Source organism: Phasianus colchicus, chromosome 10 (assembly GCF_987193195.1).
Source record: "Phasianus colchicus chromosome 10, bPhaCol1.hap1.1, whole genome shotgun sequence".
Lineage (NCBI taxonomy): Eukaryota > Metazoa > Chordata > Aves > Galliformes > Phasianidae > Phasianus > Phasianus colchicus.
The window spans coordinates 23,486,069-23,541,951 of record NC_143445.1 but is presented as its reverse complement, the minus strand read 5'-3'; the positions used below and the strand labels follow the sequence as shown (position 1 = coordinate 23,541,951).

The window sequence follows — 55,883 nt, the reverse complement described above, 5'->3', positions numbered from 1 at the left end:
CTTGTCTTTTTGCCCTAAGAGGGGCTGACCAGCAGACAAACGTCCAGGCCCCGCCATGGGAGCAGTCCCACCTTGTCCTTTTGAGGCTGCTCTCTGTAGGTGCCTCCACCCACAGTGGGGCTCAACAAGGGTGGCTGCCACCCCACAGGCGAGCAGTAGCTGTGGGTCAGAACTGAAGGAAAAGGACTTGGAAGAGAATCTCAGCCATGACCAAAAATAACCCCGCTGCTTAAGAGGGAGGGAAGGCACGTGATAGGTGGGACCTCTTCTGAGGAATTTCATGCTTGAAAGGTGAGGCAAGTCTCCTGAAAAGGTTATTATCTCGAGCAGACAAATCCTTCAGCAGGTTGGGCCTTTTTCTGTATACCTCAAACAAAGAGCCAGCACAATCAAAGAGCTGTAAGATCTTTTTTTTTTTTTCCGCCTCTGTGCTATTCCCTTTCATTTCTGCTGCCCACAGAAACTACGGCACCTCTCTCTCTTCTGCTGAATATACATCAAATAGAAGGTGAGGCACTGGCAGCCTTCACAGGAGAAGCCAGGCGGTGACAGGGAGTCTGTCTTGCATGCAGTACTAATTCCTTAATTTCTTTTTCTTCCAGTTCAGGAAAAAATAAACATGAATAGCCCAGAGCAGAATGAAAAAGGAGCCTGTGAGGTGTATGATGAACACAGGAGGCACAGTTCAGTTTAATCCAGATCTATCTGTATTCCTTTAGGAGGAAGCCTTTCCTTGAGCACCCCCTAAAAGAACAGACTGGTCCTAACCTCAGACCAGCGCAGATTAATGTTTCTCCTTTTCAGAATGCCTCCCTCTCTTTGCTTAGGCTCACCTAAAGCAAGAATAATTTTTCTACTCAGACCACAGCCATGTGTTGTTCCCTTCTGCAGATGCATCAGATACAATAATGGCAACAAGCATTGCCTTGTCCCGGAGGAAAGGATTGCTATCAACTTGGTTTAATGTGCAATTTATTCAGCTTGAATTAACCTTGGAAATGCTATTGCTGAGGCTACTGCCGTTCTTGTGGCACACACAGGCTTTGTGGAGCCTTTGCTCGAGGGGCTGTTTCTAACAGTTGGCTAGTTCTCTTCAAGGAGTGTTTTGCTGATTATCTCGCTTGCAAGCAGGATTTGCTGACTACCTGAAGTAGATACTACACTTCTTTTTAGGAAAAATCAGCTGCACAGACAGAATAGCTGTCAGGTACAAGGTGACTGAATTATACTCGCTCTGTTCACGGGTCAGACAGCAGATCTGTGGCCACACAATGCCTGGGACTATCACAGCAACACCCTCGGGGCTCAGGGAAGCCAGCAACAAAACTATCTTTGTGCCTCAGCTTGTTGTGCTGGGAACGAGCCTTGAAAGTTCACCTTTTTGAAACCAAGCCTTTATATGTGTGGGTACCGTCCAAGTATTTCTCTGGATCTTACACTGGAAGGTGAACTGAGAGTACGTTTTGGCTCAGGTGCTGTAATGTGCTTTTATTGCTGTGCTTTGAAATACATCTTTTTATTTCTCCCTGGAGCGCTCGGCCTTTCTGGCAGATTGAACTCTGTCTCCCATAGTGTTCAGGGCATGACAATGCTTTGTATTTGTCTGGCTCTCGCATTGCTTTGCTGAATGCCTTTGAGGACCACCCTGCCTGGGCTCTGACTAGTGATGCCCGTGTGAGTGACACATACAAGTGATTTCAGGCTGGGTTTTCAGCCCACCCAGACCTCCCTCCTTGCTCAGTGACTGGCCGGAGTTTTCGTGCTCAGCCCTCCCAGAGTGCTCCCGGCTCCCAACCCTCTCTGGCCCCAAGCTGTGTCCCGGCCCGGCACAACGTGCCCACCCTGCGTGCCCACCAGCCTCCAACAGCCTGGCAACAGGGGAACGCAGCCATTATGTAATGGCTTCTCCCAGCCAAGAAAAAAATCTCGTTTATCGATCTCCTGTCTGAAAACCTCAGTAACGCCATGTAATTGATGAGCAGCTGTTCAGAAAAGCTGTTTGGAGGAAGAACATTTATAATTAAAGAACAGGCACTTCAAATTCAGCTCTCCCTCCATTTTCTCACTGCGTTTCTTGCTGTCTCGGGGCTCAGCCACCCTGGCTGGGCTGTTAAGCTCCCAGCGTCACATCAAGGCATGCCTTTCCCAGAGAGCAGCCTTGCATTCTCCAATTTCACTCCCTGTGCCACTATTCATGGAGCTGTGCGAGAGAAGGAGATTAAGGAAATAGCAAGACTAACAGATGGGGAGCAGGCAGTGGATGACGTGTAGGCAGGGCTGATGTTACAGCAAGTCTTATCTTGTTAGCGAAAATATGTTGCAATAAGCAGAGTTCTGGTAGAGAGACTGGTTTTGAGCATGCAGCAGAAGCCTTTATGTTGATATGGAGCCTCTCTGCAGCTAAAAATGTCTTACTGCTTGATGCCCAGCACCTCTGAGCCCTGTTTCCACATCTCTGATCTTGAAGGTGAAAAGGTTTTCTGTGTTGTTCTGCTAAGGGCATGACTGTCCCTATCCATGTGAGGGAAACCTCAATGCAGGTTGCTCAGCCTGGCCATGCTGCCCAGACCCACACACACATACAAGCCCAAGTACAGCCTCCCTCTCCTCCCCCTCCGAGGCACTCTGAGAAAGGACTACACTGGAAACAGATAATTTAGCGTGAGGATTATATTGTGCATTTATATGTAAATTGCCAGTGAATTGACAATTGCTTTGTTTGAATTGTAATGATCTGATTATGGTTTTGTTTTTTGATTTTTTTTTTCTTAGAGTGCATTTTAACTAGTATTTACATCCTTTTGCATTCATCTCAAACACCAGTGCTCACGTGTCCTTAGGCTTTCAGCTGTAAATCCTTGAGCTGTCACATTCCCATTAGGAAACCCATTTCTTTCACCTCGCCAGCTAATGCAGATTGGCACTTTTTTTCTTCATTATTGGAAGACTGCTTATTTTAATGTGAAGAGAAGAAAAATCTTACATCCAGATGCTTGGGTCCTGTCTACTTTCAAGAGCTCTGTGCTGCTTATTCTGTCCCATACCTCTCTACTCAGTGCCTTATTTTTCACATAAGAGGGAAGGGAAAAACATTTACATGGCTCTGCCCACAGCCAAGGCCTGGTGTCACCCCTAGGTGCTGTTGTTCTGAGTGCCAGCCCTCAGCATGGGTGACAGAGTAAGAGGGTGGCCATCACCCAAGTCCATTCCCAGTCTGGGCCCAGGAAGTGCCTTTTCATCTTTTAGGGAGTTGGTAAAGTGAGGAAAACCAGGGATTAATCATCTCTCAACCCATCAAGTCTCAGCTCTGCTTGCAAGGTGGGGACCAGCACATGACATCATCCAGAGTCCATCTGAGGTGCAGTCAGCTCTCAGGAATGCCGCAACTCATCCAAACAAAACCTGTGTGTTTCTCCTTGGTCTGGCCCCACTTCTTGAGTGTGTTTCATCAGTTGATACAGGAGATAAACAAAGATTGGAAAAACACATGCATGGAAATATAAACAGTGCACTCGCACCAGAGAGGGGGAGGATTGCAACATCAGCAACTCATGGGGCTTAGATGCAGCCACCTGGGGCCTGGAGCCAAACTGTTAGGAAAATAAATAAGTAAATAAACATAAGGCCAACTGTGATAAGCCTCTGACCTTAACTGTGGGAATACACCTATGAGAAAGCTGGAATCAAACCTTTCCCTTCTAGCCCTCCTGCTAATTCCTTTGACTTCAGAGGTGCAAATGCTGGGGACTCCCAGCCAGTCCCTCCCCGTCCTGTCTGGGTAAACCTAGGGATGGATCTGTCCTTGTGCTGTGGGAAGAGACCACCAGGTCCTAGGCTCTCCTGCCAGCCTTCAGCAACATCTGAAGCAGTCGTTGTTCACCTCCTGACCTTCATACAGCGGTTGGTGATGATCGCGTATTGCTGGTGATGAGTTTTCCCTTGCTAGGACCGATAGCCTTCACTGATGGGGAATGGCTGTTGGGAAGCTGGGGAGGCTGTATGCAGTTTGCTCCATGCCACAAAGGTGCATTCAGAATTGATTTGGTGCAGTCCTTTTATAATCTGTCACATTAGAAAAATTGCCCCTGTTGCTGGGGTCCCATCACACCCCGGGAGCTTCTCCTTGAGCTCTCCACCACCTGGGGGGGCATCCTGAGTGCAACCCCGGGGCTTTCCCAGCCTCATCCTTGCTGTCTGACCCAGCTGTGTGTTTCCAAGCAGCACTCTGCCAGGTGGGAAATCTCCCCGGGCTGTGTTGTTATTCGGTTTAAATGTCTCAGATCTTCAAGTTCTCTTTTTCAAGTCTCAGACAAAAACATGACAGCTAGCTCACAAATCAGCCGTCTGAGGGGAAAAAAAAAGTCACATTTAATTACTCCTAAAGGGGAACTTAAAAATGAGGAACACTTATTAGTGCAATATATATTTTCTCCTGCAGCTTTGAACTGATCTCTAATAGCGCCAGCAAAGTCCCAGCGTAACCTTGGAGTGTGTTTCATTATCATTCAGATGGAAACTGCTGTCTTATGACCGCAGTTTTAAAATACGGTACATTTGTATAATTTCTAAGTAGGCAATCAAGTGGACATAACACACGAAATGATATCCAGTTCTGGCACCAAACCCTGCCATTCGCTTGCCCATGCTGTTCAGCACACATTATGCCTGCGTGCAGCCGAGGGCTGGATTTCTGCAAGGTGATCCTACAGTTCTTCCCTGTCTTCTGACACAGACATACAGGCATTTATCAATTCAGGACTTTCCATTTTAAAATCACTCCAGACTGCCTCCCTCCCTCTTCAGCTTTACCAAGGACTGACCTATCTTCTGAGCTGCTCTGTGCAGGATATTCTTATTTCTAGCTCTCTCCTGCATTTCTCGCGGCATTGCTGCCCATGACACAGCCCTGCCAACAGCCTCTGGGGACAGTGGGCACACCATGTGCCAGGGATGGCTGGAAAACATGGAGTGGCAGACGGCCCAAGACTCTCCTTCCCCGACCAGAGGGGATTTCGGTGAGGCTCAGGAGCATCTGCCAAAGCCATATTTAGCTCAGATTGCAACACGCACACTGCTCACTGTGGGTTTATAAATAAAAGCAACCCAGTCTAAGTCTCTCCTGACACTGAATGAAGGATGCAAGGGAAGACTCTACTGTACTGTCTTGCTAAATTCTGTCAAGATCTGTCTCCAGTCTTCCCTTGACTTGTGGGTGAAGATTCCTAAAACAGCAAGCTGGAGTTCCTTTACCTGGCTGCCCAAAGCAGGAGTGGTTCCATGCTTTTTTTTTCTTTTGCTTGACTACATTGAAATTAAAGCTGAGTGTTTGCTCCTCCAGTGCTGGACCGCATTCAGGAGATGCAGCCGAGATCCAGCAGCCCACACCAACCCATCTGACCACAGGCATGCGTCTGGGGCAGAGACCTTCAGACCTCTTAGTCCATATCATGGAAAACAACACTTGAAACTTGCTTCCTTGAATGCCTACTGAGCAGAAATTAATATTAATCAAGGGAGGCTCTTTCCACTTAATAAAAAGCTGGTGCTGTGACACTGAAGCATCTGATGCAGCAGTGATCTATAGGAGCGAGGGTATGGCTTGCTCATGTGCCAGGCAGAAACAGGGCTCGTAGTCCTGAAACATGCAGGTATTTTCCCCTCCAAAAGTTGATTTATGTCAGCAGCCGCTCACAGGCTCACCACTGGAGGAGTGGAGATTTTTCTCCTTAAATTTAAAGGCAATTCTGGGTTCTGAATTCTGTCGATTGTAGACATCAATTTCCAGTGGAGCTGCAGCAATTGAAGCCATCTGAAAGCAGGATTTCTTTGTCAGTTATCTTTTACAGAGCTCCCAGGAGCAGCTGATGGACCCAAGGGGTTACAGGCTGTAGGCTGCCCTGGCTGAGAGTGATCCACATTCCCTGCAGGAACTGTGTCCTTCCCAACCATCACAGGCACCCCCTGGTGTGTCATCCCCCCCAAGATATCTGAATGAGAACACTTGGGAAAAAATGAAAGAAAACTTCTCACTCAAATACATATACCTCTTCTTAATGCCTAATGGAGAAAGGCACCTAATGTTTTTCAGAGCTCAGTGGCTTGATGAAAACAGAGCACAGAGGTGCTGGTGTGACAATATCTGTTAATGAAAACACAAAATATAGGGTTTGGGCTGCTGGGCACTGTGCCCACTGCTCGGCCGGAGCATGTTGACTGCACTGCGCTGTGATCGGCACAAGTGATGCTCAATTCCTCCCCTTGTCAAACGCTTTAAATTAAAAACAGAATAAAAAGCTTTTAGGGGATGCACTCCTTGACAGTTTAATGTGAGTGGCTATGGGATCATTTTCTATAGAGAGGTTTATAAGGGGAAAGAAATTACAGCTCACTTCGGAGCAGGTATTTTACTGTTATTGCAGAGTTTCCTGTTGTTTGACTTTCCAAACAAGTATCACACAAAGCCAGTAGGACATTGGGTCCCAGTAGAGTGCTGGTGATGTCCCCAGACACCAGGTGTGCCTCCTCTGGGCCTCCTGACCTGCTGATCTCCTCTGCTGGTGGGGAGATGGGGCACAGCCCTTGTCCAGTTCTCCCAGTGTGCATAAACCCACTGACTGGTGTAGGAGTGGATGCAAAGAGGAAAAGTCCCGAGAGAATGTGATTTGAGTCAGCAAAAGCTGTGGATGAAGCTTAGTGTGTAAAGTAGAAATTATTAATTTATGTTTTCCAAAATGAGCATTTTAGTCTATTTTTCTTCATTATGTTAATTCATTTTCAAATTTCCATTTTTAATTCCTTCAAAAGGTTCATCGTAAAGTAGGATGAAATGGACACATCAGTCAACCCTAGATTAACTTTTAAAGCTTTGGTAGGTTTAAAAAAATATCATAGCAACCCCACATATTTTTCTTCAGTTTTCCAATTTTTGTATTATGCAAAAATGTCATGGCTCAATTCTCTGAATAATAACAGTGCATCTTCTTGGCCATTGATTCCCAAGCCGACAGCACAAACCACCAGCAGTCTGCAAGGCTGTGGTGGAGTAATTTGTGGTTGCTCTGTGGAACCTATTCCTTTCATTGTGCTTTCACTCAGAAGGTGGATAATAGACTCTTACCAGTCTGGTCACTGTGCTCCTTCTTTTTTTCTTCATTTCAGCCAGTTTTATGGCTAAATAGGAAGAACCATCTGGATCAAAGTTTCAGGAATATTTGGGTCATGCTGAATTTAATATTAAGATCCATGGATTTATAACAAAAGCAACATTACTCTTAATGTATTTTTATTAACACTATCTAAGTTTTATTAATAGTATGGAACTTGGCTCAGTGCTGGTAGATGCGAGTGGAAACCCTTCTGTTGGCTCCAGCCAGCCTTGTATCAAATCCTATTTGCATTTGAAAATGCAAATCAGCTAAACATAGTACATCAGCTAAATACAATCTAGTATAGGAAAACATTGGATTTGGAAGGGAAAGGTTGCTAGGTACACCCTTGCTTTTCTGCCTTTTTGTGCATAATTTTTTTAAAAGCTCATCATAAATAATCTTCTTTACAGATTTGGCCATTTCTTTTCTGCTTGAAAAGCATCTCAGAACACTTAGTATTAGGGAGAAATACTAAGGGATATTTGTTTCAGCAGTTTTGAGTTGGATACCAGGAATAAGAAGAGTTTGCGTTTGCTAATCACTGGTTATCCTCCAGCAAGGACATGCTCTTAGTGCAAAATCAAAAGATGTCAAATAAATGCATGAGAGAGAACTTGCTGTATAAGGGAGAATGGAATCAGTGCCTTCTCCGGTGTGTTAATGCAATTATTGTTTTTAGCAACATTTTAACTCTTCTGGATGGGATCATAGATATTTTCTGGTGGCTTGGGAATGGTAAAGGCAGAATGTGTGGCTCTTCCCCATCGGGTGAACAGTTCAACATCAGCATTCTTCTATCAGCCCAGGCACGGGGCTGCCATAGCTCTGGGCTCATGCAGACTGCTGCTGCTCGGGGGCTGTGCTGTGCAATGACCATTCAAGGCAGAGATGCCTTTGTTTCCACTGTGTATCCTTAGACTAATGCTATCCATATTTGTTCTGCATTAATCATTTTTATAGTCAGCTCTGTGGGATTCCTTCTATAAATAACAGTCTCAAGTCTCTCTCTTACCATGTTTGCCATAGCTAATTCTTTACGTTGGGTGTCTCCAGCAGAGCTCATGCAAAGCATGAGTCCAGATAACATCATAGCATAGGCTTGGTTGGAGTAAACCAGGATTTTCTTGGTTCTGTTTCAAATCAAGCCTTTCCAGGAAGCCTTTCTGTCCCATCTCTACAAATACTGTACAGTGATGATAAAAGGCAAGTTCTGGTTTCGGGTTTAAAGCTGTCAAGTTAGCAACTGGCATTAAATACATAATTCCTGTTATGCCTGCGTTGTCGATAGACAAAAGTCTTCTGAAGGAGAAGACTCACAGAGCTGTGAACCCATGCCTGCAGAGGGTGCCTCGGAGATGCAAAGTTAGCAGGAGAAGCTGAAAACATGAGATGTCTTTTTCAGTTTGACCTCAGCCTCTAATAGAGTTTGGCAAGTCTGCCTGGCAGATAAATTGGTTCATATTAGAAAATGGGCTTGATTTATTATGAAATTGATTGCTGCCCTGTCCTGTGCTGAAGGCATTAGCGATAACAGCATAGGGTGCCTCAGCACTTAACTAATGGGCTTCCCCAGCCTATGCACTGCTGCTGGGCAGTTATGGGCAACCAAAGCCAGCTCCTGAACCATGCACCTTTGTTGGTGCAGACACAGAGTCCTCCCCAGGCAGAGTGCTTCCAGGAGCTGGGCTTTTTGAATGGGCTGATGGGAGCATACAGCCATGCCCTGCTCTGTCGCCTGCATGCAGAGGGACTGGAGATGCCTCTTGAGCATCTCAGGCATGATTCATAATTATGTTGGCATTTTCCAGCATGTAAAGACTGCAGGAGAGGGGCTGGTGCAACCTTTAAAACGAGCACCTTGAAATATCAAAACATTTTTCTTCTGACTGTTTTCAGAAAATGGAGAGTGTTATAGGACATAGGGGAAAACATTCATCAGGCATCTTTCTTTTCCTTTTCTTTGGTGATACTGAAAAGTCTTTTACCCCTCACACCCTACCCCCCTAATAATAATAATAATAATAATAATAATAATAATAATAATAATAATAATAATCCATTGCCAAACATAAGGAGAAAGTTTCACTACTTTTTGCAAACAAAACGATATTTGCTCACAAAGACCACAATCTGCAATGTAGTTCTCTCAAATCCCTTGACAAAGCAGGGAATAGCTCTCCATCTGGGCTCATTAAAATGAAAATGAAACCAAACATGGTTTTTTCACCGTGGTCACTTGGGCCCTGTAGATTGTTGGGGTGTGTTTCTTTAAGGAAACTTTAATCTACTGTTTATGATACGTATACAGTTGTAATAAACACACACAAAACAGAGTATGCTCAGTGTCTAACGCCAACCTCTATGTTAAAGCTTTTCTCCTTGGACGCTCATTCTGGGGCCTACCCTAAAAAGCAAAGAATTTTCCCTATTTACTCTCTGTAGTGGTTGTGAGGAGCCATCCTACAGCTGTGCTTAGAAATCACTGAATTGCAGACATTGAAGCATTTAGTGGTTGGTTTAAGTAATATTTTTTGGTATTTCTGAAGAAAAAGGGTTTTCAGTGATTGAAGTGTGCCTTCAGATATTTTCCAAATGAAAAATTTCACTATGAAAGAACTGTATGGCTTGAAAGGAAAACTCATTACAACAGAGCTTGCAATTGGACAGAACAGAAAATAAACTGTTCAAAATAACTGAAAACAAATTGATTTGGGTGATGAAAGAAGGTTTAATTCTTAGAAACGTTTTGCAACTACTGCCTGCCAGGCAATCACATTTTTGCTCTCTTTTGGACACAACTACTTTTTGCAGTTGGCTCCTGCACCATCCCAAATCCTCTTATGCCAGCACCATCCGTGTCCTCCTGCCATCCCCACCCCTAGCCCTAGTCTGGTGTTTGCTACTGCTGCTGAACCCTAGATGTGCTCACCAAGGTGTATTCTTCTCCAGTGAGGATGTTCTTGAGCTGACGAAAGTCCTGTAGCACCCACATTCTGTTGTATGTAATAAGCAGCCCCAAGGAGGATTCATCACAGATGGGCAAAATAGGTTTCAGGTTGGACATTTGGAAAAATTTATTCTCAGAAAGAGTGATAAAGCATTGGCACAGGCTGCCAGGGAGTGATGGAGTCACCGTCCCTGGAGGTGTTCAAGAACTGTGGAGATGTGGAACAGAGGGACATGGTCAGTGAGTGTGGTGGGGGTGCACTGGCATTTGGACTAGATGGTCTTAGAGGTCTCTTGTAACCTTAATGATTCTATGAAAATACTGTTTTCCTATTATACCACCTCCAGTGGCACCAAGGAAATAATGACAGAGATGGCTAGGAGATCCATATATTTTCCTGCTTAATTTTTATAGGTTGGTCTGAGAAACAGTTCTGAATATTGTGCATAATTGTGCAACATATCCCTTTTTCTGCCTTGTGCTTTTATCATTAACACATCCGATTAGCAAAAGCTCAGAGTCTGAGATGTTCCTTTGATTTAAGGGGTTATAAATTTTGGATGCAATGTCATAGAGTGAATTTTACAACACAGCTGAGCTGTGGGCTAATTAAAAGACTACCCTAGTACTCTTCTCACCCAATACATCTCAGATTTGTGACAGCCTTCAAGAAAACTTATGAATTATGCCGCGTGCACCATATGCAATCTATTGATCTCTCTGAGTGTACATATGCTCAGTGTGTGTGTGTGCATGTGTGTGCTAAAGCCCATCTTTGTGGTGGTTTCTTCACTATTATGTGTGTAGATGAAGGTTTCTTATATCAGTGATTTTGTAGCAGGGCAGATCACAGTTGTATGGCTTCATTTCCAGAGTTACTACTGCTCTTTGACTTCAAACATTTTAGATGCCAGAATTGGACATCGTGCCTCAGAGGAAGAGAGTTCACCTACTTACCTTGCCCCAGGGAACTGAGGTGGGATTTATCTCTCTTTGTTGTTGCTTAGGTGCTGGTCCAGGTACCTGACAACATCTTTTCCTAAGGAAATGTCTGTAAAGGAGAAACTTTGAGCCATTAGCAGAGAGAAAACAAAGTGAGGAAAAGGACAACATATGTTTGAGAAACAAGATCTGGGGTGAACAGGAGAATGTGGGAAGTGATACCAGGCTTTGGCTAGTGAAACCCAAGGATGAAAACTTGTGTTTACAAGGACCTGTTTTCCGTCTTTATCCGTCATTCTTATTCTGTCAGCAGTGAATTTGGCAATAGATCAACAGGGAAACAGAGGGACAGTTTTCTCCCTACCTGTGATTCACATCAAGATAGATGAGTGAAGTTTAGATGAAAGGGAGTTTCTGGCTGAGAGTGTTCATGTAAAAAGTATTATTCAGTATGGTGCTTTTGTGAGCTCCCAGGCTAATAAAGGAGAATTGTGTAAGCCTCAGCAGAAATGTATCACTGGGTCTTTGTTTTGATGAAAAAAAGCTGGAAACTTACACTTAGCTTTCCAACTTATTGTAATTATCTGGTGGTATTGAATATAGTGTTAGGGTTATCTGATGGGTAAGGTATGAGCAAGGATCGGGTTTAGTCCATAAATTAAAGCTGCAGAGTGTCAGCTCTAATTTACATGCATACAGTTTAAAAATTGTCCTGATGCAACTGCAGAGCTCCCTGGGACTGACACAGATAGGCAGCATATGGAGCCTGTGCAGCCGAGCGGAGACACGCGGCACTTGGCACTGCTGCTCTGCATTATGCAAATATCTGGGTTATGCAAGAAGGAAACAAGGGCAGAATAAATGTAGGGGATCTGGTCTCTCTTTAGGCACACGCAGAGGCCTTGGTGGCATTAATGAAATGTTCAGATGTGTGGGAAGGAAGGCAGGCTGCTCAGCTCTGATTTCAGACCTACAAGTGTGCAATACCTTTTGCTGCAGGAGCGGTGCTTACTGCTGTGAGCGTGTGAGGCTTTGCACAGCAGGGGCAGCCTGCAGCCTGCACAGTGAGACACACTGTTCCATGTTCTCCCATACCACAATGCAAACCCAAATACGAAAACCAACATTTTCCATAAGCGGGAAATTAGTGTACCCTGTAAAGCTTTATTATCTCTGGAGACAAGCTGTTCCTTCTGCTGCTGAGGTATTGGACAGGGAGGAGGCAGGAGGAAAAGTGGGAGATGATAGCTCTCATAGTTATGTCGTGTATCCCACAAGGATACTGCTGGACTGCCTAAACAAAGCGCAGAGAGTACTCACCCTCATCCTCTTCTCATTGGTAGAGCTGCTCTGCTGCTCCCCTACTAAATGCTTTTCCCAATGGTTTTCCATAGGATTCCAAAAGGAATTTGCTGAGAGACTCAGTAAAGGCGTTCATTTTACTGGAGCAGCAACAGAGCAGACCTGAAATCCCACCCCGCTCCACTGCTGTGGTTTGACTTTCACCGTGACTGTTGTGAAGGTGCCTGCCCATTTGCAGGCATTTGCAGTGGGCTTATTTTAGTATATCTTGGCATTCAAGAGGTGTCTACCTGATAAAACTTCTAAATAGCTAATTACAACTAGTTCTAGCTTCTACAGAGCCTAACGTAAACATATGGCTGCATAGCATAACACGCTTTCTCCAGGCTAGTAACATGGTCACTGCTGCAAAGAAACAATGGAAGACAAAGTCTCTGGTTAATGCTTTAATCTCCAGGGATCCCATACTCAAAGATGAATTCATGCCAAAAGAAATTTAAAAAAACCCACATCATTATCCTTTCCAAAAATGGCAACGCCAGATTTTCTTATCACCTCTGCTATCTTGGGAAAGCAGTGCTTTCAGAAATGAATTCTTTTTGTTGAGTCCTTGAAATTCAGCGCCAGTCATTTTGGATTTGAAATCTCTTTATAAAGGTTTAGAGATGGAAATTTCAATCCGCAGACCCCAGAGGAGGTGCAGAAGGAGTATTTTATTGTATTCATTCAGAAAGCAGCCATACTCTCCTGTCCATCAAAATCAGGGAATGCTGTTGTCTAGTATTTAAATTCAGTACACTAAGCAAAAGCTGTAAACAGTATTTGCAAGACTTCCAACATCTTTCCATAGCGAATTCTTTATGGCACAAATCTTTTCTCTCAGAATTTACATTTCATACCTATTTTCCTGAATCTTCAAAGTCAGAGGACCAAATCCTTTAGCAATACTACAGTGGAAGCTACTGACTCAGGAATAGCCAGCGTGGGAGATCTGGCTTAACTTCTTGGCTTGATGTAACATTTCACAGATCTTTTTTAGGTATTTCCCATTGTCATGGCAACTCTGATCAAAAACCCTCCCATGAATAGCCCTGTCGATTGCAATCTGAGCTCCTGGCTGACTACAGCCCGCAGTTTTGCTCCAGTGTGATTTCACAAGCTCCTCTTGCCTGACCTTTCATCTCCTCTCTTTCCCCAGCTCCCTTATTGCTCAAGCTAGAAATATTTCTTTTGTTTTGCAAGAAAGCTTTAAAAATCTTTATAAGTGATAACTAACAGCCAGATCTTGCAGCTGACTTCAAGAGAGAGCTGCCCTCTGAGAGATTACAGGCTGTAATAAGCTCTTCTCCTGCACAACAGAGCGCAATAAATTCTTACAACCACTGACTCTCGCAGTCCCTTGATCCTTGTGCCTCCCTAAAACCACCCTGAAAGCAGAGGAATGGGCTGAGCTCTTCAGAAGAGTGGGCTCAGGAAAAGGGGACCCAGTAGCAACAAAAAATCCCAAGTCCTGATATCCCTGCAGTGCCAGTGCTGCTGGTACCCATGGCAGCTAAGAGGGACCCTAAGTGTCACATTTTGGTTTTCTTTGTGCCCAGTGGCTGTGGTGGGGCAGAAGAGACACGTGCAGGGGGCAGTTCCCTTCCTCTGTCGGCCTCATCCTGGCCAAACCCAGGTGTCTCTTGCTTCTGAAGGGAGGGCAGGGGTGAGTGTTCTGACCACACTTTCCTTCCGAGCATTTGCATGCTCAGCTCTGGGGTAGCAGGGTGGAGAATCCATATTCATCAACGCTGCTAGATCTGGCTTTTTCTATCTGATTTTTTAAGCTATTGGAACAGGCACACGGGAAATTGCAGCACTATGGAAATCAATAAGAGCTTTGCCCTTGGCCTTCTACAGGGCCAGGATTTCACCAGCCGTCTCAAAGGTATCGTGCTTACCAGCAGCTGAAATAGCTTAGTGAAAATAATATACATTTTGCATAGACATCTCCAGTCAGTATTGTTATCGCCAGGGAAAATAAGGCAGGGCGAGGTGAAAACTCGTGCTCAAGGTCAGCCCAACACAACCCAGGGAACAGAAGAGAGGTCTATGGAGTTTCCCCTCCCACACAGGAACCAGTGCTACCATTAATTATTTTAAGCACTTGTGAAAAGAGGTAGGAAGGAAGGGGGAACAGAAATTGCAGATTCCTCCCTTATATACACATCTATATTATAAAAGTGCTATATATGTACACGTTGTGGTGTCTTATCTTGTGTCTTCAACCCTGCTCTAAATAAAAAACTCACAGACTTGTTGGTTTTCATCAGGCAAAATTATTATTCGGCTTTAGAAAGAACATCTTGCCAAGTGTTGCAGTTCAAAAATAAGGAAAACAGCTCTGCCAAAATGCAGCAAATGTGATTACACAAAGCCAAGAAGACCATAATTAGATCATTACCATGGAAACAACCTAATTACATGTGTAATGCAGCAAGGTCTGAGTTGCGTATCCGAATGTGTTTTGCTATTGTCTAGCAGGGCCGTAGCACTGTCGTTGCCTTGTGTTTTTAAGCCACCTTGATCACTTTGGTTGGGTTTTCTTGGAATGAGTCCCCCCTCCCCATTTCAGAAAGAATTAAGCTGTGCATGAAATGACTCCGCAGGGTTGCCTGAGGCTTGGCCCCATATGCAGGAAAGGGATCCTGCCTTGAGAAATGCTTTTATTGCACTGTGACATAGAGTTCCCCAAATGACTGCCTGCAGTCCCTCTGCCATGTCCAGGAATTGCATTTTGTCCAAGTGCAAGCCTGGAGAAGAAAGCTGAGTTTGCCAGGGACTTAATGAAGGTTGCCACCCTCTTCTGCCTCATGTTGACTTCTCTTTAGCAGAAGTCATTCACTATCAGGACAGTGCTAATTGGGGATGGCCAGGGTCCCCATGTGGGGATGTGCAGTAGAGCTGGGTTACACTGCTGGAAACAGAAGCACTTCCAAAGGACAGAGACACAATTCTCACTTTCAAGCAGGGAAAATAAGGCACGGTGAAATGTTAATCAGCTTGGAGGATGCAGGCAGAGCTGTAAATAAATAATTTCAGGGAATGAAAATGCCAGGATGGTACATACATACACGGCTGCACACCTTGCAGCATGGAATTGGGCACTCAGGGAGAGACAGGGGAGTCATTGATGAACTTCTGCTGTTATCTCCACAGGCCCACAGCCCACTGCTGCTGAGTCATGAGATTGTAGTAAATATGACCCATAGGGTATGTACATGAAATCATGGTAAACACTGCTGTCCTCTTTGATTTCTGTGCCCGTTCTGTGGTGATGGGCTATACCTCACCCAGCAGGAAGGGCAGGGGACGGCTCATTAGCTAAGGGGTACAGTAATAAGGCAAAAGCTGACGGGACTGTCTGGCAAGCACGCTGCTCCTGCTAATTAATGAGGAGAGATGGTCGCTGGGCCAACTGCAGATGTTGCTGCAAATTATGTCGTTGCGATCCCTGCCAGAGAGCTCTCTCTGCAGCTAGCACATCTCCAGGTGTTCTTGCCACAACAATAGTCCCCGCTGTTCGTTTTGTCTCCTTCCAGGGAAAATAAAACGCTTCCTTTTGGTGGGCAGAAATGCTGATACAGAAGAGTTTTTCAAGCCCAGACTCCACTCCTTTAATTTCTCCTCCTCTTGTATCGGTCCCATTTTCTTTCTCTGATTTTTCCTCAAACTCTCATTTTCCATTCAAATTGCTTTCCAAACCACAGAATAAGGCTAAAGAGAAGCACCTCAAGCGACGCTGATTTCCTGCTTGGTTTCTGAGCCATGAACATGCAGAAGACATCTCAAGAGAGCTGCCAAGCCCTCTTCCCATCCCAAATCCCTCTGTCCTGCAATGGGGCACTGTCCCAAACACCGCAGGCAGTGGCACAGACCCATGTGGCACTGATGGTTCTCTCCAGTTCCACGCAGGTTATTTTTCTCTCACGCATCTACTGTGCAAATTCATGCAAGCTCACTGGATAGATCCAGATTTTCAACTTTTGTGCAATGTCAGCAGAAGAAAAGGAAGAAAAATCCCAACCCCCTGCTCTCCAGTTTTGCTCTGTATGCAAAACCTGTCTGCGCAGCGCTGCCGAGCGCCGCTGCCCTACTTCTATCCTTCACATAGCTCAACTAAAAATACACCCGGATTGCAAGGGAGGCCCTGCTGTGACCTGTCTGAGCATGCAGGCATTGCTGCAGCCTGCCCAAGCGTGGCCGTGCCCATGCTCTGCTGGGCTCCTGGGGCAATGTGTACCTGCCCATGGTGCTAACAGGGTGAGAAAATGCCCACGATCTTTTGAAAATCAATAGCTCTTCCCCCCATTGGGTCAGTTGAAATGTCCTGGTGTGGGTTTGCAAGAACAGCATTGGAGAAAGATCTGAGAAAATTTAAGAACTGTGTGCTTCTATGGTGACTATTAATGCTATTTCCAACAATGTTAATGCTGGATACAGGGGGCAGATTTAGGCAGTAGCACCTGGGGTTTTCCTACAGCTATGGAAATAGGTGACCGCCTCCAAACGGCATGAAATCTGGAGCCCCTGCAAGCCCTGTGCCACCAGGGTTGTATCCGGACCCCAGTGCTGCTCCTCCAGGACTGAGCTGTGCCAGGTGCTGTGTAAAACATGAACAAAAGTCAATCTCCGCCTTCAAGAGCTTCCAAATTAAGGATTTTCAATTTGATTGCAAAGAGGACTCCATAGTTCCAAAATTGTTCCCAGTGGCTCCTATGGGTTGGGTGTGAGATGACATGAAAAATGGAGAAGTCCATTTAAGACCGTGGCTGAAACTCTTAGTGCTAGACATTGCATGCATTTTTATGTGCTTAAATAGAAAAGAAACTACCACGCATATTTTGTTTAATTTGTGTGGTCCTGAGAAAGCATGATAAATAAAGTCTAGCAGAACCCAATTTTAAAAGCAGGAGAAGCTAATAGAGATGATTTGTGTTGAAGATAGGGTCTATAAATTCTTCCACTCTGGAAAAAGTGACGAAACGTTACCAGCTGGCTTCTCACGTTACCCTGCACTGCATTCTTCACAACCACACGTCCTGCTACAAGACTTCAGCCTGACGCTCACTTCAGCTTGCTTCTTCTTAACTTGCTTTTGCATAAGAAGGGAATTATCTGATGAGATGTATGGATTACTTGCAAATGAGGATGTACATATGCAGGACTAATTTATGTGGTGAAATGCCATTCCTGCTGCAAGTCAGTTCTTTGCACCTGCAGGTGCACTGACAGCGCAGGCTCTTTGCATGGAGCCATTCCCTGCTCAGGACCAGCATTTGCTGTGGCTGGGAGCTGACCCCAAATGGTCCCATACATCTCAGGTGTGGGTGGGCTGCTGGTTCCATAACTGTGCGGCTGCTCTCTGCCTGGTGCCACCTCCTCCTTCCTCCAGCAGGCTGTCTGCAAGGCACAGACAGATATTATTCCCAAAGCCTCTGACAGTTCCTTGTTTAAGAGTGGAATGGGGCTCTGAAGAAAAGCCTGATGTATGGCTGTGCTTCCGGGGGCACCCCATGTTGCAGAAACCCCATTCCCTGCCCATTCCCTGGCAGCCTCAATGATGAATAAAGTGCTAGCAAGAGCCATAAAGGTATATGCATTTAATTAAGGCTTCAGAGAGCTATTGCATTTTTTCCTATTAAATATTAATTTCCTTTTTAAAACAGCTATTTTGACAGCACAACTGGTCCTCTAATGCCATCCAATTAATTAAAAATTTCGTACAAATACATATTAACAGCCTGCTGTGATTGCTGAGAACATTTCAGTGGTATTTCAGCGTACTGAACCAAATCCGAACCATGCCAGACCATACAGCCCCTGGAAGGGCTCACCCAGCGGTGAGGTCTGGCTCCCTGACCTCAGTATCCTGACAGTGCTCCAGACAAGATTTCACCCCAGGAATTGGGACACGGCAGGGAAATGGCTGTGTCTGTCCCCTAATACAGGATGGGAAGGAGCAGGAACGAGCTTTGTGAGGCCACTGGTGACAAACGCAATCTTATCCATCGCAGTTGGCAATTGCTGACATCCTTATTAGCGGCACTGTGTTTATCTGCTGAGCTGTCCTTTCTCACCTGTCTTGTTGATTCTTGTGATGTGTTGTTTTATTGGAGACGTTAACAGGAGCTCTGTGACACCCAGAGTCAGTGCGAGGACAGAGCTGGTGGCTGGGGACGTGGCCAGAACTTATGCCAGGTCTCCATCACTAGGTCCGTGTTGCATGTAGGGTGTTCCCATCTTCTGATGGCCCCAAGGATGTGTTGAGCACTGGGGGAAAGGCAGGGGGAAGGAAGGAGAAGTGGGGTTTTAGCCACAGGAGATGGATGCATCAGTAGGATATGCTTTCCTTCACGAATTACCTCAGTCGTTTCCATTTCCAGGACGAGTTCCCAGCACTTACGCATTACCCTTCGCCTTGTCTAATGTGGTTCACATTGATTTTTCCCCTTGCTCTCTGCTGACTGTACAGTCTGGAAAACCAGAGACCTTAAAGTCAAGGTCAAGTTTTTATTCCTTCAGTAAACAAGCTGGGGAGAAGGAGTGAGGGAGCGAGCACTTAGAGCAAATATACATTCAGAAAGCTGTGAAACAAATAAATTCCTTTAAAAAAATTCTCAGAGGAAGAAAGTATACAAAAGATGTATCCTTTCAGTTTGCAAATTCTGCATTAAATAAAATCCCTACTCTTGTGGGATAAATGTTAAGAGGAGACCACTTTGTGTGTGACTGAAACAAAGGCATGCTGCAATGTTTAATGTCAAACACAACATTAAATGCTGCGTAGCCAGGGAACAGAGAAGCATTGAAAATTTTATTCGTTTTTCTGGCCAAGGAGCTTAAATTTTGTCCAGGCACTGAATGCTTTTATTTCTCACCGTCATTTAGAACCACAGAATCATTAAGGTTAGGATAGACCTCTAAGATCACCAAGTCCAACCATCAACCCATCCCCACCGTGCTCAAAGACCACGTCCCTCAGTGCCACATCTCCGCAGTTCTTGAACACCTCCAGGGACAGTGACACCACACCTCCTTGGGCAGTCTGTTCCAGTGCCTGACCACTTTTTCTGAGAAGATTTTTTTCCTGATATTCAACCTATCAAAATATCCAACCAATATCTAAGCATTGATCCCACTACATCATATTCTCACTGTTGTTTTTACCAACTGATGACTCCATATATTATGTTTGGCCATTTGTAATTAGAAACAAAATTAAGGAGAAAAAGCCTGGCTGCTTATCTATAATTCATGGATTCTCTTGAGTCTGTGCACTTGGCTGGAAATGTGGTAAGAAATTAGTTTGGCTAAAAATTTTGGATGCTTCTAGCTTCACGCTGAACTGGAAGACAAGGAGCTCAAGTGTTTTGGGGCTTCTGCTTTGGGATTCTTCCAGGCAGGGAAATGGGTCAGCATGCAAACAATGCTGGAGCTAGGTGGAGATGCAGAAGCTGGTTCTTTGGACCAAACCTGGTATCTGCAGGTACTGACAGGGGCAGCTCCATGGGTGCTGGTATCCACAGCCTTCTGAGCATTGGCCTTTTCTCTCCTTGGCAAAGCTCCTTTCAAAACCCAAAGTCTGATGATTTGTGCTTTTTCTGTTATTTTTCATCAATTTGTTAATATGTGTGCAGTAATAACTGCGACCTGATGTCTTCACTCTTCGAGAGCAGTTTGGAAGCAGAACGCTCCAGTTGGAGGCAGCACCACAGTTTGGGAACAAAACAAATTACCTTAGGCAGTTTGGTTCACCTGTTTTTAATGCTAATATAATTAAATGAGAGAAATTCTACAGGGAGACGTAATGCCTTTTATTATAACAAACTGATATTTGTTGAGAAAAAGCAGGTGCATTTTCAGGCACACAAGCTCTTTTTCAGTTTTATTTGCCAAAAAGCCTATCAGTGCATCATTTGGTGCAACCAATGGTATTGCTTCTCTGTATAAATCTTGCCTCAGTCATATCCTTCGACCGTAACAGCTACAATAACACTGCTAATATAATTAAAAGCAGTTGAGGATGACTGAATGCCATTTCAGGGCAGAAGTGGCCAAGAATAGCAGGGTGGGGCTGTGCTGCAGACACACAGATAGTTGTGGTTTTTCCCTTATCTTCACTCTGTAATTCTGAATTGACCTATACTGGTATTAATGGAAGTCATGGGGTTGCCATTGGCGCAGACTTTGGGTTTTGCATACATATTCAAAACACTCTTCTCACCTTGTGAAATGTATCTCTAATGCAGAGGATAAAAGTAGGTCATCCATTTTCTCCAGCACCCTGCTATCTCAGTAACATTAACGGAAGGGAACAGTGTGTGCAGATTTTAGCCAGCATCACCGTCACTGTATTCCATCAAATTATGACCTTTTAGTTCCACCGTTGGAGTGATTCCCAGGGAAAAAAATAAAAATAAAATAAAAACAAAAAGCAATAATCTAAATGATGCACAGATAAGAGAGAGAAAAAAAAAATAAAAGAGAAAGAAAAAAATAAAACCTCCCAAGGTGGAAAATGTATTGACAATAAGCCAGCTCAGCTTTCCCTGATGGAGAATGCAATGTTGTTTATTTTCATATGATATTTTTAAAGCTAATTTTCCCAAGGCATCTCACAACCAACTTCACATGCAGATACAAATAGAAACAATTTGTACACTGCAGTAATTCTTACGAGTAGCAAATCAAGACTTGTAAGAAGGGAGTCAAGACAGGAAAGATAAGAAGTAGAGAATGATTAAACGAGGTAATTCGGGAAATTTAGATATTAGAATTTGTTCTCTGGGTGAGAGCAAAACATGCCATCAAAGAGAAGAAGATTAAGGAGTTTTTACATATAGGATTAGGCAGAGTGTGCAAAAAAAAAAAGAAATATCTACCAGTGATTGGAAGCGGTTGCTGCAGGTGTTGCATGCAGAGCTTTAGTTTCTTCTTTCTTTTTTTAATTGGGTTTCCAGGCCTTCACTGTTCAGTCCCCAGACAGAATTGCAAGCTCCCTTGGTCTGAGAGATAGTATGCTGCTGACATGCTCTGAAATGCTCCAAAACTCTCTAAATAAGCACTGCCAATATTTATTTCTAAACATCAGAGAAGCAGGGGAATAGAGTAGCACGTTGACTGGTTGCATTCAGAAACATTTGTGCAGCTCTAACACTTGTCTGCTGCACCCTTCTGGGATGGAGCCACAGAGGTACAGCCACTGCCAGAAGTGCAGGCAGAGCACTTGGAGGGGGAATTCCAAAACTTGATGTAATTTGGAAGGAAAGCCACTTAAAAGATAAGACAGAAATGTTGTGTTTCAGACTGCGTGCTGCCCCATAGCTGTAACTCCCCCAGGAACCTCATGTGTCTGCTGCTTCTAGGTAACAATCTGGTAAAAGCACCGTGTTTAAAACTTTGCAGTGTCTTTGAGTTAGCCACGTTGTAGTCATTACCTACTAAAAGACACTGCGTGCCCTAAAAGTGATGTTATATGACTGGTCGTGTGCACGTGGGTGGGGGTTTAAGGTTACTGTGTGCATGCTGAGATGCTGCAAACCAGGGGCAATTCCGCTCCCTTTTAAAACATTTAATGTTAAGGCAGATTTGCCTGGTGCCAAAATCCTTAAAACAAAATCTAAAGAGTTTAGAAATAGCCATCATTATTAACGCAGGCGCCACAAGCACATCAGCACTGGCAGATCTGATGACAGATGTGTGTTGTCTGTTCATAAAGCCCCAACTGTGTTAAAAAACAAACAAACAAAAACTGGTGGCTTTTTTTTCCAGGTTTTTGTCCTCTCCCAGCACTGCAGAGAAATTGGGTACTGCTTGTTTGCTAACATAGCATAGCAGTGAGGGGTCACTCCTGGATGCTGCCCATTGCTTACTGCTGTGACTGCAGCAGAAAACTTACACTCCCTCTTTTCCCAGGGTACATAATCCAGTAGAATATTATTATAATATATATATTTTTTCTTTTTTAATCTATGATGGATATATTTGTGTTTCACATGAAAGAGGCCGGGATTTAATAATGCAGACAGGGCCTCATTATGGGAATGAAATCTCTGCCTATATTTGGCTGCACAAATTTAATTTTTGTCAACCTTAAACTGGCAGGAAAGCTGAGTGCACTGAGCAGCAGTGACTGGCAGGGCTGGCTGCACCAGAGACCGTAGTACGATTGCCCTGGGCTGAGACTAATAATAGAGCTGGAAATGGCTTTTGAATTGGGTTGTCCTGGAGAAGGACTTTGTAGAGCAGCCGTGCGTGCCCTGAGTCTCTGCAGAGGTGGCACTGCTCCAGCTGCCCAGGGTGGTTAGGGGAGGGGGCTGGGATGAAAAGGGCATGGGCTGAAATAGCTGCTGAAGGCATGAGTGAATGAAACAGAAGACACTGCTAACCACAACTCTGGGCAGAACGCTGAGATAAGCATTGATTTCGGGCTCACTGGTCTAACTGCAGAGCCTAGGAATAGGCGGCTGAAGGTTCCTGTGTCACACAGGGCATGAGAACAACTCCTAGGAAACAAATGGTTCTTAGAAATTTCTCACAATCCAGAATCTCACAGCAAACTCCCGAAGGGATGCAGAGATCAAGGAAAAAAAATGCTGGGTGTTCCTCTGTGGTGGGGGGGCTGTAGGAACCACCACAAGGCAGTGGCTGGTGTCCAGCTGGACCTTGGGCAGAAGGACTTTTAATCAAATTAGATGAGGAAGCCAAGATCCAAAAAACATTCTGATTGAAGATCAGGAGTGTCAAAGCTACTGATGAAGAATCGGCTGAAATCTTGCCCCTGCTCTGTTCAACATGACATTTTTCCATGGGTGCTCAGGTAGCAGGGATGTGAGCAGTGCAGACGGCTCGCAGCCCTTTGTCACACACCTGTGAAATGTCCTTGGGTTTGTTAAACACCAAAACCCATCTGATCAGACATTTCCTATGTGTGAGGATAGCCCCAAGGATCCAGATGGCTTCTCTGGGAGCTGTGCCCTTAGTAGAGCTCCCAGCATGAGTTCCTTTGGCTCTCATGGTCCTCAGGGCATTGAGCACAGGGAGGTGTCTGATGGCTACAGGGGGTCCTTGCTCTGGGACGAGCGCTGCTGGTGGGATGCTAAGCCAAAATACGGGCAACTCAATGGAGAGCACTGGGGGCAGGCAGCAAGCTGTCCATGAGCAGAGCCAGCCCCGTGGTGCTATTTTAAGAGCTGAAACTCACAGGTGGGAAGGGAAGCAAAAGGCAGATTAAGTTGCCATTGGAAAGCAGTGTGGCTGCATGGCTGAGCTTTATCATGCTTTTCAGGTAGTGAGCAATAGGACACGACAAATTCTGCTTTGTTCTGCTGCTCCCTTGCCGCATGATCAGGAGATAAACGCCAGCGAGGGCTCATTTTGCTGGCAGAGCGCAGAGCTGTTCATTAACTTGTGCTGTTAAATAACAGCCTGATAAGGGCAGAACCTGGCGGGGACGAGCCCAGGTGCAGTCAGGCATGGGGGGAGGCTGTGGGGCACATCTGTATCCTGTGCCAAGGCCACCAGGTCATCCATGCCTGCACGTCCCCATGTGCCACTGCTGTGCAAGATGGGGAGAGGTCTGTCCCAGCAGCCCCCATCTGCACGGAGATGAGGATGTTGAGTAATAGAAGGGATGCATCTCCGTGTGGAAGTGACACTTTTCTTTAGCAGCAGGAGATGCTACGTGGATGCTAACAGCGAAGGAGAGAGATGGATATGGATTGTTCAATTTGGTTGTCAAGTCCAAACAAGCAACCAACCGAAATAATGGAGAGAATGAGTAAAACTAAGCATTTTCCTTAACAGGAAAATAAATGCTCTTTGTTCTGTTATATAATGTTGGTTTAAAAAAAAAAAACTTTTCTAAAATATAGGTCAATTTTTAAACAACAAAGCTTGTTTCAAAACAAAAAGTCAAAATATTTTGTTTTGATGCTGTTGAAACAAAATGTCTCCACTCCTCCAAACCATTTCTTTTGACATGTTCAAATGAAACATTTGTACACTTTCTAATTTTTTTCACAAATACTGTTGGTTCCTGCATTTTTCAGTGAACTCATCCATTTGAAAAATGTCACTCAGCTCTAAAAATTACCATACATATAGAGCTACCTCTGTTACCACATTATGTCTCGTGTAAGCGTGCCAAATTCAAATTCTTCACAAGGGAGCTGGTGAGGCTTCAAGGCTGACCGATAAAGCCTGGGAAGGTGTGTTGCCAATTAAAAGGGTCGAAGTGTTGATAAACTTCCCTTTGACCCACACCAAATGGGTCAATGCCAGCAAGGCTGCCAGGTGCTGCTGTGCTCGCTGTGACCCCAGTGCTCCAGCACAGCACTGTTGTGTTCTTTGGAGCTGCTGTCAGCACGCACCCCAGTTTCATGAGTTCACACTGACTTAAAAATAAATCCCTTCTTTGTCGTTAATTTGGGGCTGTAAAGTCCACAAAGCCCCACATACACCCAGTTAGTCAGCAGGTTTGTGGATATTTTGAGATGCTGGAGGTCAGAAGGCAGTTTGTTGGCATTATCTTGATTATGTTATGGAAATCATTATTCAAAAATAGTCTCAAAAATACAAGGTTATCAATGCTTGGAACCACTGGAAAACTACCAAACTAAACTCACATGAGGGCAGTTACTGTATAATGGGCAGATGCTTTTAACTATCCTTTATGTCTTGGAGCCTACTTACATCCAGGAACAGTACTATAGGTGAGAGGTTAGAATAAAAATAACTGCCTGAAAACAGGATGCTGAATTTTAGTTTTCATATTCAGGTCTGTTGACTGCACATGTGAACTTAGGGTCCTTTAAAGAAACAAATCACACGTGGCAGCAATCGGCAGGGGACGCTGGTGCCGCAGGGCAGCTGATGAGCTTGGCATCTGCAGTGATTTTTTGGGGACCCCTTTCCTGAGGGCTTTGTCTCAGTTGTCCCTAGCAGCTGGGGATCCCTGAGCACACTGTGCTGTGTGTTTGATGGCAGTGGATAAGCAAAGGATCCCCCAACACTCCTGATCCTCCAGCATACACACATACATTTATACACTTCTTCCCCACTCGCTGTGCTCCACTGCAGTGATTTATGTGTTGTCTGTCATCTGGAGCACCAGGGACACAAGAGAATGAAGAGCAATAAACAAATAACAATCAGCAGACATAAAATAGGAATGAGTCCACAATTGTGCCCCTGAAAGGGCTTTGAGGGCTCTCAGGTCTCTGGGGAAAGCGGGGACTCTGCAAAGCAGTTACATCCTGCAGAGGACTGGTCTGGTGCTACAAGCTTTGGGGATGCAGGACAGGTTGCATTTCTGCAGGGATGCCAAAGCAGCACAAAAGGTGACAGGAGCTTGGGTTGTGTTACGGTACACCATCAAACCCAGGCCCTGTGGGGCTGGCATGAAGAAGCCTGGTGCCACATCCCTGTGTGGCTCTGACAGAGTGGGCCCCTTTCAGAGGTTAGTGCCTGGTAAATTATTCCCTCCATTTGTTATTCGTGATGAATAATGAATTATTCTCATAACATTTACTGTGCTGTTCATTTATTATACAGGATGGGGATATGTTTAGAAGCTAATTATTGCTAGGAAGGCTCTACCCTTGCAAAATACATGATTTCTGCATATTTGTTTATCAGTGCTTTCAGGGGGGCTGTTTACTGTGTTAGCATGTTTCTTCTGCACCCCGGACAATGCCTAGCCCAGGGTGATGCTGGAGATGCTGCACAACCAGGGGCTGGCAGCCCCCAGCCCACCAAGGACACGCTTTCTTACCTTAGAAGCATTACATTAGGAGACTTGTGGTGAGTAATGGCCTTAAGCGTGGTCTACCAGCAGCTGTAAATAATCAGAGGGAGTTATAAAAACTTGCTGTGCCGTGCTGCTGCTTACCAACAAATTTATCCAGGCAATTATTTTGAAAAATGTTTCTGAGGAGGCTTGAGTGCAGAGGACACAGCAGGAGGCTCCCAGGGCCCTGCTAAGAGGGGCTGCACCATGAGAGCTGCTGTGTGCACCGCTCTCATTTTGCTCCCTGCATGGAGGGGAGCTCTGGGGGGCCTCCTGGGTTTCTCATGAGGTGCAGAGCCATGGGACAGCCCCACAGCTGACCTTGTGGGACTAACGGGCACCTAGAGTGGAGGCTGAGCTCGTTCTGTGCTTTCTAATACCTCTTGTATTTACATGATGAGCTCAATATTTGTGTCCTCCTGTGGCCAGCTGACCTCTGGGTAGCCCTTACCACAGCTGAGCCAGTGAGAAGCTCACGGACCTATGGGGAGGGATAGTTCAGCTCCAGCTCCCTGAATAATTGATTATCGCTTGCTTTGACATAAACCCGATCTTCAGCAATACCCTTTTGGCTGTGCCCTGCCGTACCTTTGTGTTCCCCAGCAGAAATCTCTCTCCACCTACTGCCTTTGTAACCCGATAAGAGCACTATGAGCTGCCAGTAAATGATCTTTTATTTTATTCTTCATCCTTGTAGGGGTAAATTATTGTGTCAGCACAGAGACGATGCAGGTGACTAACCTCATAAAACGCAGTAAATGATTAATAAAATCTCAGATAACAACAGCTCATTGGGCAGCTCATAACTCGCCCCTCTAAGCAGCTGCATGCCTTTGGAGGGCATGGGGAGAGGTTTTCAGCTGGGGGCCACCAGCAAAACGCCAGCCCAGTGCCAGGTCAGGGCTGTGCTGAGAGGCACCCAGGGCTCGGTGCAGGAGCATGGCCACCACCCTGAGCAGCTTCAGCCCATGTCGGGGGGGCCATGGCACTGCTGGGGACTGGAATCCCACCCAGGCAGTGCTGGGAGGTGTCAGGCTGTGTGCTGGCCTGTACAGTGTGTGGTGATGAAGGGGGCTTTGCTAAGGTTGTAGCGAGATGGGGGCCGGCCTCTTCTGCCAGGTAACTAATGATAGGACAAGAGGGAATGGCCTCACATTGCACCAGGGAAGGCATAGGTTGGATACTAGGAACAATTTCTTCTCTGAAAGAGTGGTCGGGTGCTGGCACAGGCTGCCCAGGGAGGTGGTTGAGTCACTGCCCCTGGAGTGTTCAGTAAAAGGGTAGATGTGGCACCCAGGGATGTGGTTTAGTGGGCATGGTGGGGATAGGTTGACAGTTGGACTTGATCTTTGTTGTCTTTTCCAACCTTAGTGATTCTGTAATTCTATGATTTTATAATGAGTCTCAGAGTGTCTGCCCCCCCAAATACCCCATTTCTTTTTTTTAATACCATCCTCCATAAAGCATGGCAGACATACATGCAGAGATGCTCTTTGTGCACGCTGGATTTTGTAGAACCTGCAGAACCCAGTGCCACGTGCACTATCCTCAGCAGTGTCCCTGATGGCTTGGCACTGACCTGCACAGGCGTGCTGCTCCTGCTGCACACAAAGATGCCTTTCATACAGCGTCTGTTCCCTGATGGCGTCACCCACGATTGGAGCCTCAGATGCAGGGAAGTGAGCTGTACTCTTCCATTCGTCTGCCTTTATTAATATTCCAGCATTGGCCAAGCCCTTGTAGAGCTGTAATGAGAACATCCTCTTTCGCACTGTTTCCAGAATTTATGCACAAGCAATACATAAATATCAATTAATGAAGCAACTATGCAAAAATTAATTAAAACATGAAAGGATAGGAGCCTCCATTCAACTCCCTAAAAAGGAAAGATGTGTTCAGAAACCCCTCCCTCCTGCTCAGAAGAAAGCTCTCTATGCCAAGGGAAGGAAAACATTATTTTCTTTTAATTGCACAATATTTTTAAATTAATTTCCATAAACAGTGAATGGAGGAGGGATAATCACGGATTTTGTAAAGAAATCAGAGTGCAGGGCTGCAGTGCAGGCTCTGTGCAGCCCTGTGGGCAGCCGCAGCCCGGTCCCACTGCTCCACCACGTCTGTGACCACACAGCAATGCTGGTGACACTAAGCCTATAAATCTGCAACTACAGCTGCGAACACGTTAATTAGCCTAAATTAAATTTAAGAGCTACAGAAGAATACAACTGGAACTGAAATGCAGACGCGTGGAGAGATTCCACCTTTCACTGGGTGTTTCAGCCCCACTCTGCACATGGTTTTCCCACAGAAGATCACAGGTGGACGTCCCAGTGATTGTTAGTGCTTGTTTTGCCTGCAGCTTCAGGCAGAGATGCCAGTTCATGGACACTGCTTATCTTCTGCGTAATAGAACTATCAGCTCTAACACTCTGCACTTACAGCCTTTTATCTCAGGGGCCAAAAGGGCTGGGTGCTCATTAACAACACCCACTGTGACAGTGCCTCTATTTATTTACTTATTGGACGTTCAGAATATCATCTACTAACTGCAATGCGTAAAAATCACAATATTTTGCTTGTGCCTGGGGTTTTCTGCCTGCACAAACAGTGACTTCAAGTCCTCCTGTGAGCTGGGCAGCTCATTGCCTATATCAGTGTACATATTTGCACACATGGGTTCACCAGCTTGCCAGGCTCTGCTCCCACTCTCTCCCCAAGCAGGAACTGTTCCCACTCCTCTTTTACAACCTGCAGCAAATTGCCACTCATTAGCAAATAAAACTAAAGATAGTGCCACCGACACCTGTATGATGAGCCGTTCCTGCTCTGCACATTGGGCTGTTAGTACCAGAATGAGAGATAAAGGCTTTAAGTTGCAGCAGGGAAGGTTCAGGTTGGATGTTAGGAAAAATTCCTTCTCAGAAAGAATGTTGAGGCATTGGCACAGACTGCCAAGGGAGTGGTGGAGTCACCGTCCCTGGAGGTGTTCAAGAACCAGGAGATGTGGCACTGAGGGACATGGTTATAGGATGGTGGGGATGGGTTGGTGGTTGGACTAGGTGATCTGAGATGTCCTTTCCAACTTTTTTGCTTCTATGATTCTGTGATTCTGTTCATTCTGGCCTTGTGCTGAGCCCTCTGTCTGCACCAGCCAAGGCAGCAGCTTGTACCAACTCCCCACCCAACTAACCTGATTTACCATGCTTTCCTAGACTCTGTTTCCGAGGCTGTTTGCTCATAATGATTTTTTATGTGGGAGAATTTCTCAACATTTGCCCATCATTTGGCACCAGCTGTTCTTGCAGTGCCAGAGCCTGGCCAGGGCACAGTGACCACTTTCCATGATGATGATATGGAAGGGGCTGCTCCCCTCTGCTGGTCTCAAAAGAAGGAATATCATCATATCTTTTCCTCTCTTTTCTCTGCTGGCTGAGAAACACGAGCACAGGTGTGAGAAGGGCATTGGTCAAGCAGCAGGCTGGCAGATGGACTGGGCACCGGCACTGTGAGGAACTGAATCTTGTCCATGTCCTCTTGTCTCTTGGGGCTCCATCTCATTCAGGACATACAGAAACTGCTCCTTAACACGTGTTCGCTGAGGCATTTTCACCTACTGCCCTCAAAACCTGATTTTCCACCCCCTTAAAGCTCGACCTCAGAGACACTTTGTGCCGGGTGCCAGGCTGTTAGCAAAGGCTGCATCCTACGGCGGTGTCATATTATGAGATAATGCTATGGCAGTTTCCAGTGGAGCCCACTCAGCCCCAGGGAAGGACAGACAAAATGTCACGATGCATTTGTGGCATTGCTGTTTTTTTTTTGTTTGTTTGTTTGTTTTTAAATCAGGAAAATAATTCAAAATATTAAAACATCAGAAGCTTATTTTGATATGGGATTACACCCAGCTTTACCAGAAGTATGTGTGGTTTCCCACTTATCTGCCTCTGAGTGCAGAGGACACATCAGTGTCCCCAGACAGGCTGGGACAGAACTGTAATGTAATGTGATTGTGAAAGACTCTGGACTGAGTGCGCAGGCTGTTCTGGATCGAGGTTATGACACTTTTGTCACAATGACTGGAGTATTTCCATGGAGGAATTGCTCTGCCCTGCACTGTCAATAGCCTTGGGTTCTTTGGTGAACACCACTGTAGGGTCAAGTGCGTATTTCACACCATTACTCTCTAGGATCAAGATTTTGATCTACCACTTACTGTCACTATTGTTACCGTTTTTATTGCTGTCACGCATTTCCTTGTGCTCTTGGAGAGCTCCAGGGCTTCAGTTCTGAAGAAAACTGGGACACAGCCCATTGTAAGGAAGGGACCTGGTATCAGACCACATCCCAGAGAAAAACAAAGTGCAGTAACTGCATAGTACCAGAGAAACCCTTGACATGTTCTCTTTGAAAGGGCTGGTGATGCTGACAGCAGTACTTACCATAAGCAATTCCTGTTTGAAACGCACAGCAGAAGTTTCTCTATTTCAAGCAGCTGAATAGCTTTTTCCTCTATTCTTAGTAATTACAAATAAGCAAAATGTAGTGTAAGGGTATGTGGGTACTTGTTTCATCAACAGGAAAATTTCCAGTTACTCAGAAATGTCTTTGACTTGACCATATCAAAATTCACTGAAGGCCATTTTTCTGCCTTAGGAAATACAGTATTCAGTGCTGCTTTGCAGAACCAACTGTCCTGACCATAGAAAACCTTCTTCAAACTGCTCATGCCATCAGTGGGCTAACAGGGAGTCAATGTGCTGTTCTGGTTTCAGCCATCCGGCCGCACCAGGTTGGTGGTAGGGCAATGGTAGCAGCAGTGCAGTTGTAAACACACTTTTTCCTGGTCATGCAAGGCATTTGTTTCCAATTAACTTATTCCTGGAATTTGGCATATAACATCTCATGTGCAAAGTCTGGGGAAAGTTTTATTAGATGGGGAAAAGCTGTGAATGAGAGTTGCCAGTCCTGGATTTGGTTCCTGGCTCAGGACTTCCCTGTGCAGTCACTCGGTTATCTGGCTTTGTGCAGTAGTGCTGTGGTGCAGGGCCTTGGTGAGACATCCCTCTGTCCTTCCCTTTACCCAAGTATAAAATCACTCTAAGAATACTCCTCTCTCAAGGTTGAGTTGACATTTATGGGTTCACTTGGAAATCTTGGAGGGGAAGTGCTATTAAAGCACAGAGAATGATTATTAACGGATGGAAAGGTATTTTAATGAAATATGCTGGCAAGCTTCCTGTTACTGCACAGTGCCAGCATTAAACAGGCTGCTTGAAGAGCTGCCTACCTTTCCTTTCTGAGTGATGGCTGAGAAATAACTGGAGCTGCTTCCCTTGTGCATTATTGCTCGGTTGCTCATGCCTCTTGCCATCTCTCCTTCATTTCCTCCCCAATAAATTCACTGTCAGCTCAGACGCTGAAGGAATCCACAGTTGTAATATGACAGCCTCACAGATTTTTTTCACCATTTGGCAGTGTTCCTCCTGGTGGTCCAAGTGGCAGGTGCTCCCTTTACATAATAAGCCCCCGAATAAGGGGCAAGGGTTAGAAGGCATGGTGGAGATGGGTTGACATTTGGACTAGATGATCTCAGTGGTCTTTTTCAACCTTGATGACTATGTGGTTTTGTGAATGCCACCAGTTCTACCTCTGCAAATCTTCCACGTGCCCCAGACACTGCATGGTGCAGCCCATGCAGATCAAGCAGGGAGGGGATACAGTGAGAAATGAGTTGTCTTGGTATGAGTTTCATGTGAAGAGGAACCAGTGACACAGCTGGCAAGGGTGGCATGAGGACACAGCAGACATCCATGGAAGCTGCAGGCAGCTGAGCTGCTGAGCAGACCCGCAGCCATCAAGCTGTGCCTGGCCCTTGGGGCAGCTGTGCTCAAACCTGGAAACTGCTGCAAGTTCTCCCTGTGGGCACATTCCCAGATACCATTTCCTTGTGAATGAGCTTTTCTGCTGGAATTGAACCTAAGTGTGCAGGAGGGCTGTTCCCCTGAGCTCCCCCCACCCAGAGGCAATACATCTTTACAGCTGTGGACTAAGGAGGACCCACACATCCTGCTCAGATATTGCTGCCTCCAGAATATAGCCACGTCCTGCACATCAGCAGGGGTAGCAGAAGTTTTTCATTAGCCATTTACTTTTTCTTTCTTTTTTTTTTTTTCCCTTTGCAGAATGAGGTAGCTTTCGAAGAATCCCCCAATTCCTCATCCTGAAAGCTTCAGGATAGCCAACAGCCAACAAGTCTGGGTACAAGCTTGGTATCTACTTTGCTCACACCCGACCTCCTGAACGTCAGAGTATCAAGAGCCAGACCTTTGTTTCCTGGCCATCTCCAGCTGTTATTGCACCTCCTGGCACAGGAAACAGGTCAGTAATTCCTCACGTGTTCATTCAGCCTCTGCAGTGTGAAATATGAATGGGAAACAAAAAACAAACCCCCAAACCCCTGCAAGCAGAAATTGTTGTAGAAAGATTGATGTCTGCAACCCAGTGCTACCTTCGAGGAACGCAGCGAGAGGCAGCCAAAGGCACCATCTGTTTGTGGTGGAATGTGTGAATTTATATCTATTTCTGAATTCTTGAGTTATGAAACTGCAAACGTCTCAGCTGTAGTGTGCACAGCACATGGAGCAGCATGGGGAGCCACTGTGCGTTTGATCCCAGGACACATGGAGCGCCTGCTTGCATCGGAGAAAATGAGGCAGGACCATAGCAGCCAGCAGGAACCATTGCAAAACTCCTGTGTCTCCTGGGGCATTTGTGAAGCTCTTTCAGAGAATTCATCAGAGCTCAGCATGCAAAAGTAACCACCTCTTGATGAGCCAGTTTCCCACACTATGTATCAGGCATTTTCAGCTATTTTCCTCCCTAAATTAGCTGGCTTTCTTACTATGAATGACTCCTACTTGCATCAGATGGAAGCCTGACTGTAGAGTTCTATTTTCAAGCTCTTCTATTTTCTTTCAGTTGTTTTCCTGTTCTGCTCCTTCTTTTGATCACTGTGTCTATTTAGAGTGGTCACTCTTCAGGGCAGAGGTTACCTGTGTGTTTGTAGCCCAGCGCAGCCCAAATCCTCACTGAATTTTCCCCGTGCTCTTATACCACAGACAACGATAAAGATGGGAAAGAAAGAGAACAGCAACTGGAGCGTGGAGCATTTCTATGAGCTGTTGCAGAAATGCTAAATGTCATTGGCACACAATGACTGTGATGCTTTCTGCAAACATGAATATCCTTAGTCTAGGTTGGTCAAGGTGAACATTTTCATAGTCATGTTCCAGCCTATTAGTCAGGCTGTGTTTTGAGGGCTCACTCCTTCTAATGGAGCTGCCCTGCTCATTTGTCTCATGCATACATTGCACCCCCCTTGATTAAAGTTGCATGGAGCCTTCAGCTGTGTCAGTGCCGTAATTTGCATTCTACTTGGCTTACAAGCCTTGGGGCTTTGTCTTATGTTATATAGAATATGCTATACAACAATTAGCCTGGAACCAAAACAACATATGAACATTTGCTTTTTGCAAAGACTGACTCGTGTTGAAGGGGCTATATTCCAGTTATCTTCCAATCATTTAGTGTGATTCTTGTCTGCATTTTTCAAAATTCTTGTCTGGGCACACTGCCTTGGGACAGTATGAACACAGCTGCTGGGGCTGTTTGTTACCAGTCCCTGAGTGCTAGGTCCTAGCACTGGCTGCAAATGATGCAGATCAGGCGAAGAACTGGTTTAGTCCTTTAACTGTTGTTCTATGCTTGCCTAACATTAGGCTTTTGAACTATTATCAATTTTTTTGAAATAAATGACTTTGTAGTTCTGAAGCATTAGCTGGATGCCATGAAAAGCTTTCCCCACCCTTAACATATTCTTGCTGTCGTCTTCTGATTTCTCAGGGTTTGGGCTCTTCCCTATTTATTAAGTCTGCCCTTGGATAATTACAGCTCTCCTCCTCTGTGATCCCCTCTGATCATATTATAATTTCCTCTAATCTTCATATAAAATTTCCTTAGATTCAGGATCCAGTATAAATTTGAGTATTATTGATCACAATAATGTGCCACATCTTAAAAGAGCCCTTAGCACATGATGCATCTCCTTGCAGCTCATCACAGCAGAATTGCTTTGAAACACAGCCTTGTCCCTTTCCCTGTAATGGGAAGAAATGATCTCGTCTTGATTATACCATTGTTCCCCTCTCTTGATGTAGGATTAACATCAATCAGCTGGACAGTGTGATTGATTTTCTAATTAATAAGGCATTTGTATCAGCTTGCATAACCACACAAAGCTTAATGGGTTTCCTACTGTATCTGAAAAGCTGGTTGTATGTGTGTGGGTTTGCTCCTGCACCTAGAAGCCCTGTAGCAAGGCTGGCTGGGCTGTCCCTCACACGAGGGGGTGACTGCATTAAGGAGTGTTTCACCAGCCTGTCTGGGGAGATAAGATGTCTCTCTCATCTGGATGATGACTTCTGTCCCAAGGCTGAGTACTTCAAGGGTTCAAGCAAGCTGGAGCAAAAAGAAGCAGTGCCCTGGGGTGGGAAGGGAATAAATTGAGGTGTGGGAAGAGGAGAATGAGTGTCAATCTGCCAGCATGTAGAAAAGTGTAATTCCCATTTGGTAGCTCCGTGCTGTTCTGTCAGAGGACAGAGGCACAAAGCTTCGCTCCACTGCATCTCCCTTTGGCCACACTGGCCCCAAGGAGCAAAAGATGAACCAAAGACTGAATCTTGCAGGAAAGGCAAACTATAAGATGTTTAAGATGTGTTCTGTGATTTCATCTCTCTTGTAAATTAAACACAGCACAGGCATGGTCCAGCTCCTTCTCAGTTTTCTATCCTGACTTATGCTTTTGCTATATTATAAATCTGAGGGTGAGAGCTATACATCAGTGCAGATTTTGGCACTTCACCCTTACATACTGTCTGGAGAAGGAACAAACTCTGCAGTGTTAAAATAAATAGACCCACATACGGGCCTGGGATGATTTACATCAGCGGCCACCCAACTCGTAGCTGCCAGAGGTGGGGCAGGGATGGCTCCCGGCTGTGGGCTCCCACAGCAACCAATCCACAGGCCCTCGAGCCTTTTGTATAGCAGCTTCTCAACACTTTACATCACCTAGTGAAGGAAAAAAAAAAGAATGAAAATAGTGGCTGGAGAAATCAGATGTCAAAGAGGCAGGAGGTGCTGAGTCCCTGGAGCAGCTCCTTGGGTTCCAGCCCATCAGATGGAACGGCACATCTGTGGGGATGCTGTGCAAACCTCCAAAGAAGAGGTTTAAGCTAAAATGTTTCAGCTCTCCTTGATGAGAGTAGGAGCACATGCTGTGATGATATCTCAGTGATGTGCAGTAACAAATTTGAGCTGTAAGCACTCACACTGAATAGGAGATTTTCCATCAACAAAGTGGATGAAGCTTAAACAAAAGACAAAGAAGGTGAGCTTTTGCTTTGTACCTGCACTGGGAGCACCTCCTACCCAATACCCTCCATTTGACAGCATGTACCACAGGGTACATGCGTCCATCTTAGGGGTGCTCAGATTGTTGCTGTGACCTTTGGTTGAAGCCCCATGGGATGCTGAAGCACTAAGTGCTACCAGCTCCTCTCACCAGTTGTTAGCTTGATTCTCACTTATGTTTTACAATTTTTCTATGTTTTATCCTTTTGGAGAATTTGTCATCCCTAATTAATCGTGGATCTTGTAATATTTTGTGTAATTGCCATATTGATTGATCTAAATGTGCAGTCATTTACTGTTTTACTTACTCCATTGGCTGAGTGGCATTTTCTTTCTTGAGACATTCATTCTTTGCTCATTGGTTTGAAGTCACAGGAGTTATGCTATGAATTCCTAGATTGCTAGTAAAACTAATTAAATACTTATTTTATAAATAGTATTTTTTCATTTGGTTTCCCCAGAATGGAAGGCAAAATATTAACTGGGCTTTCCTAAATTAGATTATCTTAGTTTTCAGGCCTTTTTGGCCCTGCGGCAAGAGAAAGCAGTCAGAAGTCCATATCTGAATTTGGTTTTACCCTGATCCATGCAAACAAAATAGTTCTTAGGAAATTTTGCCCTGGGTGTTCTCTCTTGGAGAAGCCTTCTCTCTGCAGAGCCTCCAGTGGCCCTTGGCGACTGCCTGGCTGGGATGTGCTGGACCAATGGCCCACATACAGACCAGGTGTTTGCACTGAGATCAGGGATGGGCTGTGAGCATCGGTTGGGGCCAGGTTTAAGGCCACACATTATTCCATCGCTGCAACAGCCCCTCTCACCCCCCCTCCAGCACCAGAGAAATGGCTTGTAGGCTCAGCCAGATAGTTTGGAAGCTTGCTCTGAGTCACCCTGAACACAGTGTAAGAATAGAGAATTGAACCCACTGGGCTCTAAATGAGTACTGTTATTTTCAACATTCACAGATGTCACCTTAACAGTGCATGGAAGATGGCAGGGCTACCATGACCTGTGAGCACAAGTAAATGCATTCAGGTGTGCCAACCCCCAGGGCTGTGTGGGAGCACCCAGGGGCACAGCACAGCACTGCTGTTGGGTTGCTCTCACTGCTTGGCCCCAAAATATTTCCAGTGCAGGTTTGTCTTTCTGTAATAGCAGGAAGTTGTGCCATGTCCCCGTGATATTAAAATCTCTCTGTATTTTCTATGGGTATTCTGTTAATTAGGAGGTTTCTCCTCCCAGCTACGCTGTAAATGGAAAGGGTTCATGCTAAACCGATTGCCCTACTTACGTAGCTACTCGGAGGAATGCTAAGATGGATTAATATGCATAGCAGAAGGCTTATGACCCTGGGAGACACAAGAACCTGAAATAACCTTAATATGCTGTCAACTTGCATTACTGAACCTCAATGAGCAAGAAGAGCCTATTTAGCAGTCTGTCTAGGAGGAAAAGTGCCTATCTTTTATCTGGCTTTTTCCTCCCTCTTTTCAAAGGGAAGTGTTGCTCTTCTCTCTCCGGGCTCTGTTTTCACAAGGCATGATAAAGCCCCATCAATCCCCTCTCCTCATTCCAAACCACCCCCCACACACTCACACTCACAGCACCCGAGGTGCCCATGCAGCCCGTGAGAATTTCCCACATCTGTTGGGGAGAAACGAGTGTGGAAATAAGTCAGAGATGCAATGATGCGTTTTCCATGCTTATGTATAGGAACCACCAGGTACTGGATTTCTGTTCAACATGACAGCCATTGGGCTTGAAAGCCCTAGTAGCTAATACATAACAAGGGAAAGCAACAAATACTTGTATTTTCCCGTATAAGGGAAATTAGAAAATATATTGAGGAGAAAACTTCACCCTGTGATGCACATAATGTGGTTCGGGCCAGTAGACCCATAGTGAGGTCTGGAAAGTTCACTTCTGGTCTTGAGAATGGCCAGAGACTTTGTAGAATTTCTCCCTTTTTTTGCCTTTTTTTTTTTTTTTTTTTCAAGAAGGGAATGTGCAAAGCAGAAACACTGGGAAATGGAGAGAGAAGGAAAACCAAACCACAAGGTGGGGGGAAGGAGCATGCAGCCCTGTCCTGGTGTGCTGGTGGGGAGCTAAGTAATTGAAGCTGCTTGCTGTCATGTGCCCCTGTTCTCACAGTGTCCCTTATGGAACACACTGCATGCTGTGGTGCTATAAATCCTTATTATCAGTGTCTTCACAACCAGAAGCTTCCCATTACCCAAAAGAAGGGCGAATCCCCGGAGACATGTTAATGGCATAGAAAACTCCTTCTGTTATCTTAAACCTTGATTAATCAACCTTATTTAGTACATGATAGCGGGATAATTGAAGCTGTCCCCATATTTAAAAAAATGCAGTAAGTACTTTAGCATCTGCAGCTCCATTTCCTTATTAGATCAATATTGATGCTTCCTGGAGAACGCTGTGAAATCCTGCGTTTAGGGACAACTCCAGAGCTCTGTATTTTCAAGGCACGTTGGCTGGGGGTTCTGGGTGGCAGCAGAGTGGGGTTGTTGCTCCTCACAATCTGTTCCCACTGCTCATCCACGACCTGCAGCTTCCTGTCATCTGCCCATCATCTCGGAAAATAATGACTGTGGGTGACAATGTAATGGATTGCTCATTAGCGTGGTTCTGTATGTGAAAAGTGCAACTTGGGAGGGGCTGCTTCCAAAAAATGGTGAATTATTTTTATGCATTGAACATAATCATGAGCGCATCAGGCAGCTGTTATTTTGGAGTTTCTAGAAACAGGCTTTGAATGAAATGCTTAGAGAATACTTAGAGTGGAATTAAGCTTTGAAAATAAAAACCAGAGGGAAAGTGTCCTGTTTCCATCCCATTGCTCTTTGTTTCCACTTAGAATTAAAGGAAAACCAATATGCTTTCCTCTTTTTTCTCGTTATCCCTAAGGTCCCTGTCTGAATTGGAATCGCTGGGGCTTTTTCTAATGTTTTCCAATTAACATCCCTTGATAGTGTCTTCAGAGGCTTGAGGAAATGCAGTGACAGCACAAGTGTGACCCCATCGTCACAGCTGCTGAACTCTGGCAGGTGATTTTAAGTAGAAAATGCAGATTTTAGGCTCCAAACTGAGGGATCCTCCATCTGAGGCAGCTGTAAGTGGGTCCAGGAGCACAGCCGAGCAACCCTAAAAGAAGTGCTTATTGGGCATCTCCAATCTGGGGCTTAATCTGGGGAAAGAAAGCTTAATTTTGGGATAGAACAGCCTTTTCTGGCAACGAATGTCAGCCCTTAATAAACATATTGCTTTTGACTGTGTGTGTGGGTGCTGGGGTAGGAAGCAGCCAGAGCTGGATGCTGACAGCTCGCCCTGCCTCAGGACTTCAGGCTGAAGACAGAAAAGAGCTGCATCACCACTGCTCACTGCTGCATGATAACTTGAGCCAATTATATGTGCCTCATTTATCTTTCAGATAAGAAGCAGAGAAAAATGGTTTTTCTATTTCCATAATCATGCCACTAACTAGACAAAACGTGGTAATCCATAATGAGCCAGGGAGGGAATTAAGCAGAGAACAGGGCCTTTTGATGACTTGCCAGTTTTCTCAAGCATCATTCATGCAGGTTATTGACATAGGACCAATTTTTCATCCTCGCTTTAACAGGACTTCCACCGTGAGAGCTGAAAAATGACAGGCACAAATGTTTGCAGGCACAGCTTTGTCCCTTAATTTAAGATTTCCTCAGATTTACAAGTCCTTAATTGTACCTACAAGTCAGGTACCTAGGAAATAATGCCGTGTACAGACAGGTGCAGATATTGCTTCTGCATGGTGGGAAGCAAGGCTCTAGCCCTGGCTATCCACAGAGCAGATTTTCCTCCTCCCCAGGCACTCCCTCACCAGCAATGACCTGGCAATAAATCTCTGGGCCCCAGCCCCAAGGCAATACAGGTCCCTGGTGCTGATGGTCCCTATGTGATGCTGGGGGGGGGGATTATAGCAGAGAAACAATGGTGCTGTAGAGTACAAACGCACCCCCCCAGCATTCCCCCTGCAGGGAAATGTGTGAGCATCCTTGTCAAAGCTGATCATTTTTCTTCATTCTTCTCGTTTTCTTCAGCCTAAGTGAAGGCTGGGTTGCACAGTGCAGTAAATAAGGCAACAGGGAAAGGAGAGGTTTTCCTGAAGCTGCGGATTGCCTTACGGAACACACAGGGCAAGCAGACTCAGTTCTTTGCAATTCCTTGCTCACTGGTCCCATCTCATCGTTGTCAAGAACCCATGTCTTTAAAAATAATGATATTTCTCTCTTAATTCACTTAGCGTCACTCAAACACTAAAGGAACAGTATCTGGAGATTACAAGAAAGGGATGGAAAAATGGAAAAAGCCTTCTGGGTATGATTTTGTTCTCCAAAACCTGATCTCCATACCTACACTTTGCTTTGTGGGATAAAATCGCTGCTATTTGGGTGTGCCAATCAACCTGCTGTGAGGCCAGCGGAGATTTACCGCCATCATTTAGCACACCGCTTGTAGATTAAGGGGGCTTGTCCTTTTCACTTTGCCTTATTTACGATTTCCAAATAATAAAGCATTCGGGCAGAAATTATGGCTCTGTGAGGCCATAGATATGTCCATATTCATCCATCTGAGGGATGGAAGTTCATCAGTTTGACTTTGGGAGTGAGACTGAACTGAGGCCAAGCCCATGCTGGACCCAGAGCAGGGTTGGTACCAGCCTTACACCAAGCCCTTGGCTTACAGCCTGAGCCCGGTCCCATCTGTGCTTTGATCTTGGCTCCACAACACTCAGAAGTTTCATTTTACACAATAGAAATTGCAAGGAAGCTGCCTGCCAGGAGCAGGGCGAAGTTCACCCAATGAGGTTGGGCTGCCCTGGTGTTTGTTGTGGGCGTATTCCCATAGCTAGAAATCCATTTCCTTAGACACGGTGTAGCTGTCACAATAAAATAAAGCATAGTAATAATAATAAATAATAAAATAGAATAAATAAAATACTATACAATGAAACATAAAATAATATAATTAATGCCACAGGTTAAAAGGGATTAGATGGATGGAGTCATCTCATTACTCACACAAACACAACAGCAGGAGCCGGAGCCTGAATATGCAAACAGCGCAGAGCCCTAAATATCCTAATGTATTTTAGAGTGGTCATTTCTAATTAGCACTTGAATCCAACACTCCACTTAGCCTAATTAGAGGCACAACAGAAAGCTGTTTGAGCTCACAGGCATATTGGAGATGTGGGATCTCTGGCATCTCGCTGTTCTTCTCCCCTACAAGGGCACGCACAGCACGTCAGCACCCAGCCCCAGCGCGGGCTGATCCCACAAAGCCAACGTGCCGAAACACGCACCGTGCAGAGGCTCCGTGAAGATGCTTCAAACATGAAGCTGGAGGTGGGCGTTGTGTTACTGGGAGCAGTCAGGGCAGACCCACGTGTAGGAGACGTTTCAGGGCTGGGGACAGGAGGGTTAAAGCGTGGTGCTGCCAGGAGAGACAAAGCAGGCACCATTCCTGAATCTCGCCTCTTAAAGGTTTTTTTAATGGCTTTTTCAAGGCGAGGCGGGCACACCCCCGCGCATCCCCCAGGCTCCGTGGTACCCGCCTCGCTGGGAGATGGATTTAGCAAAGCACTGCAAGATCTTGCTGTGAATGAGCAGAGCCAACGCTCCCAGCTCCATGGAAACCCGCACCCCGCTCACAGCTACCACCGAAAGCACAAGCCCTGTTAATATCCAACACTGTGCAGGGACGTGGTAAAACCTAGCAACCCCGCGGCAGCTGTTATGCAATTCTCCATTAATAGCTCAGAGGGATTCAGCATCCTCTTAACATTTGCTCCCCCCTCTGCATTTCTAGATGGGAGTTTTTTGCTTCCCTGCTGCTAAATCTTGAAGTGGGAGGGAACAAAGGGATCACTGTTGCATAATGCAGCCTCACAGCTCTGCCGTGCTCCTACTGCTTTGGAAGCCCAAGCAGAAGGCAAAGGAGAGCCATGTGATAGGATCAGATTTATTTATTTTTGCTTCTCCTTTCTTCTGTTTTCTAAATTGACAGCTAAAGGAACTAATTCTTTCCATAGAATCATAGAATCATTATAGTTGGAAAAGACCACCAAGATCACCAAGTAGAACCCAATCCATCCTCACTGTGCCCACTGCCCTTGTCCCTCAGTGCCACATCCCCACGGTTCTGGAACATCTCTGGGGATGGTGACCCCACCGCTCCCTGGGCAGCTGTGCCACTGCCTGACCACTCTTTCTGATAAGGAATGTTTCCTAATGTCCCACCTGAACATCTGTTGGTCATTGTGTGTTACAGAGCCATTGAGCACAACGCATCTTCGGGATGACAATCACATCACATGGATCCGAGGGTCCGGAATGAGCAGGATGATACGTTGTTGTGGTCACCCCATTCCTTAAGGCTGTGTGGAGTTTGCTGGCAGGCAGGCTGGGAACGATGCTCTTCAGACACTCAGTGTGATCTTTACTCAACCAGGTAACTTTTAAGCATTTAGTTTTTCTATAACAGTCAAAGCAGTGCATGAGCAGTGAGGAAAAAATGTCATTTTCAAACACAGTCGTGTCCTCGGTGAGGCTAACATGCATCAAATTGAGAGTTGTTTTCAGAATGAGAACTTGTCTCAAAAGCCCAGAAATGGGGAGAAATAGGGAAAGAAGTCCAACAAGGTTGCTAAGTCTGTCTGGACTTCAGGGCTTTGACCACAAAACAATAGAAGAAAGTGACAGAAGACTCACTAACAGCTCACAGTCCCTGATGGGTGACTAAGAAAGCTTGCTGCAAAGAGAGGCTAGCATTGCTTCAGCACTCCTAACTGCTTAATCAGGGATCCCAAGCCCTCATAAATCAAGATCAGAGCTCTGTGGGATTCTTATTCCCAATGAAGGCAGCTGGAAAGACAGCCTAAGCCAACAAGTTCCCCAGCCTAATGCTGGGAGTTTGGGGACAGTGATCATGAGCTGCCACTTCCATCGCTCAGAAATAAGAAGCACCCCTCCTGCCCTCACCTGCCTTACAACAAACCCTTGTTCAGCCAAGGAAGTGGCCCATCTTTTGAGTACCTGTTTTACCCTTGGTTGCCAAGGGCCTAGAGCAAACTTTGTCATCAGCGATGTTGCAGGGGAAAATGAAGGGGAAATTAAGCTCTTTAGCACACGGGCATGAGACGTGTGTTTGAGTAGAGGCAAGGATTTAAAAATAATAATAATTACAAGCCAGGGAAAAGCACCTTGCCTCCAGCAGAATAAATGCCAAGCAGCTCGATCCAATCAGTTAATGGAAAGGGTTACTTGGTCTGCCCTGCTGCAGTTCTGACATACAGAAAAAGGCTTGGGCTTTTTGGTGTTGCATGGGATCAGCAAAGCAATTGTGATTTCTGTTACTGTGGTTAATGTTTGGAAATAATCTTTAACTCCTTGTGCAAATGACTCCTACCCGTCCTTTCCTGTGAATTTCTCAACCCTGTGTAATTTATCCTCTAACGACTGGCTCATGATTTATCACCCACATCTCTGCTTTTTGCTCCGTGTTTATGATGGGAGGTGGAAGCTCTGTGTGGCCAGTAAGGCTGGAGATGGGCATGATGTGCTTCGGGATGAAATGGAAGTACTGGGACAAAACAATAGTGGTCAGGCAGCTCCTTCCCAGCTGCAGTAACCAGCAGCATTTGATTTTAATACTCCTCAGTGACCCTTTTTTCACCCAGGAATTGTGTAGCTTTTTGAGCTTATTTATACTTCTTTAACATCTTGTGGCAATCACAGACAGATTACAAAGATTTAATGCATGTGAATAGAAATATAGGCCATTATGTTTGGGTAACACCGAGCAAGATTTTATGCATACTTTTCCACCTTAACAGGAGAGCAGGCATCAGATGGAATCTGGCTGGACTCCAAAGCAAATTAATGATGCTGATGTTCAGAAAGGAAACACTGCTGTCCTTAAATAGTCAAGCATTGTTCTCAGACTTCCTGCAATAATCTGCGTTTTTTACCCAAAAAGATTCCTGTCTGTGTGGGTCCAAAGTCCCTGTCAGCTCCTGAGCCTTCCCTGATGTCTGCCTGCTGTGTATCTGCAGTGTCTGTGGTTTTTGTTCTTTTTTACTTCCTTGAACCATTCTTTGCTGCTGCACTGTCTGTAGCATTGGTGGCACTGGGGGAGTGCAGTGGATGTAGGCAGCCGGTCTGGTTGGTGTCAGGGCAGTGCAGGTCTGGAGAAGCTCCTCCCGTGATGGTTAGGAAATCATTAAAATAAGTTACCCAGCCCCTGTCCATTTCCACATCTAACTAGGATGGAGGCAATTCAGATCCCAACTTGAATGAGCAATCAGTGCCATGGCCAAAAGTCACTGCCTGGCGCTGGGTGTGAGCAGTGGAAGCCCTTAGTCCTGACCTGGCATCAGTTTTATCTGCTTAACGTTGCTTTTTTCCACCTCTAATAATCAAAATACATTGCAGAATTTGGAGTTCAGTCTGACATTTCTTATGGGCTTCCCAATCCGCATATCTTATTTAAGTTCTGCTTACAAATATGCAGTGACCTACAAACACTTCGGTAATGGGTTTGAGCCAGGAAGGGGCTGTGCTTTGCTGCAGTGATTATTTATTCATTTAGCAGGGACTGATGGCTCTGCTCAGCTGGGAGCTGTGCATAATTAAAACCACAGTCCCTGCCCCAAGAGGTTTCCAGTCCAAAAGACGAAGCAAAGGCTGTGCCAGAAGAAGTTGTGGGAATCCCACGTGCCTGGATCATATGCTTAAAAAATGTAATTTTCTGAACAGTGAGCTCATGTGTACACTTCGGAGACCCAGGCTGCTTGGGGCTGGCAGGTACTGAACAGAGTTTTGTTCATGGGGCTGCAATAGGGCAGGGTCCTCCCAGGAGCCATGGAGACACATCCTGACCCCCAGCCCTGGGTGGGCTCTGGTGGCTGCAGCAATGCCTGCAGTGTGTGTGTGTTGCCCGGCAGTAGCAGTGCATTTCCCTGTACATGGAGAAGGGATCGCGTGCCTGAAAGCTCGGCTGGTGGTTTTGTGTTGTGTTTTTTTTTATTTTTTTCTTCCTTTCCTAATTATATAATTTGCCTTAATAAAAACTATTGCCTCCCCATACAAATCTTACATCTCTTGAATAGGTTGGCACACTTCCAAATAGAACCAGAAAGTGCTTCTTAAACAGAAGTTTGACCATTATTGTTATTAAAATAGAAAAGGAAATGGAGGCTCGTTCACAACAAAGTGATATTTATTGCTCAGTTTAATTGCTTAATGTAAAGCACCTGACTGGGGATTGGAGGGGGCTGATTTGCAGGCCGGTCACCCTCCCAGAGCCACGTGTTGTGAAATCACATGTTAAAACTTAAGGTTTGAAATGGTCCTAGCAGATGGGAGCAGAATAAGAGCTGTGCAGCAAAGCCCAAAGCGAGTCCGGGTGATTCTGCTGGGAAACCATCCCTCCTGGAAGCCACCCGACACGCTGGAGGAGCAGCCCATGGCCGTGCTGGTGGCCAGCAAAGACCCTAAAATATGAGCCCCCCTTCCTCAAACCAACACTCATTCTCTGTGAACGTGAGGATTTTCCCTAAGGACACCCACACAATGCCTTGTTGCCGTGCAGGCCGTGCCCAGAGCACGCTGCTTTTTCCTGCTGTAACCACGCAGCTCTGAGCTATTCCTATAGGCTGCCGGTAATCAGCCCTGGTATGCTGAGAGGCATATTTGTCATGTCTCGGCCGGTCTCTCAGAAAAGCAGCCACAGGTCAGGTTAGTTACCGAATTTATGTGTCAAAGGCCGCAGGAATGAACCGATGGCATTTGTTGTATTGTTCCAGACAGCAGCTGGATATTCCCAGCATGCTGAGCCCTAGGAGTTCCCCTGCTTTCTGTGGCTGTTTGCAGTCCCTCCTTGTTTGGCTGATGTTGCAGCAATTCAAGCAGAAAAAAAGGTGCTATCAGCACAGGGAGAGCCGATGTCTCCCTGTAGGTGACAGCTTCCCTGGGATGCAGGGAGCTGCAGCTGCTCATGGCAGGGGGCAGCCAACAGCTCCAGCCATGAGGTTGGACACTGCTTTGGGGACCTGACCCGAGGGCTGGGCACAGCATCCCATCCCCATGCAGGGAGAGATGGGGGCACCGGGTTCCTTTTCCAGCTATAGGAGAGAGGGCATTGCTGTGAACAGGAAGCCATTCCCGATGAAAGCAATATCTGGAGCACAAAGCTCTGCAGTGTCTTCAACTCAACAGGAACCCATTCCCCCATGAGCTGTGGGTGAAAAAGGAAAATAAATCCAAACAGGCAAAGGTTGCTATCACAGCAAAATACCGAGGAGCAAGTTATTAGCTTTGTTTTGTCTGGTTATTATTTTTTTTTTTAAGATGAAATATGGGCCATTAGCTGCTGCTGGAAAATGCCTTTCGTGCCCTTTGTGCAGCCATGCCCTGCAGAAGGGCTCTCCCTGCACCCAGTGGGGAACGCCCCGTGGCCGGGCTGGGGAAGTTTGAACCTGAACTCGTCTGTTTAGGTTTGACTTTTCCTGCTGGAGTCCCTGGCCTCAGCCCAAACCTCAAAAGTAAGCTACAGCCAAATACTTTTGAGGTTGGTAATGAGGCACTGAAGTATTCCTGACAAAAGTGAGCCCTGTCCGCAGTGTCCTGACTGCGTGCGGGTCTGGTGCATGGGGCTGCAATGTCCTCCTGGGCACGGCCAGGAGCGAGCAAAGTTCTTGCTTATTTCACAGCAAAGCAAACACAGCAGGCTTTCTGTTGCATGCCTGTTGCTCGGAGTTAATTGCAAGTGATCACATCCCTCCACACCCTACATTCCTGCTTGCCAGCATTCTGCAACACTGGACCTTTTTAAGCCCTTCCAGGAGTGTGCAAGCCCCATGGGCTGCTTGGTGCTGGGCTCCAAAGGGACCTGCTAAGGCAGAGAACCAGATCCTATCCTAAACCAGACGTATTCCCTATGACCTGCCTTGCTCTTGGATCAGGAGCTGCCCCTGCACTGCTTTCCCTACGTTATGACATTGGTGCTGTGTTGGCCTTCTCTGCAGGTGTGGTTTTTTTGCACAGTCTTTTAATGAAAAAGAGTGACCTTGTGAATGTGTGGCTAAACATTTGGAGATCCTCAGACTTGGAAAACATCACTGAGCAAACAGCTGGTGATGTATCTGACACAGTCAGGGAAAGGGTGAACTGCTTTGGTTCCCCCAGTATTGATGGCTAATGCCAATCCAATCTGGAATGATAGGAATAAAATCTGTCTGCAACCTCTGGCTCTTCCAAAAGGCTGTATGTTTTAATTAAATGGAGACCTAAGCAGTTAATCAGCACAAGTACTGATGGTGTGATTAGCAGGAAGTGCAAGATGAAAAACAGAGAGCAGGGCTGGGGACTTGGGGGCTGTGGCAAGGGCAGGGGGCACACAGAGAGTCCCCATGACTCCGGGCAACTCTGGGGGTCTCTGTTTGGGGTGCTGGTGAGGAAGACCCCCCAGAAAGCACTGCCTTTAGCACAGTTACCTTTGTGAGGAGTGGCGTGAGGGGTTGCAAAATCGATTTGAAATGTATTGTGATGAAGAGAGGAAAAATAAAGCCACCCCAGAAATAAGCTTTTAAAATTACAAGATCAATGAAGAAACGGCCGCCTGACCACCCCCTCCCCACGCAAAGCACACACTTTCTTCTGATGACAGCTCAGCCTGCAGCGGTTTCGATGGCAGGAGGCCAGCAGAACGCTCACAGAGCTGCAGCTTAAGGTGGAGCTGCTCACTGTTCCATGCTCAGCACTACCCGGCCCCACAGAGCCAGCAGGACCCCTGCTGCAGCTGCGGAGGTGTGGTGGGATGTTCCCATTGGAGAATGCCCACATGTAGGGGTTTGCTGGCAGCCCTGTGATTTGTATGGGTGCCAGCCACCTGGAAGCTCCATTCCCAGGGGCCTCCTGCAGCTCTGCTGGCAAATACTCACTGTGGTTCTGCTGCTTCCTGGAGGTACGGCTGTGCTGTGGCACCAACACCCCAAGAGATGCTTGGAAAGGAAGTGTTCACAGCTTTACCATGAAGTGTTTTCTCCAAAAACCAAGAGGGACATGGGCAGCTCATGCAGAGACCCATCCTCCAATGTGCTCACTTGTTACAAAGCCAGGCCTGCCTGGTACAGGTATTCATAGGCAGCGAACTGTTACTGACACCTCCTCATGAGCCCATAACTCAGCTGGCACCATGTATGTGCCTTATGTAGTCCTTTTGCTCACAAAGTGGGAAGGGCAGTTTGTGCATTTCTTCCAAAATCAAACACGTGTGTGCGCCAAACATGGAACAGGTGCAGCACTGGGATTGCAACGGCACTGCCTTCCAGAGCAGCACCTGGTTAGTACGGTGTTTGCCATGGCTTTGGTGTTATGGGGCCGTCAGCATGCCCGTGATTATTTTCATCTCCTTGTCCATAATGCCTTGGATGAGAAGGCCGTGCCCACGATGCAAATAGCAGCCCCAACCATCAGCCTTCCAAAGCACACACCAATCCCCCACTTCCAAATTTCAGAGCCATCCACCCCATTCACTGCCACTTGCCACACATGCCAAGGTCACTGTCTCCATCTGAATCTCAGTACAAGTCATTTCATATCTCAGTGGTTTATAAAGTAGTGTGTGCATTTCAAACCATGCCTTTTGCAGAACCCTCCCTGAAGAGTTGCTCTGTGAGCTTTGTCCCAAGGCACCACATGGCACCAGGTGAACACCACCGGGCAGCTTCACAAAGCCCGACTCCCTGTGCACGGTGCCGTCACTGAGACTGGAGAGCTGCCAGCACAGAACCTATAAATCACCAACAGTGCCCCATTCCTGGCTCTGACTCACAATTGTATTAAAAAGAAAGAAAACATATTGGTTCTTTTAATTTGCCTTTTGGAGTCGGTGCCTTCAGGCACATTTTCCAGCTTTTCTGAAACACGCAGGCTAGAAGCTTCCTTTCATTTCTCAGTGAAAGCTGAGAGCCTCACTTATTACTCCAAGAGCAGAGCTTTATGAAAAATTCCAAATATCAGAAGATGGGTAATAAAATCACAGGGGCTGGCAATGCAAAGACTCCAGATAGATCCATAATATCCCTTTTATAATCCTCCAAGAAAAGCACGCACCACTGGGATGCTGCTCCTCGGTTTGGGTGAACCGAGGCAGACACATTGCTTAGATGGCTGCTCTTGGCCGGGGCTCAGCTCGCACGGCCGCGGGCTGAGGCAGTAACTGTGTCAGCAGAAACACACGCAGGAGTGGAACCAGGAGAAAGAGGGGCAAAGGTGGCTGGCACCCACACAAAGATTTTGGCAATCGTGGTGCCAACACCTGGCGAAGGCGAGCGGAGAGCTGGGAGGTGCCGGGGAGGCGGCGGTTCATCAACCCCTGTGGGGCAGATGTGGAGGCTCAGCCAGCTTGCTGAAATTATGGGGTATCTGAAAGCATTTCTTGTTCACTACCAGCTCATGTAGCTATTAAAGCAGCTCTGTTGACCCGTGTTGGGCCCAATGATCAGCATCCCACCCAGCCTCAGCACTTCTCCCTGGATGCTCCATGCAAGGGAGCCCAATGGGACCACGGGGAGTGAATATCCTCGCCTTCCCATTGCCCACCCCCTGCATGGGCACAGCAATGGCTGCCCTCACCTTCATGGGGAGCATCTCTAGTCGCTATTCATGCAAATGGCAAGATAACAACCTCGACTCTTGGTTCCTTTAATGTAATTGGAAATGGAGTTAAGCTGCAACTCTAAAAAGGAAGTCTAAATTAGGTTGCAAAAGAGAAAAGGATATTTGACAGCAGGAGCAGGCACTGGAAATGCAGTCATTGTTTCTACTTATGGGTTTTGAAATGTAAATAATTTAACACCCAGCTAAGCAGAGGAAAATCTGCTATTTTTGGTTTATTCTGAACAAAGACATCTGTGTATTCTAAAACATACAGTTCAGGTTAAAAAAAAAAAAATAATGCAGCAGTTAATGCCTGTGGGAATGCCCTTAGGTATTTAAGACCCAGTGCTGGGGTCTGTCTGGCTGTGCCCCGTGTTACACCAATACCCTGACAGCAACCTCCAGCCTCACTGGGTCATCACAACAAACCCATAAATAAATGATTGGTGAATCCTGGGGATTCCTTACAGATTTCAGCCAAAGGATGAAAGCACAGAAAGAAGCTGGAAAGGCAGCACTCGGGTCTGAGCTGAGCCTGAGCAAAGCACTTGGAGGACAGCTCTGGGTTGGGTGGGATATGGGGATGTGTGGCTGCCACCAGGCATCAGCTGCATGAGATCCCATGCAGTGCTGAGAACCAGACTGAGATTCAGACTCTGGTGCCCTTCAGAAATGAAAGCTACTGCATGCACACAGGTGTTGCTCAGGGGCAGGATGCAGCCTCCTCCTTTAGAGACCTACAGTCAGTTGCTGTGCTTTGGGTAATTAGCACAATTAAGCCTGATTTGGTTCGCTGCTCTCTTAGCTCTATCAAACACACTTTTTTTTTTTTAAAGCTTATTTAGAGAAAGGGTTAAATACCTCCACGCTGTATAAAAGCACCCCCAGGTGCTCATGCCTTCACAGCTGTGCTGTTAGACCTGCTGGCATCTGGAGCAGGAAGATGACATCTTGGATGGACAAGAGGTAATGGCCTTAAGTTGCATCAGGGGAAGTTTAGGTTGGATGTTAGGGAAAATTTCTTCTCAGAAAGAGTTGATGGTGCACTGGCACAGGCTGCCCAGGGAGTGGTGAGGTCACTGTCCCTGGAGGTGTTATTGAGCTGTGGAGATATGGCACTAAGGGAGGCTGTCAGTGGGCATGGTGGGGATGTGCTGATGGCTGGACTTAGTGATCTCAGGAGTCTTTTCCAACTATAATGATTCTATGATTTTCCTTGGTTTGGGGCTCCATTTGGGTGCCTAAAGCTGTTTTTTCAGTTGCATACAAAAAAAAAAAAGTTATGCCTTAAAGAAATGCAGGGAACCCCAAGCACCTTGTGTAGCTGAGTGGTTACTCCCTGTCTGCAGATAGAAATGACATTTGTTGGCACACAGCAGAGTTGAGAACACAGCTCACATCCCTCACTGCTGCTCTTTTCTCCACCCCCAGAGCCACCACATCCCCTGGCCACCAGCACCGTTCATGCATGCTGAGCGACCACAGAGCCCTGCAAAGGCCTTCATTTGAGGGTGGTTTGGACTAACAGGTGAGCTCAGAGCATTGGCTGTGTTTTCTCCCTCTGAGCATGGCTCCATCTCCCATCCCTCCCTGCCTGTGAGCACAAAGGAGGGTGAGTCACCGCAGAGAACACCGCGTGCTCCCATAGTGCAGCAGATGGGATTGGGGAGTCTGGTACAAATTGTCCTTTTTCATTCATTGAAACTCTCTTAACCCTCCTGAGGCTGTTCTATGTATTGTTCATGGGCTGGAAATGAAGCAGCTCCTTCACAACTCGGGCTTTGCTGTGCCAGCCCTAGGTGTGACTTTGCCCTTTGTTGTTATTAAAAATGGTGAATGTAGCTGAAGGTTTCTCAGGAGTGTGTGCGTTAGCACAGGCATTACTTCACTGGGTGAATTGTCTCCTTTCTTCATTCTCCACCTTTCTCTGAATGCTCACAGAGTGCATTGAGCTGGAATTGATGTTTGCAGCACGTTGACTTTTGTAGCAGGAAGAAAATCAATGGAAGACTTCAATTTCTCTCTTCAGACTGAATCAGATAAACATTTTGAGCCAAAGTAACAGAATTTGTCATGGGCTGAGGAGAAACAGTCAATCAAAATTATCCCAAACCCATGTTTTGGATTTCCATCACAGTGAACGGTCAGGCTTTGCTCAATCCTGTTTCCTGTAACAATGAGTCACAACACGAGTTTTCATTTTCAGTTCCTTCTGTATTTAATGGATGTGCATAGGGTACCACAAGGCCTTTGGGGATGTTGGCAGCTGGCTGCATTCCTTCCCCTTTTCCCTGCAGGATAACTTTTTTCCTACTTTTGGTGATATTCATTCATAAGACTTGCATAACCACAGGCTTCAGGCTCTTGTCTGAGATCTGTGAGATTTGCTCTGGGTAGAACTTAGTTTTTGCAATTGCATTATTTTTTTTTCCTGCATAAATGGATTTTAATGGAAGCTTCCCAAGCTACTTTTATGTTGTGATGTTTGCAGAAACACAAATCGGTGTTGGGGGAAAGCTATTCTGGTATTTACTCATTTCAGCCCTATTTTGATGTCTGAGCCAGGAAACAAACCCCACATCCTGAGATCAATGCCAGGTGAGCACCCAGCTCAGGAAAGTAATAGTGGAAAACCAGAATCCATTGCCATGAATGGAATGAGTTAAAAATCATTCCAAGTAATGGCCGCTCCGGTGAAGTCACAACCTGCTGGCAGGGACTCTGCAAGGAAAAAAACATCTAAATCCATTGGATAAATTATCTGTTGCAAATTATTTCTCCAGCTCTAATTAGTAATCTTCATTTTACACAGTAGGCCTCTAATGACCTGCTTGACAACTATGATGCCTGATAGACAGTAGGGATTTGCATGAAAATGAGTGTTGTTTCCTCCCTTCTAAGCCATAAAACAGCAGCAGCAAGGATGCTCTGCTTTGCTGTGCAGAAGTGGGATAACCATGCAGCAAGCTCTGGGTGAAAGGAGATAATTCAGCTGTATGTGAGGAAACAGAGAAAGAAGGAAGCACTAATCTGAACCAGAAATAACAGCACCCAGTGCACAAACAAACCTAATCAGATCGGTTGCTAAGTGGAGTCATGTGAATAGCAGATGATGGAGCAGAAGCACAAGATAGAGCTCAATGAAAGCATGGGGACCTGGCACGGAGAGGTCTTGCAGTGTTTTCTGTGATTGAATTAACTTTTGTCTCTTTATAGGGAGGGTTTTTGAATTTTGGACCTGTTTCAAGAGTGTTATCATGTCCTGTCTGCCCGTGATTGACAGGGTTTGGCTCTTTGTCTGCCTTGTATTTCCTGGATTCATACAGACAATGCTCTTGCCAGTCAGTAGTACTCAGATAAGGTTAAAAAGAGCAAGAGAAAATCAGAAGACAAGAAGTCTGTCCCCCTGCAGCTCTAAGGGCTTCTTCCTTTCCTGGGGAGCTGCAGTACTTTTGGTGATTTCAGCAGTGTTGTTCCCAGCACAGCACTTCTTGTGCTTCGACAGCTCAGTGCACCTGGAATTTATTAGACAACAACTGGCAACTTCTCTCAACTGGGAAGGTGTTCTGGAGGTGGGGATTTATGCTTTCTTTCCTTCTGGACAACTCACTGCAGTGAATCCAGGAGTGGTCGGGGCAGCTGGGATCAGGACCTGAATAACATCGCATCAATTCATGAAGAAAAATGCGAGTTGTAGTTGCTGGTCATCCTGTTCACTTTTATTTTTCATTTAGCAATTTGGCAAATGATCTCCCAGCACAAAAGATAAAACATGGAAGAACCCACCTCCAGCTGCTTCCCTGTGAATTGATCCCACTCCTTTGTCACACGTTGCTGATCTGAGTTCTTGCTAGATGGATGTACCGAGCACACAGTATGTGTCATCTAGGTTGGCCTCTGCTCCCCAAGCTGCTGGCAGGGCTCATTGCTGGGTGTGCACCATCCCAAGTGAGCAGTGCAGCAGCAGGGGCCATGGGTTTACAACCTCACGGATTTTCTATCAAAGCACATGGGTTACTTTGGGGACCAGTGCATTTGGCACCTGGGCTGCAAGGAGGGCAGGGGAAGACCCACTGCAAAATGAGGAGCCCCTGCTCAGATCATGGGTATCAGGACTGGCCTCCCCATTGCATTGGAAGTGTTTTGATTTTGTTTCCTTTGCAGAATGCAAACAGATTTTGAAACATCAGAAGTTGCCATGAAACAAACTCGCTGTTTGCCAGCCAGCTCTCACTGCGGGTCACGGCTAGCCCTTGCTTAAGCCTTCTGAAGTCAGAAATTACACAGAAGCAGCATCCATCTCTGCACAGATCTGTATGGAGAAATGTGACTTGTGATCATCTTTTAAAACAAACTTAACTATTGGGTTTATTACTTTCTGTGTTCGGTCCCTCCTTACTTTCAGCAAATATTTGCAAGAAACACCACACCTTACATATGGGAAGTGAGCTGCTGCAGTGTGGCATGCAGTGTGAGCATGGCAGTGCCCTCTGCTTCTCACCCCCAAGAGCAGGGGATGCCATCTGCCAATATTTTTTTTTTTTAAACCAGGCTCAGGGTTTGATCTAAGAGAGAATTGTAATTTCAGTGTCTGATTCGGAATGCACTGACACTGCTGAATATTTATAAAGGACTTTTTCCAAATCAATCAGTGTTGCTCTTGACCTGAATTCAGGCAGTTGGGTTTTTCATCCCCTCTCATCATGATTTCATTTTCTCATCCCCGTCACCGCATGGATTTTTCTGCAGTGACTAATTCTGAGGAGCGTAAGCTCGCTGCTGAAAAGCAGCGTCAGAAATGTATGGTTATCCAGGATAATGGGTGCCAATGGCACAAATCCTACAGCTGTGTGAGGGGGAAAATGACAGTCATCTGAATGCCAAATTGTTTGTGTCCCTTCATCACCCTAGAGCTTCTGAAAAGAAAAGCAATTCTTTTAAAGGGTCTGAGGAATAGCATCACAAGGCGAACACTTCCAAGTTACTGTTAAGGTTCCTTTGTGGTGGCTGCAGCAATCCTTCAGAAGGGTTTGCTCTGAGGATTTCTTAATTTTGAGAGGATAACGAGAGGATAACTCAGGAAGCAACTGCGACTGTGCTGAGTTAACACACAGCTTTGTTTTCTCAGTCAGCTTTTCTCAGGCAGTCTGAACTCTGTCTGGTTTCCATTTTTACATCTGCATTTTGGTGCGCTACGACAAATATTTCTGGTAGATGCAAGGAAGCATTGCATCTTTCCTTCGGAATTCAGGTTTTGAATAATTTCAACAAACTTTGAAGTAGTCTTCACGATGAGGGTCATCATTTGAGGAGGAGAATTGTCTCATTCACTCCATATTTTCCCAACATAATGTTTTAGGCATCTCTGCAACATTTGGAGGTTCGCAAATTTGGAGGTGTTTGCAGCCTTGCAGTGCTTTTCTGCTGCACTTTTCAGAAAGGAAAAATGTGATGTGATTTTATTGGATGCATCATGGTTCATCTCAGATATCTGAAAGAATCTGAAAAATCATTGCAGGTCCCTTTATGGCAAAAAAAAATTGCATTCTTCTCATAGAGAAAATAAATAAAACTCTCATGTTCTGCCCTCAGAAAATCTCCAAGCAGGGAAAGAGGAGCTCACATTCCTTTGATAGCTTCCCCCTGTGTTGTTAATTGCTATAATAATCCCATAGCCAAATCCTTTGCTATCTGAAAACCACTGCAGTTGTGCAGTGGGGCTCGTGCCTCCTGAACCCTTGCTACATGCCCTCATGGGCTTTGCTTCTGCATGGCTGTGGGACAGGAGGAGTTTCCAGCTCCGTTCACTCATCTCAGGGCAGATGCTTCCAAAGTGCAGAGCACTGGACGCACGTGTTTCCAATTAGAGTAAGAAAAAATAATAATACATTTTTAGAGGTTTCCAGATTTAGGCCCAAGTGTTTATAAAACTGGTTTCAGCTTTTAAGAATGTATTTCCTGGCTCTGGAACTAAGAGGAGCCCCTTGACTCCATGGGACTTTGGATGGGATCCCTGAACGTTCCTGAAGCTCGAGGGCGCAGAGCAGAAGCTGCTCACAGCTGTGGGCAGTTCTGCTCAGGAGATATGCTTATACTGAGGTCTAGGAGGTAAAAACCCCAAACTCCCTCCAGACTCACAGAGTAGGGAAGTAGGGCAAAGGATGGAGCCTGTCTCCTGGACACCAGTTGGGAGCAGTTGGGCTGCTCCATGACCTTCTCCATATTTGTTCCAGTCTCACTGAAAATGACATACAAAAGCACCGGCCCATTTAGTCCAAATGGAATGGCTTCTAGTGTCCATGTTTCAAATATATATTCTCTCCTTCTTCTCCTCTTTGTTTTTTTGTGTCCGATGTGAGCGGTGAGAACCTATTTTGTGTTTTATTTTCCTTCGTTTCAGCATCTATCTCCATTCCCTGAAAGCTGCAGTTATTCCATAAAGCCAGTCACTCAAGTAAATAACAGTGATCTTACCCCATAAAGCTGCTGGAACTGTTGAAACACATTAAAATATTGGAGCG

At 45.8% G+C, this 55,883-nt stretch overlaps 1 long non-coding RNA gene across 1 annotated transcript; it reads left to right on the top strand.

Annotated features, from left to right (window-relative positions):
- The first annotated feature begins 30,253 nt into the window (after positions 1–30,253).
- Positions 30,254–54,328, top strand: LOC116243397 (uncharacterized). The gene is made up of 6 exons (XR_016469813.1): positions 30,254–30,329; positions 30,824–30,959; positions 32,353–32,548; positions 41,972–42,151; positions 50,794–50,890; positions 53,527–54,328. It is a non-coding gene; the product is annotated as an uncharacterized LOC116243397 (long non-coding RNA).
- The last annotated feature ends 1,555 nt before the right edge of the window (positions 54,329–55,883 follow it).